General features: G+C 43.4%; 1 protein-coding gene and 1 pseudogene across 1 annotated transcript; one reads left to right on the top strand and one right to left on the bottom strand.

Moving 5' to 3' along the window:
* Positions 1–21,408: 21,408 nt before the first annotated feature.
* LOC121442333 lies at positions 21,409–29,152 on the bottom strand (annotated as a pseudogene).
* A 3,828-nt stretch (positions 29,153–32,980) lies between these two features.
* Top2a (DNA topoisomerase II alpha) lies at positions 32,981–66,060 on the top strand. The gene is made up of 35 exons (XM_041644070.1): positions 32,981–33,138; positions 34,263–34,415; positions 34,766–34,856; positions 36,065–36,128; positions 38,309–38,454; positions 39,427–39,524; positions 39,716–39,928; positions 42,538–42,711; positions 42,840–42,941; positions 43,050–43,187; positions 45,303–45,441; positions 47,476–47,633; positions 48,078–48,203; positions 48,519–48,629; positions 48,759–48,864; positions 48,959–49,068; positions 49,292–49,384; positions 50,275–50,389; positions 50,494–50,615; positions 51,066–51,214; positions 53,226–53,457; positions 53,818–53,952; positions 54,056–54,256; positions 54,892–55,087; positions 57,357–57,448; positions 57,647–57,799; positions 57,919–58,002; positions 59,593–59,775; positions 60,624–60,720; positions 61,595–61,747; positions 62,679–62,802; positions 62,934–62,977; positions 63,308–63,442; positions 64,641–64,843; positions 65,104–66,060. Exons 1-35 carry the CDS (start codon positions 33,118–33,120, stop codon positions 65,230–65,232), a joined length of 4,590 nt encoding a protein of 1,529 aa, XP_041500004.1. The 5' UTR covers positions 32,981–33,117; the 3' UTR covers positions 65,233–66,060.
* The last annotated feature ends 6,029 nt before the right edge of the window (positions 66,061–72,089 follow it).

Raw genomic sequence — 72,089 nt, 5'->3', positions numbered from 1 at the left:
AGAGGTGTCAGATATCTTAGAGCTGGAGTTACTGGTGTCATAAGCCACCTGAGAACTGGTTCTGGGACCTGAACTGGAGTTCCCTGGAAGCTGAGCCATCTCTTTCCAGGTCCTCACTTAACATTTAAAAGGGGTAATTTTCATCTCTGAAGAAATGAAGGAAGGGGGAGGGGTGAACAGAGGGGCAAAATACTTGGACTCAGCCACAGAGAATGGTTAGAAGAAAACATGATTGTCCATGCCGGCTTCTCCCAGCACCGAAGATAGGCCAACCATGACCACTCTCAAGAAAGAAGCCTGAATTCCACGAGCAGAGCTAAGGGCACAGACCCTCGTTGCTGGTTCTCCCACCTGACTGCTGCCTCCTTGTGGACTGGAGGCTCCATAATGAACCTTGAGCCTCTGGGAAGCAAAATGCAATTCTATTTCTAACTCAATCCTGCTGTCCCGTTATCTTTCCTGGGCCAGAGCCTGCACACCCTTGTCAGTCCCTGCTTCCAGAGAGTGGAGAGAAGACACTCCACCTGGAGCACAGAACTGAGAAGACACTCCCCCTGGAGCACAGCCGAAGAGACTCTTCCACCACCTTTCAATCCCTCCCGCCCCCTTCTCACTGGCTTGTTGATAGAAGGTCTCATCAGCCGCCTTACTGGGACAATCCCAGACTTCTGCCGACCTTAGAGAAAACACTCCTTTGAGAACAGATGCGGGGGAGAAGGGGAATCTCAACTCCAATAAAGACAGAGTTCTAGCTGGCTACAGTGGCGCACGCCTTAAATTCCAGCACTTGGGAGACAGAGACAGGAGATTCTTTGTGAGTTTGAAGCCAGCCTGATCTATATAGTGAGTTCCAGGATACCAGGGCAACATAGTGAGACCCTGTCTCAAAAAAAAAAAAAAAGTTCTGTTCTCAAGGAACACCCAATCTGATAAACTTGCCCTAAGGGGCATCTTGTCTGATGGAGTGGGCAAGATATATAATTATGAGAATTAGCCTGTAACTATCACAGACCATGTCACAAAAGCTTCACGGAGGAGGAAAAGTGAGGCACGAAGGGATTATGTAACTTACTTAAAGTCACACAGCAAGTATAGGGACAAAGATGTGAAGCTAAAGCTGCCTCGCTCCCATCTGCACAATTAACTGCTATACTCCACCGCTGCCTCAATCAACTGTCAGAAACACTCTACGGGAACATCAAAGGCAGATGGCTACGACACAGAGTTCAAGCTAAGCATGCAGGTCAGGTAGCAGTGGCATTGAATAAGACTATGCTCCAGGCCTCCTTAGATCTTTGCTTTCCAGCTGACTCCTAACTGTCCTGTACTTTACTGTGCCTACACTAACCCCTTCACATCCGCGGACATCTAAATGATAGGGCATCCCCATAGCTACCCCACACGTGGGCCAAGCAATAGCATATCAGGACAGCCTTCTTCCTGCCCACTAGGACTCCATGCTCGCTGAGCGTTAATCAGGAGAGCCAGGGTCATCAGAGAGGCCCCACAATACAAAGAGAACTCTTGTCCAGCCTTTCTCTAGAGCCTTGGCTCTTCCCTCAGGGCAGGCAGAGGCTCCAGGTGGGGAAGGAAGTGGGAAGAGGGGCGTCCATATGATATGCACTTGGGCTGGCTAACATCCTGTTTCCTAGCCCCAGACCAGGCTGCTCTGTGACCACTTCCCTTGCCCCACTTCAGTTTCCCCTTTGTACAGTGGGCTGGGAGAATCCACGGAACCATCCAGCCCTGTCCGTCTCTGGCAATCTTGGAATATTAGAATTTTGGAGTGTGTGTGTATGTGTTTGTTTTGTTTTTTGAGACAGGGTTTCTCCGTGTAGCCCTGGCTGCTCTGGAACTCGCTCTATACAGGGCTGGCCTAGAACTCAGAGATCCATCTGCCTCTGCCCTCCTTGCTGCTGAGATTAAAGGCATGTACCATTACCACCACCTGGCAGAATTCTAGAGTTCTCCAAAGCACCCTTCTGATGTGGTTCCAACCCTTCAGAGTCTGCATTGCCTCCAGGCCAATAGGCACCAATAAATCTCTTCCTCACTAGCTGAAGCCTGTGTAGAAGACAAGCCAAGTGAATGAACAGTGTTGGACTTCATGAGAACTCTGTCACACAGAGAAATGATAAGGCTCGCCCACACAGGTAGCACATAACCCAAAAATGTCTGTGCATAATATATCAACTTCCTGTGCACACTCCTGCCTCTGTGCCAGGCTTGTCACCACAGGCTCAGGTCTCAAGGCAGGGATGGGAGGGAGAGAGGGAAGTGCAACCTAGAAGATTCTACACAGACTCTAAGCAGACAGAGCCACAGGCTGCTGTAGAGAAGGCACTTGTCTTGTCTTCCCTGACACCCGTCTTGTCAAGAGAAGGGCAGCCACTTGCCAGAAATATCAGAAGCCAAGAAATAAAGTGGAAAGCCTGCTCTCTCTCCTCCATATACTAGAGGGCTTCCAGAGCCTACCTCCTACCTCCCAACTCCAGGGAACAAAGGGCTACCTACCCACTAAAGAAACTCTACCAAGGGAACTCCAAGCCAAGAGAGAACCCCAAAGGGGCTCCAAGTTTAGAGATTCTATAAAGGGTCTTTTGACTCAGCAAACCCTAAAGAAGGTTGAGATGCAGAAAGACCCCAACAACACCTGCCTATATACATCCATATATTATTTTTTTTTAAGTTTTATTTATTTATTATCTATACAGTGTTCTGCCTGCATATTTCCTTTCAGGCCAGAAGAGGGCACCAGATCCCATTATGGGTGCTTGTGAACTATGTGGTTGCTGGGAATTGAACTCAGGACCTCTGGAAGAGCAGTCAGTGCTTTTAACTGCTGAGCCAGCTCTCCAGCCCCACACCCATATTTCCTTATCCCATACCTGTGTCTTCTCTTTCCCACCAGTACTAGGAGTTTGCACATAGCCTTCTGCTTACTTGCAGACTTCCTCCATGGAGCCACCAGTCCGTGGCAAGAGCTGCATATCCACCAAAGTGGTAAAGCTCTAAATCCCGAAAATACCAGGCTGTAGAGTAAAGGGGCTCTCATATTGTCAGTAAAAAGACAAATGTGTACAGCTACCTGGAAGCAACCCATAATTCCACACCCAGATGCCCACTCCCAATACAAATGTGTGTATTGTAAAAAAAAAAAAAAAAGTGTTCAAGTGTGTTCATGAGACACTGTTTAACATAGTCACCACTGGCACAGGAGAGATGGCTCAGGGGTTAAGAACACTGGCTCCTCTTCCCGAGGTCCTGGTTTCAGTCTCTAGTCCCCATAGAGTAGCTCAAAACTGTTAGCAACTCCAGTTCTAGGGGGTCCAACATCCTCTTTTGGCTTCCAGGGAACTAGGCACACACGTGGTACACAGACATACATGTAGGCACTGGGCAGTGGTGGCGCACACCTTTAATCCCAGCACTAGGGAGGCAGAGACAGGCGAATCTCTGTGAGTTCGAGGACAGCTTGGACGAAAGAGTGAGTCCCACAACAGGCTCCAAAGCTACAGAGAAACCCTGTCTGAAAAGAAAAACAAAACAAACAAACACACAAAAAACATACATGTAAGCAAAACACTCACACACTTTTGTGGGGGCAGGGGTGCTTGAGACAGGATTCCTCCGTAGGTACCCTGCTCACTAAGCCATCTCCCCAACCCCTAAACTTCATTTCCAAAAACGAGACTAATGAGGCGGCGGCTCCACTGGTGAAGGTGTTTGCTGCCAAGCATAAGGACCTGAGTTCAATACCCAAAACACCCACCTGGGGGAAAGAAGAGAACAGACGCCTGAAAGTTGTCCTCTGACATCCAACACACACACACACACACTAAACAAACAAACAAATAAAGTGTTTTGGAAAATTAAATCTTCAAGACAGTGTTTCTCTGTGCAGCTCTGACTGTCCTGGAACTCTGTAGACCAGGATGGCCTTGAACTCACAGAGATCCACCTGCCTCTGCCTCCCAAGTGCTGGTATTAAAGGCGTGTGCCACCACTGCTCAGGAGTAGTGCTGACTTTTAAGTCAGACTACCTGGGCTGTATTCCTGTCAACAGAGTCCGGATGTTGGCCTGTTCCTCAGCGTCCTCATCTTTCATAAGAAGTGAATGTTACATAGAGTCGCTATGATGGTTAAGTTTTTAAAAAAAAGATTCTCTATAAATGCTCAAAATGGTACCCAACACATAGTGAGTGTGAAATAAGTATTCTGAACCATGACCGGCCAAGTGAGTTGGAAGCCAAATTGCCTACAGTGATTCCTGGATTTGCTGGGAACCAGCTCTGAGATCTGGCAAAGTGAACTCTCTCTTTCTCCTCAAATGCCCTCAGTTGTAACTGAGGGATAACGTCAGCCCCGCCTGAGAGAACTGGGCAAACTGCAGCGATGATGCTCACTTAACACTATGTCTGGCAGGGTTAGTGTCAGTGCATTAGCCTCTGTGGTCATTAGTTACCATGGTAACCCTATAAACGGTGATATAGAGTTCCATGCGCTTAAAAGATTGGCCTAAGGTCGTATGAAACTAAATGTGATTTAAAACCTAGTTGTGAGACAACCCAACCTTCAACACATGCCTGCATGTGCGCGCGCGCGCGCGCACACACACACACACACACACACAGAGGTGCCACAGCCTTGGGTTCTCCTCAAACTCTTCCCATCGCTGGGCACTGTTGCTAGCGCTGCGTCCTTGTCCCTCTAGCTGCAGTGGCTAAGGTCTCTGTGTTCAAGGCTGGTGTGTCTTTCCCATGACCCAGCTGTGGAGCCAACCTGACGGTTCCCATTGTATTCTCGGTCAGGGTGCTGAGGATACAGCCCCGGAACTAAATTTTAACTCTCAGGGGGAAGCCCCAGGACCTTCCCATCTTCTCATTCCAGGAATCTCTTCTGCTACGGTCTTGTCCTTGGCCAAGAAAGAATACTCTGAAAGATGACTGACTGGTGGGGACTGGAGAGTTAAGGACAGAGGGGCAGGACTATGTGGCCCCAGAAACGAGACCTGAATCCCCTAATCACATAGCCCCCATCTTCACTGATGAAGCTTGGCCTCACTCCTTCAGCCTGTCGTGTCTCAATATCCAGAGACTTGATATTTGGGGATAGCAACTCTCCAGATCTGTGCAGTTAGATTCTTATCCTACCTAGTTATGATATGTAAGAGCATCAGAAAACCAGGCCGTACACTAGACGGAACCCAGTAGACCAACAATGGAGAAGATCTCTGTTCCTGGATTTGTACGCTGCAGCTGTGAGATTGAGAGCCCCAGCTTCCTGCAGTCAGAGCCGAGGGTTCCAAGCCTAGCTCTGTCTTTAGCAGCTGTGCACTGTGAGCTTCCCTCTTCAGTATGACTGACCTCAGCTTTGACATCTGTGATTCTGACCCCTGATTCACTCTGTAAGACTGCTGAGAAGGACCAGGTGGGAGCTGGAGACGCGACTCAGCATTAAGAACACGGCCACTCTTGCAGAGGGCCCAGGTTTGATTCCCAGCACCCATATGATGGCTCACAACTGCTTGTAACTCCAGTCCCAGAGAATCCAACATCCTCTTCTAGTCTCCTCGGGCACTGCACACACATGGTACACATTCACACATGCTGGCAAATATTCATGAACATAAAAATAATTAAATTTTCACCAGGCAGTGGTGGCATGTGCCTTTAATCCCAGCACTTCGGAGTCAGAGCCAGCTGGATCTCTGTGAGTTTGAGTCCAGCCTGGTCTACAGAGTGAGTTCCAGGACAGCCAGAACTAAATAATGAGACCTTGTCTCAAAAAACTGAAAGAAAGAGGGGGGGGGAGGGAAGGAGGGAGGGAGGGAAATTCTCAAGTTTTTAAGTAAAAAAGGAGGATTAAAAGAGGCATCTCTGTACACTAGTGACTCTAGATAGAAGAAAGTGGTTTAGAAACTGATAGCATCATTATAATGAGTGGATTTACTCAGATTGGATGCTGGTGTGGAGTAGAAGGACAGAAGAAGGGAAGAGAGGATTAACAAGGAAGAAGCTGAGGGGCAGAGGGCTTAAGCGGGCTGGGGAGATGGCTCAGTGGGTTCTTGCTCTGCTATCATGAGGACCTGAGTTCAGATCTCCAGCACCCAGTAAAAAGCTGGGCGTGGCTGCTTATGCCTATAATCCCAGTACTGAAGGGCAGAGAGAGCTCACTGGCAAGCCACCATAACCAAAATGATAAGCTTCCAGTTCAGTGAGAGACCCCCATCTTAAGTCAGAGAGCATCAAGGAAGACACCTTAAGCCCTACTCTGACTTCTCTGTATGCACACACAGGTACATGCGTATTGATACACTCACATGAATATACCACAAATACAACACAGAAAATAATCACAGGATATCACAGAGAGATACGAAGGCACAGAAAGACAGAGAGACATCATGAAAGGAAAAACTTGAAGAGATGGAAGACAGGCATGAAGTCAAAGATCCCAATCAAGACTCCCTCTCTCTTCCTTCATTCATCAGAGGATAGAATGAGGTAATAGCTGCAGAGCTAAGCCAAGTCTCAAAGCCATAGCTAGGACTCCTCCCAGATGTACCAAGAACCATCTGAGGGCAATGTACCGGAGGTCGGGACTCCAGGCACTCTCTTCCTCAAATGACCTTACATTTGGAGTTCGAGGTCAGAGCTACAGGATCAGCTCCCCACACTGATCTTGCTGTGTCCTGGCTGGTGTTTTGGATTTGGTTTTGTCAGTTTGACAAAAGCGAGCTAGGGTCATCTGAAAAGAGGAACTTTGATTGGTCTATCAGCAAGGCACTTTCTTCATTGATGATTGTTGGGAAACAGATCAGCCCACTGTGGGCAGTGCCATCCCTGGGCAAGTGGTCCTGGGTATATAAGAAAGTAAAATGGGCAAGCCAGGAGGAGCAAGCCAGAAAGTTGCATTCTCCTGTAGCCCCTGCTGTGGTTCCTGCCTTGACTTCTCTCCGTGACAGAGTGTGACCTGAGAAGTGTAAAATGAAATAGACCCTCTCCTCGCCACACCTTTGGCTGTGTTTTTTTTTTTTTTCCCACAGCAGTCCTTACTCCTCTTTGACATCCACTAGCCAATGGGAACTCTCCTTCTCTATGGTCTCCTTCTCTATGTCTGGAAAATCCTAATCTTTCAGCTCCTGTGACTTCCCTTCTTTCAGGACCAAGAGGGAAAACCCCGGGGTGGTGTTACCCTGCAAACACAGCATCCCAGAGGTGGAAATAGGAGAACCATAAGTTCAGGGTCATCCTCAACTACTTCAGCAGTTCAAAGCCAGACCTAACCACCATGGTATCCTGTTAAACAATAATAAAAGTGGTTGGAGGCACAGATGCACACCTTTAATCTCAGCACTGGCGGAGGATCGTTTAATTTGGTTATATTGGTTTACAAGTTATGCCTCTAAACCACCAATCTATCTTTAAGTCAAATATTAAGGAATATGACTACTGCTGTCAGTATGTGGTGACCTAGAGATTTATCCATTGACAAAAAGGCTAAAGAATTGGCTTTAGCCTTTTTATTAATTCAGTCCATGAGGCATATAAATATTTGTCATGCTTATAGTTAGACTAATCAGGTTCTTTAGATACATAGAGATTATATTCTGCATAGATAGATAATCTTCAACCACTTCAAAGAGCTGTAGAAAATGGCATTTAATAACTTAGAGTTGAAGTGAGACACAATTGCTCCTGGCAGCACCGATCTTTTCCCGAGAGAATGTTGAGTACAAAGACACTCCACCTGGAGCTTGTTTTCTTCTTGGCAGAACCGGCCTTTGGGCAAAGAAATGCCCATACCTCAACCACTGACAAGATACATAATATCCGGAAATGGATAAAACAGGACTGTCAAATCCTGCCAAGACAGGGTAAGATAGTTTTGAAAAGTTTCTTGCCTTTAAAATGGCCTTAGTCATTTTAGGCCTTAGCCAAAGTTGGTTGCTTCATGTTGCAAATGAGACTTTGAGTGATCGCCCAGGTAGCGAGTTGGCTCTGTCATTTGTTACACATTTTGGAAGTTGCTTGATTGCACTTCCTGCTTACTCAAGTAATATTGTTTCCCTTCTCAGGTCTTCGATGGGGTTGAAGATTAGATAGTCGTAGTTACCTTCCTCATGATTTAGCCAAGCTTATTTCCGATGCAATAGAATGTTTATTAAAACTTTTGTTGTGTTCCTTGTTTAATATTGATTATATTGCTTGTAATTTTATATTTGGTATCTGTTCCTATTGTATATAGTTGTATTGGGTTTGGATCGATCTTGTTTAGAGAAAAGGGGGAGGTGATGGGGGAAGTTTTGTTAACCAATCACCTCTAAGAAGTGGAACCTAATTAAGGCGTGGCTACCTGGAGCCCAGGAAGAAAAACTGGGATAGACCAGGTGCTTATTCTCTCTGGGTGATTCCCGCGGGACACAGAGAAGCTTGGACTTCCCATTTTCGTGGTGTGACTTTCCCCTTATAATAAGTAAAAATATAATTGTTTATCTTCAAGCTGGCCTGGTTATTTCACGAATTGAGTTAACATTTACACTGGGCATCTAGGAAACAAAAAGAGCGGCCGGCCTCTCCAACACTCTGTACCTTGGAATGATGTCTTCTAATAGCTTTTTGGTCACAACCTGGGCAGTCTCTTCTTTGGTAGGGTAGGCTTCCACACATCCTGAAAAAGTGTCAGTAAACATAAGTAAGTACCTGTTATCTGTGTTTGCCAGGTTTCACCTCAGTGAAGTCCATTTCCCAGTGAGCTCCAGACTTGGGTCCCCAAAGTCCAGAGCAGGGGCTTTGAGCTTATTGTCTGTATTGGTAAGCCTGCAGGCCAGACATTTGTTATCAGTCTGGTTTCATAGCGCAAGTCAAATACCTTCAGGTGAGATTGTCTGAGCAAATCTTCAGTTTTTCTGGTCCCCAGATGAGCAAAACAGTGAAGGTGGCGAAGGAGTTCCTCTACTACCTTCTGGATAAAATCCGGGGGGGTCCATAGGGGACAGAATCCTGCCATTTCCAGGAATTCCCTGACTGCCCTTAGAGAGGTTGGAGCAGGAATCTTTATCACTGTCTCTCTTCTTGCGTCTGACGACCATCTTTGACCCTGTTCAAGAATGTAGCCAAGGTATGTCACTCTCTTTAGGCAAAACTGGGCCTTTTTAGCCAAGGCCCAATACCCCGGCCTCCCCAGAGTCTCAAGTAGTTTTCTGGTACTCACTGGGCATTCTTCTTCTGAGTCAGCAACAATCAAGAGGTCATCTACATATTGGAGGAATGTCTGATGTGGATGTTTCTGGCAGAAGTCTCTGAGGTCTCATGTATCATCTCAACCAAGATGATGGGTGAAATCTTTTTTTGTTTTTTGTTGTTTTTTTTTTTTTTTTGATTTTCGAGACAGGGTTTCTCCGTAGCTTTTGGTTACTGTCCTGGAACTAGCTCTTGTAGACCAGGCTGGCCTCAAACTCACAGAGATCCACCTGCCTCTGCCTCCCAAGAGCTGGGATTAAAAGCGTGCGCCACCACCGCCTGGCTGGTGGGTGAATTCTTAAATCCTTATGGAAGTCTGGTCCAGGTCAGTTGTCTGTTGATCTCTTTGTCAGGATCATGCCATTTAAAGGCCAGTATAAGGCCGAAAGAAGCATCTTTTTTTTTTTTTTTTTGGTTTTTCAAGACAGGGTTTCTCTGTGGCTTTGGAGCCTGTCCTGGAACTAGCTCTATAGACCAGGCTGGTCTCGAACTCACAGAGATCCGCCTGCCTCTGCCTCCCGAGTGCTGGGATTAAAGGCGTGCGCCACCATCGCCCGGCAGAAAGAAGCATCTTTTAAGTCCAATACAGTATACCAAACCCGGGTTGGTGGCAACAAACTCAGGAGGATGTAGGGGTTAGGAACAGTGGGGCTGTATATCCATAACCTGCCTGTTGATCTCCCTCAAGTCCTGTGCTAGGTGGTAATCATCAGAGTTAGCTTTCTTTCTTTCTTTCTTTCTTTTGGGGGGGGGGTGTTTTGTTTTGTTTTGTTTTGTTGGTTTTTCGAGACAGGGTTTCTCTATAGTTTTGAAGCCTGTCCTGGAACTAGCTCTTGTAGACCAGGTTGGCCTCGAACTCACGGAGATCCGCCTGCCTCTCTGCCTCCCAAGTGCTGGGATTAAAGGCATGCACCACCACCGCCCAGCAGGAGTTAGGTTTCTTGACAGGAAGCAGTGGGGTGTTCCAAGCAGACTGACAGGGGATCAGAATCCCCAAGTCCAGCAATGGCCTAATATGGGGTGTAATCCCTTCCTTGGCTTCCCTGGGCATAGGTACTGTTTTATCTGGGTGGGGGAGGCATCAGGTTTAAGCTCCACCAATATGGGTGCCCTATGTTCTGCCAACCCCGTGCCTCCTGTCTCAGCAAAGGCTTCTGGGTACTGTCTTAGTCACGAATTTATGTCTGGCCAGGTGGGGGGCAGTTTCAGATATAGTCTGTATTTATCTTCTAATTGTAAAGTGAGGACTGAAAGACCCTCGACGAGGACCTCTTTTCGGGAGGAGACCTCCCCAACGCCAAGGAACAGGCTAAGACCACACGGATGCAAATCGCAAGAGGTTTATTGAGTAGACACAGGTACCTGTGGGCAGCAAGATCTCTCGGAAGATTTGCGCACCTGCAAACTGGAGGGCGGGCTTTTTATAGGGAAGAGCAAAAAGCAAGTTTACAGAAGCAAAAGCGTGGTTATCGATCGACCTGAATGAGGCGGGGGCATGAATGGTTTCCCCTCTCAGCATGGGTGTCAGCAAGAAGCAAGTTTACAGAAGCAAAAGCGTGGTTATCGGAATGCGGCGGGGGGCATGAAAGGTTTCCTCTCTCAGCATGGATGCCTGGCAACAATCATCCTGTTCCTATCTTATAGCTAACCTGCTTTGTTGACATCCTATCTTATTGACATCTTGCCTTGCAGTCTTCCTATCTCTATCTCCTGTTCTCTCAGGCACCTGGGATGTTCTAACGGGAGCAGGCTGGCTGCTGATCCGGAGATTTGTTTAAAACAAACAGGACGTTCCCCCGGGAGCATGCTAGCTGCGGGTTTTGAGGAGGGGGTCTGTAGGGTCTTTCATTTCCCCCTTTTTCTTTTTGTTAATGAGTTAAATCTTTTACTCAAAGCAATTACAGAACCTCGGTATCTTGTTGTGGTAACATGTGATACTGATGGGTCAGTACTAGGGCCTGAATGACTGACAGCCTGTCTTTTATAAACTGGATCAGGCAGTTTAAGATGCAGGGCCCAAGCAGGAGTATCAGAAGGAGGATAATCAAGGGACCCATCAAAGAAGACAATAGAGTTGTAAACCAGGGAGACTTATTGAACCATCCTTCGAACCATCCTTGTCGTGATTCGAACAGCTTTTGTCTCTGTCTTAACCTCTCTCTAAGCTTTGTCATATTGTCTCTCACCAGCCCAGTGTGGTCCGCATAGAAGCAGCATTCCTCTTTGAGAGCCGCACATAACCCTCCCTCTCGCAAAAACAACATGTCTAGCCCCCTCCTGTTTTGTAGGACTACCTCTGAGAGGGAGGTTAAGGACTTTTCGAGTGCGCTAACCGATTCTTCCAGTGCCTTGATATCAATATGCATGGCTGCCTGAAGTTGTCTAAATTGGCTGGTCTCCATAAGAGCAGTGGTCCCTGTGCCCACCCCTGCCGCTATTCCCCCCATAGTGATGCCTCCCAGCAATAAGGCCAAAGTTAAGGAGGCTGGTTCTCTCCTAAATCGGGGTCTCCCTTCAAAATGACTATAGATGTATTCAGGATCATGGTATGTAACTTTGGGCCATAATTCAATTAGAACGCAGTAATCAGAGGTTTCACTGAGCACAGCAGCTGAAACGCATGGGGTTAATCCAGTACTGCATGCCCAATAGGTCCCGTTGGAGGCAGCTAGGTAATAGGTTCCTCTGGACACCGTTTGGGTAGAGTTACATAAGGCCTGGTGGGTTTTGGGAATAGTCCCTATGCAAAGTCCCTGTCCAGATACTTCAGACAGGGTCAGCTTATGCTGGGGGATGGAAGTGCAGCTGGTGGGTGCATTGAAAACCTGGTGTGGGCTATTTTCTTGTGTCGCCATCCCCAGTCTTAGTAGGGCCCATATAATAGTCAAAGGGCCCCACGGGTAAGCCTTATCTTTAAGGGGTTTTGAGTGCATTGGATTCTCCATGCTGGGGTCGCAGCGGGCTCCACTTTCTCAGCTGTATGGGCGGCTTTAACGTGCGAGGCGTGGATCCAGGCTGCAATGCCGTCAACCTTCAGTGCTGTTGGAGTGGTCAGAAGGACAGTGTAAGGGCCTTTCCACCGAGGTTCCAAGTTTTTGGTCTGGTGTCTGCGGACCCAAACAGTATCTCCTATCTGGAAGGGATGTGGTACCACGGGCTGGTTCAGTTGGTCTCAGTAAGCAGCGGCGAGTGGCTTCCAGACCTCTCTTTGCACAATCTGTAACGCCTGTAAATGGGCTTCCAGAGAAGAACTGTCAGCAAAATCGGCAATGTTTGAATCAAAGAAATTTATAAATGGGGGAGGAGCTCCATATAGGATTTCAAAAGGTGTCAGTCCATGAGGCCCTGGAGTGTTGCGGGCTCTGTACAGGGTCAGTGGTAAGAGGAGCACCCAGTCTCTAGTGCCAGTTGCAAGCGTTAATTTGGATAAGGTCTCCTTAATTGTTCTATTCATGCGTTCTACCTGCCCTGAACTTTGGGGTCTATATGCACAATGTAATTTCCATTCGACCCCTAGGAGTTTGGCCACCAACTGACTTACCTGGGAGATGAAGGAAGGGCCATTATCGGTGCCTAAGACTTGAGACATTCCGTACCTGGGAAAGATTTCTTCCAAGAGCTTTTTGGTCACCACCTTTGTGGTTTCGTGTTTGGTGGGAAAGGCTTCCACCCATTCTGAAAAAGTGTCTATGAACACCAAGAGGTATCTGTACCCATAGAGACCTGGCTTAACCTCCGTAAAGTCGATCTCCCAATGTACTCCGGGACGATGTCCCCGTACCCTAACTCCTGGACCAAGCTTGGTTCTGCCTGCGTTTACCTGAGCGCAGGCTTGGCATTCATCAGTCACTTTTTGCAGGGCTCCATCCCTGTTCAGGAGGTGTTGGCCTGACTCCTGTCTGTCCAACAAGGTCTTCATCTTCTTTGGCCCCAAATGGGTCAATTTATGTAAGTAGTCTATTATTTTATAAGTATGTTTTGTTGGCATAACAATCTTTTCCTTAAAAACCCAATGTTGCTTTTTTTGGGGGGGTCATATGTGGCCCCCATTTTCTTTAGGAGATCAATGTCCTCTGTACTATAGGGTAGCGAACTGGAGGCTGGGGCCTCTTTCGGGTTCATCAAGGGGAAAACTTGGGAGGTCTTGGTTGATTTCATAGCAATCTTTCGAGCAGTGTCATCTGCCAGTCTATTTCCCTTTGCCTCAGGGCTATGGCCTTTTTGATGCCCAGGGCAGTGCATAATACTTAATTTTTGGGGCAAAAATAAGGCCTTTAGGAGTGCCAGTATTTCAAGTTTGTTCTTAATTTCCTTTCCTTCTGAGGTCAGCAGCCCACGTCTTCTATAAATTTCCCCATGTATGTGAGCCGTGGCGAAGGCATATCGGCTATCCGTATAAACATTTAGCCTCTTACCTTCTGCCATCTGGAGTGCCTGGGTCAGAGCGATGAGTTCAGACCTCTGGGCGGAGGTGCCTGCGGGAAGGGCTTCTGCCCAAATTACCTCAGTCTCCATTGTCACTGCCGCCCCCGCTCTTCGTTTCCCATTTGCCAGGAAACTGCTGCCATCCGTATACCAAGTATAGTCAGCATCTCGGAGGGGTTGATCCGTCAGGTCCGGCCTGGTCCCGTGTACTTCCGCAAGGATCTGGAGGCAGTCATGGTGTTGGGCTTCCTCCGGCAGGGGGAGCAAGGTCGCGGGGTTAAGAGCGACCACAGGTCCGAAGTGCACCCGGTCCGTATCCAGGAGCATTGCTTGGTAATGAGTCATGCGGATATTGGAGAGCCAGCGGTCTGGAGGCTGTTTGACCAGAGCCTCCACCGCATGGGGCGCCAGGATAGTCAATGGCTGGCCCAGAGTCAGTTTACCCGCGTCCTTGGTGAGGACTGCAATAGCTGCTACCATTCGCAGACAGGGCGGGCACCCTGAAGCTACTGGGTTGAGTTTCTTTGAGAGGTAAGCTACAGGACGCCTCCAAGGGCCCAGTTTTTGAGTTAGGGCCCCTATAGCGTAACCCTGTTTCTCATCCACGAACAAATTGAAAGACTTGGTAATGTCGGGGAGGCCCAGAGCAGGGGAGGCTAACAAGGCTTTCTTAATGTTTTCAAAAGCCCTCTGTTGGTCCTCCCCCAACCAAACATTGTTCCTTGTTTAGTTAATGGATACAAGGGTGCAGCCAGCTCTGCAAACCCTGGGATCCAGAGGCGGCAGTATCCTGCTGTTCCCAGGAACTCTCTTAGCTGGCGGGGGTTCGGGGGGGGGGGGGGGGCAGGAATGTTAGTGATGGTCTGTTTGCGCACCTCGGTCAGCCATCTCTGTCCATCTTTTAATTGATAACCTAGGTAAATGACTTGCTTCTGGCATACCTGAGCCTTCCTGGCTGATGCCCGATAGCCTGCTTGTCCCAATGTCTGTAGGAGGGCCTTTTGCCATGATATGCTTCATGGGACATGGGGTACTGCTTGATTGAAACAGGAGTAGCTGTTGCCTTCAATTGAATGATGAGTGGAGGTTGTTGTATAGCCATCCCCATTCCCCCAGTCTCTGCCCATGCCAATGGAAAGTCATTGAGCCAAGAGGCCATGTCAACTGTCTGTTGCCCTGGGGGCTCGTAAAGTCTATATTCATCCTCCAGCTGGAGGGTCAAAATTTGGAGGGGACCTCCATCTGGGCCCGTTATCTTAGCCCCTGTGTCCTCAAAATGAATTTGGGCCCTTAGCTTGGTGAGGAGGTCTCTACCCAACAAGGGATAGGGACAGTCCGGAACATGCAGAAAGGAATGCATCACCTTACCAGTAGCCAGCTGAACCTTCCGATTAGTTGTCCATCGATATCTCTTGCCACCAGTGGCTCCTTGGACCCAAGCAGATCGTTCGCTGAGTGGCCCTGAAGTCTGAGTCAGGACTGAATGCTGGGCCCCGGTGTCTACTAGGAAGGTGACTGGTTGCCCCCCCCCTCCGACATCGAGAGTTATCCTGGGCTCGGGGGGGGGGGGGGGGGGGGGGGGGGGGGGGGGGGGGGGCTCCTGGCCCTGAGTTCCCTAATCCTCTAAGGTGAGGAGGGAGGTTCGGGGGCCTGGGCTTTCTAGGTCCTTTGTTCCTCCTGGGGCAATCCTTAATCCAGTGTCCTCGTTCTTTACAATAGGCGCATTGGTCTCTGTCCACCTTGGCCCTACGTCGTTCTCCCTTCCTGTCTCCCTCTCTATTCTGTCCCTGAACCACGGTGGCCAACACCCTAGTTAATTCCTTGTTTCTCCTCTTGTTGAAAATCTTCTCTGCCTCTTTTAGTAAGTCTTGTATAGTATATCCCTGGAGACCCTCAAGCCTCTGCAATTTGCTTCTAATATCCGGACTAGGAACACCGGGCGGCGGAAGGTGGCCGGAACAGAGGACGCCCAGCACAGCCGGCGGGGACCAACTGGGACAGGCTGGATCCGGCAGGGACCAGAGCGGCAGCAGAGGACACAGGCTGCTGGTGGCGGGAACCATCCCAGCAGCAGAAGCAGGCTGCAGGGACCGCGCGAAACACCGAGAACAGATCGCCCCACTACAATTAAACCAAAGAGACCCCTTAGATAGCATCGATAGGAGGAGATGGGCAGGCGTCAAGGAAAGAATTCACCCAATAATCTGAAAATCAGCATGAAAACACCAGAACCCAATGATCTTACAACAGAAGGTCTCCAACACCCTAACACAGAAGAAGTGGAAAAAATTGACTTTTTGAAAGCAGTAGAGTCCCTTAAACAACATGTGAAAAATGCCCTTATAGAAATGGATGAGAAGTATAACCAAAAATTTGAAGAAATGAGTAAATATGTACATAATACCCTGGGAAACCAAGAAAGAACGATCAAACAGGTAATGGAAACAGTTCAAGAATTGAAAACTGAAATGGAAGCAAGGAAGAAAACACAAACTGAGGACCAGCTGGATATGGAAAATCTAGGTCAACGAGCACAGCCTACAGAAACAAGCATAATCAATAGAATACAAGAAATAAAAGAAAGAATCTCAGATTCTGAGGACACCATAGAGAAAATAAACACTCTGATCAAAGAAAACTGCAAAGCCAACAAATTCTCATCACAAAACATTCAGGAATTATGGGACACAATAAAAAGACCAAATATAAGAATAATAGGAATAGAAGAAGGAGAAGAGTCACAGCTCAAAGGCCCAGAAAATATTTTGAACAAAATTATGGAAGAAAACTTTCCCAACTTAAAGAAAGATATTCCTTTGAATATTCAAGAAGCATACAGAACACCAAACAGACTGGATCAAAGGAAAACATCCCCTCGCCATATAATAATCAAAACACAAAATATACAGGTTAAAGAAAGAATACTAAGAGCTGCAAAGGAAAAAGGCCAAGTAACTTATAAAGGTAAACCGATCAGACTTACACCTGATTTCTCTATGGAAACAATGAAAGCCAGAAGGTCCTGGATAGAAGTACTGCAGAAGCTAAGAGACCATGGATGCAAGCCCAGACTACTATACCCAGCCAAGCTTTCGTTCACTATAAATGGAGAAACCAAGACATTCCAGGATAAGAACAAATTTAAGCAATACGTAGCCACGAATCCAGCCCTACAGAAAGTAATAGAAGGAAAACCGCAACCCAAGGAATCCAACATTGCCAACACTGCCTACAATAACTCAGGCATCTAGCGACCCTTCACTAGCAAAACTCAAAGAAGGGAGACACACAAATTCTACTTCCAAAAACAACAAGAATATCCGGCATGAACAACCACTGGTCATTAATATCACTTAATATTAATGGTCTCAACTCACCTATAAAAAGGCACAGGCTAAGAGATTGGATACGAAAACAGGATCCAACATTCTGCTGTTTGCAAGAAACACATCTCAACCACAAAGACAGGCATCTACTCAGAGTAAAGGGTTGGGAAAAGGTCTTTCAAGCAAATGGTCCTAAGAAAAAAGCAGGTGTGGCCATATTAATTTCTAACAAAACTGACTTCAAACTAAAATCAATCAGAAGAGATCGAGATGGACACTTTATACTCATAACAGGAACAATTTGTCAGGATGATGTCTCAATCCTGAATATTTATGCCCCTAATATAAAAGCACCCATGTATGTAAAAGAAATATTACTAAAACTCAAGGCAGATATCAAACCACACACACTAGTAGTAGGAGACTTCAATACACCTCTCTCAGCAATGGACAGGTCAATCAGACAGAAACCTAATAGAGAAGTAAGAGAACTACTGGAGGTAATGAAGCAAATGGACTTAACAGACATCTATAGAACATTCCACCCAAATAGGAAAGAATATACCTTCTTCTCTGCAGCCCATGGAACCTTCTCGAAAATTGACCACATACTCGGAAACAAAGGAAACCTCCACAGATACAAAAAAATATCAGTGTCCACCTGCGTCTTATCAGATCACCACGGATTAAAGTTAGAATTCAACAACAATCCTACCTCCAGAAAGCCGACAAACTCATGGAAACTGAACAGTCAACTACTGAACCACACCTGGGTTAAGGAAGAAATCAAGAAGGAAATTAAAGTCTTCCTGGAATTCAATGAAAATAGAGAAACAACATACTCAAACCTATGGGACACTATGAAAGCAGTGCTAAGAGGAAAGTTCATAGCACTAAGTGCCCACTTAAAGAAAACAGAGAAAGCATACATCGGAGACTTAACAGCACACCTGAAAGCTTTAGAAAAAAAAGAAGCAGACACGCCCAGGAGGAGCAGAAGACTGGAAATAATCAAACTGAGGGCGGAAATCAACAAAATAGAAACGCAGAAAACAGTCCAAAGAATCAATGAAACAAAAAGTTGGTTCTTGGAGAAAATCAACAAGATCGACAAACCCCTATCCAAACTAATTAAACGACAGAGAGAGAACACGCAAATAAATAAGATCAGAAATGAAAAGGGGGACATAACCACAGACACAGAGGAAATTCAGAGACTCATTAGATCTTACTACAAAAGCCTGTATGCCGCAAAACTAGAAAATGCAAAAGAAATGGACATGTTTTTAGATAAGTGCCACATACCAAAGCTAAACCAAAACCAGGTGAACGATCTAAATAGACCTGTTAGTCGCGAAGAACTAGAAACCGTTATCAAAAATCTACCTTCCAAAAAAAGCCCAGGACCAGATGGTTTCAATGCAGAATTCTACCAGAACTTCCAAGAAGACCTAATACCTATACTCCTTAATGTATTTCACAATATAGAAAAAGAAGAGTCATTGCCAAATTCCTTTTATGAAGCTACAGTTACCCTGATACCAAAACCACACAAAGACCCAACCAAGAAAGAAAATTACAGGCCTATCTCACTCATGAATATCGATGCAAAAATTCTCAATAAAATACTGGCAAACAGAATCCAAGAACACATTAGAAAAATTATCCATTATGATCAAGTAGGCTTCATCCCAGAGATGCAGGGCTGGTTCAACATACGCAAATCTATCAATGTAATCCAGCATATAAATCAACTGAAAGAAAAAAACCATATGATCATTTCATTAGATGCTGAAAAAGCATTTGACAAAATTCAACACCCCTTTATGATAAAAGTCTTGGAGAGATTAGGGATACAAGGGTCATACCTAAATATAATAAAAGCTATTTACAGCAAGCCGTCAGCTAACATTAAATTAAATGGAGAAAAACTCAAAGCCATCCCACTAAAATCAGGAACACGACAAGGATGTCCACTCTCTCCATACCTCTTCAATATAGTGCTTGAAGTTCTAGCAATAGCAATAAGACAACATAAAGGGATCAAGGGGATTCGTATCGGAAAAGAAGAAGTTAAGCTCTCGTTATTTGCAGATGATATGATAGTATACATAAGCGACCCCAAAAACTCTACCAAAGAACTCCTACAGCTGATAAACACCTTTAGTAATGTGGCAGGATACAAGATCAACTCCAAAAAATCAGTGGCCTTCCTATACACTAAGGATAAGGAAACAGAGAGGGAAATTAGAGAAGCATCACCTTTCACGATAGCCACAAATAGCATAAATATCTTGGGGTAACTCTGACCAAGGATGTGAAAGATCTATTTGACAAGAACTTTAAGTCTTTGAAGAAAGAAATTGAAGAGGACACCAGAAAATGGAAGGATCTTCCTTGCTCCTGGATTGGGAGGATCAACATAGTAAAAATGGCAATTCTACCAAAAGCAATCTATAGATTCAATGCAATCCCCATCAAGATCCCATCAAAATTCTTCACAGACCTGGAGAAGACAATAATCAACTTTATATGGAAAAACAAAAAACCCAGGATAGCCAAAACAATCTTATACAACAAAGGAGCGTCTGGAGGCATTACCATCCCTGACTTCAAACTCTACTACAGAGCTACAGTATTGAAAACAGCTTGGTATTGGCATAAAAACAGAGAAGTCCGACCAATGGAATCGAATAGAAGACCCTGACATTAACCCACAAACCTATGAACACCTGATTTTTGATAAAGGAGCTAAAAGTATACAATGGAAAAAAGAGAGCATCTTCAACAAATTGTGCTGGCAAAACTGGATGTCAACCTGTAGAAGAATGAAAATAGATCCATATCTATCACCATGCACAAAACTCAAGTCCAAATGGATTAAAGACCTCAATATCAGTCTGAACACACTAAACCTGATAGAAGAGAAAGTGGGAAGTACTCTACAACACATGGGCACAGGAGACCACTTCTTACATACAACCCCAGCAGCACAGACATTAAGGACCTCATTGAATAAATGGGACCTCCTGAGACTGAGAAGCTTCTGTAAAGCAAAGGACACTGTCGCTAAGACACAAAGGCAACCCACTAACTGGGAGAAGATCTTCACCAACCCCGCAACTGACAAAGGTCTGATCTCCAAAATATATAAAGAACTCAAGAAACTAGACTGTAAAAGGCTAACCAACCCAATTATAAAATGGGGCATTGAGCTGAACAGAGAATTCTCAACAGAAGAACTTCAAATGGCCAAAAGACACTTAAGGTCATGCTCAACTTCCTTAGCGATCAGGGAAATGCAAATCAAGACAACTTTAAGATACCATCTTACACCTGTCAGAATGGCGAAAATCAAAAACACCAATGATAGCCTTTGCTGGAGAGGTTGTGGAGAAAGGGGTACACTCATCCATTGCTGGTGGGAATGCAAACTTGTGCAACCACTTTGGAAAGCAGTGTGGCGGTTTCTCAGGAAATTTGGGATCAACTTACTCCTGGACCCCGCAATACCACTCTTGGGAATATACCCAAGAGAGGCCCTATCATACAACAAAAGTATATGCTCTACTATGTTCATAGCAGCATTGTTTGTCATAGCCAGAACCTGGAAACAACCTAGATGCCCTTCAATGGAAGAATGGATGAAGAAAGTATGGAATATATACATATTAGAGTATTATTCAACAGTAAGAAACAAGGACTTCTTGAATTTTGCATACAAATGGATGGAAATAGAAAACACTATCCTGAGTGAGGTAAGCCAGACCCAAAAAGAGGAACATGGGATGTACTCACTCATATTTGGTTTCTAGCCATAAACCAAGGACATTGAGCCTATAATTAGTGATCCTAGAGAAGCTAAATAAGGAGAACCCAAAGAAAAACATATAGGCATCCTCCTGAATATTAACCTTCAGCAAACGATGAAAGGAGACAGAGACAGAGACCCACATTGGAGCACAGGACTGAATTCTCAAGGTCCAAATCAGGAGCAGAAGGAGAGAGAGCACGAGCAAGGAACTCAGGACCATGAGGGGTGCACCCACACACTGAGACAATGGGGATGTTCTACTGGGAACTCACCAAGACCAGCTGGCCTGGGTCTGGAAAAGCCTGGGATAAAACCGGACTCTCTGAACATAACGGACAATGAGGACTACTGAGAACTCAAGAACAATGGCACTGGGTTTCTGATCCTACTGCACGTACTGGCTTTGTGGGAGCCTAGGCAGTTTGGATGCTCACCTTACTAGACCTGGATGGAGGTGGGGGGTTCCTTGGACTTCCCACAGAACAGGGAACCCTGATTGCTTTTCGGGCTGAGGGGGGGGGGGACTTAATTAGGGGAGGGGGAGGGAAATGGGAGGCGGTGGCTGGGAAGAGACAGAAATCTTTAATAAATAAATAAATTAAAAAAAAATAATATCCGGACTAGACTGCCAAATGGAAGACATGGATACACTTGTAGCTTGCCCTGGATCTTCAGGGTCATAGGGGGTATACATCCTATAAGCGTCCTTGAGCCTTTCTAAGAAGGCTGAGGGCGTCTCTTTATTTCCCTGTATTACTTGCTTAACCTGGGCCAAATTGGTGGGGCGGCGTGCTGCCCCTCGGAGACCCACAATTAGCAACTGGCGATAGAGGTGTAGGTGTCCCCTACCTGCAGTTGTAGTGAAATCCCAGTCAGGTCGCGTCAGAAGGAAAGCCTCGTCAATTTCGTTAGGCAAAAGGGTTGGGCTCCCGTTGTCGCCTGGGACGTTTTTTCCGAGCCTCCAAAAAGACTCTTTGCTTTTCCTCCGAGGTCAGCAGGGTTTGCAAGAGTTGCTGGCAATCATCCCAAGTGGGCTGGTGGGTGACTAAAATAGACTCAATCAGGTTAGTCAGCGTTATTGGATCTTTGGAGAATGGGGGGTTATGGTGTTTCCAATAGTATAGATCTGAGGCAGAGAATGGCCAGTATTGCTGTCGGCCGTTTGGGCCCTCTCTCAAGGGTAAGGTATGAGCAGTGGAATCAGGGGGTGGTTCGCGCCTTCCCTGGAGTCTTTCCGCCATGGGTGAAGGGGCTGGGGAGACTTGTGCAGGCTGTCCACCTGCTACTGCAGTCCCTGGCCCATCGGACTCTCTGGATCCTCTGGATCTGCATAAGGAGGGGGTTCTTCTGATAGAAGGTCAGTGAGGGGAGAGTCAGGGTTCGGAGGAAGGACGGGAGGGGGCGCAGGGGTAGGTTTCAGAGGTTTTTCTTTGGGAACCTTCTCCTTAAGAATGGTGGGGTATAGGGAAGAAGAGGGTAGGGCAGGGGAAGATGCAGGAGGAAGAGGCACAGTGGTTGGCTCTCCTGGGGAGGGGGAGCCTTAGGGGCTGTAGGGGTAAGAGGAGGTTGGGGTTTATTAGAGATGTTGTTAGAGATGACAAAGAGCTGGACCCATAGGGGCGGGTCACGTGCCAAACTTTCCCAGGTAACAATGTAGGCGCGTTGGTCCGGGTGTCCATGTGGTCCTGGGCTGAACACTTTTGCCTTAACCTGGGAAATAATATTGAGATTGAAAGTGCCGTCTCGTGGGAGCCTAGGCAGTTTGGATGCTCACCTTACGAGACCTGGATAGAGGTGGGCAGTCCTTGGGCTTCCCACAGGTCAGGAAACCCGGATTGCTCTTCGAGCAGATGAGGGAGGGGGACTTGATCGGGGGAGGGGGAGGGAAATGGGAAGTGGTTGCGGGGACGAGGCAGAAATCCTTAATAAATAAATAAATTTAAATAAAAAAAAAAGAAAGTGCCGTCTCTTGGCCATTCTGATTCAACAGTAGGCCACTTGGACGAACAAAAGATCACCCATTTCTTCTTTCGAACATCGACTGACAGGTTGTCAGCTCGGGCGCGGACGTCAGGCCAGTGGTCTAAAGTAAGACTCAATGGGGTGGTTAGGGTTTGTCCCATCTTCTCAAAGAGAAGGGAACCAAATATAAAAACAAACAAAAAACAAAAAAACACACAAAGACAGAGACAGAACAGATGCTGACAGAACAGACAGAGACAGAACAGATGCTGACAGAACAGACAGACAGAACAGACGCTGACAGAACAGACAGACAGAACAGACGCTGACAGAACAGACAGAGACAGAACAGATGCGCAGCGCAGCAAAACTCAGACGGAGGCCCTGAGGGTCCGGATCCCTCTCCTCCAACTAGGACCACGTATCCTTCGGATACGGGCTGAGCTCCGAAGAGTCGGGCTCCAGAAGTCCTTGCGGACTGACTCCGATGTCCGTGGAACGTCTTCCACGGACTGCGGGGGAGAAGTACCAGGCTCGTCAGCCCCCTTCCCTCCGCCAGGTACAGCGCACTCAGACCTGAGTGTACAGAATTCGACAAAGAACACAGAAGACAACTAACAGAGCTGGCCAGCTTACCTCCCGTTGGTGAGTCGGTGATCCCTGGGTGGGGGGTCTCAATTTCCCGGCCAATGCACCAAATGAAAGACCCTCGACGAGGACCTCTTTTCGGGAGGAGACCTCCCCAACGCCAAGGAACAGGCCGAGACCGCACGGATGCAAATCGCAAGAGGTTTATTGAGTAGACACAGGTACCTGTGGGCAGCAAGATCTCTCGGAAGATTTGCGCACCTGCAAACTGGAGGGCGGGCTTTTTATAGGGAAGAGCAAAAAGCAAGTTTACAGAAGCAAAAGCGTGGTTATCGATCGACCTGAATGAGGCGGGGGCATAAATGGTTTCCCCTCTTAGCATGGGTGTCAGCAAGAAGCAAGTTTACAGAAGCAAAAGCGTGGTTATCGGAATGCGGCGGGGGGCATGAAAGGTTTCCTCTCTCAGCATGGATGCCTGGCAACAATCATCCTGTTCCTATCTTATAGCTAACCTGCTTTGTTGACATCCTATCTTATTGACATCTTGCCTTGCAGTCTTCCTATCTCTATCTCCTGTTCTCTCAGGCACCTGGGATGTTCTAACGGGAGCAGGCTGGCTGCTGATCCGGAGATTTGTTTAAAACAAACAGGACGTTCCCCCGGGAGCATGCTAGCTGCGGGTTTTGAGGAGGGGGTCTGTAGGGTCTTTCAAGGACCTGGGTAGGCTGTCCAGTGAGGGTAAATAAAATCTGAAGGAGTTGTTGGCAGTCATCCCAGGCAGGTCGGTGAGTGAAAATGACAGAGTCTAAAAGACTAAATGAGGGTCCTAGGGCTCTCAAAAAAGTTGGGGTTCCGGTTTTGCTCATTTGTAGAGGTCACTAGTGGCAAAGAAGCAATATTGATAGATATCATCTCCATCTGAACTCTGTCTTATCATTCTCAAGGGGAAGGCGACTGAGTCCGTGGTGCAGGGATTTTCCCACTGTGCCCTTCCTCGGGTGAGTGGGGGTGAGAAGGGGGCTTCCCCTCCCTACGTCCCGGCTTGGGCTCTCTGTTCTGACACAGCAGTTGGACCAGGGAGAGCCCTGAGCTCAGCTATGGCAGGGTTTTTAAGGAGTAGGGAATTTTGGATTCAGACGGGGATTGAACTCCTGATTGGGCAGGAATGGAGCAACAGAAATCTTGTCAAATCCCAAGGGATTTGTATTGGCGTTGCTGCAAGGAAATTGGCAACCTATTTACAAGTTATGCAAACTACCCTTAATGTTCTGGAGCATCTAGTACTGTTTGTCTCAATTCAGATTGGTCCCCTGCAGGGTAAAGTTTGTGGTTTTTCCTGGTTGTTGTAAGGGTGATGCCTAGTCCAGTATTGTTGTCTGCAGCCTGTCATGGCTGGACTGATGTTAAGTTAGGCCTCTTCAGTGCCACTGTGATTTGTTTAATAAAAACCTAAAGGGCCAATAGCCAGGCAGGAGGCGTAGATAGGACTGCAGGACAAAGAGAGCTCTGGGAGGAAGAACGGCAGAGGAGCTAGCTAGACAGAGAGGAAACAGGAAAACAGAGACAAGGTAACAAGCACGTGGAAGAAAGTGGATTTAAAAATATGGGTTAATTTAAATCATAAGAGGTAGTTAGAAGCAAGCCTAAGCTAAGGCCAAGTTTTCATAATTAATAATAAATCTCCATGACCTTTTTTTGTGAGCTGGTGGCCCAAAAAGATAAATCCATCTACAAAAAGCAGGTCAGGGGACCTCTAAAAGGAGGACTAATGAGCCATGGCCTATCCAACTCATCCTTCCCTCTTCTTGCAACTCTGGACATTGAATTTTTGGGGACTCAGAACTAAAACAGCTGGGCGGAAGCCTTCTTTGCATCACTTCACTGCAGGCTGAGTTTTCCCGTCCTGACCACCTGTTCCCAAGTAACCCGCAGTCACTTCCCAAATAAGTGACTTGGAAACTTCATATAAATTCCAAAGGCTCAGTCAATAGCTCAGGCTTGTTTTTCTTTTTTAAGATTTATCTATTTATTATGTATACAGTATTCTGTTTGGGTGTGTGTCTGCACACCAGAAGAGGACACCAGATCTCATTACAGATGTTTGTGAGCCACCATGTAGGTACTAGGAATTAAATTAAAGACCTCTGGAAGAAGAGCCAGTGCTCTTAACCGCTGAGCCCTCTCTCCAGCCCTAGCTCAGGCTTGTTACTAGCTACATTTTAAGATATATTTATTTATTATGTATACAACATTCTGTTACTAGCTACATTTTAACATTTATTTATTATTATGTATACAACATTCTGTTACTAGCTACATTTTAAGATTTATTTATTTACTATGTATACAACATTCTGCCTCCATGTATACCAGAAGAGGGCACCAGATAAATGGCTGGGAGCCACCATGTGTGGTTGCTGAGAACTGAATTCAAGACCTTTGGAAAACCAGCCCGGGGCTGGAGAGATGGCTCAGAGGTTGGGAGCACTGACTGCTCTTCCAGAGGTCCTGAGTTCAATTCCCGGCAACCACATGATGACACACAGCCATCTGTAGTGAGGTCTGATGCCCTCCTCTGGCCAGCAAGCATACAGACAGATAGAACACTGTATACATAATAAATAAATAAATCTTTAAAAAAGAAAAGAAAAAAGAAAGAAAACCAGCCGGTGCTCTTAACCTCTGAGCCCTCTCTCCAGCCCCATTCCACCATACCTTCTTTCAACCCAGCACATGGTCTCCTGCTCCCTGTGCATCTGGCTGGCTACTCCTCTGCCTCTGCTGTTCTTCTTCCCTGCGTTCTCTCTGTGTCAGGCTATCTTGCCCAGTCTCTTCCTGCCTAGCTATCAGTCACTCAGCTTTTTTTTAACAGTGAGAGCAATACATATTCACAGTGTACAAAGATTTCCACAGCAATTCACCTCTCTGTCTCGTCAGCTCAGATCAGCGTGACATCCTTCAGGACCACCTCAATTCCTTGACTGCTAACATATCCCCCCAAAACAAACAAATAAACAAAAACAGAAAAACAAAATCACTAGCTCTGATTACTGCTAAGGATGGGATTTGTGCCCTCCTTCATGACCAATACTTCTTCATGCCAACAAATCTAACTGGTTTGAAATGGAGCCCAAAGACACAGGGACCAGACAAAAACCTCTGCTTCCCTCCTACTCTGGCTCCTTTTCCTGTGGATCACTCTTTCCTCCTTATTATCCTTATATTTAGGTTTTATCCTGTCTTTTTTGTTTATTTGTTTGTTTTTGTTTTTTGAGATAAGGTTTCTCTGTGTAGTTCTGGCTATCCTGGAACTAGCTCTGTAGACCAGGCTGTCCTCAAATTCACAGAGATCTGACTGCCTCTGCCTCCCGAGTTCTGGGATTAAAGGTGTGCACCTCCACTGCCAGGGAAATTATTTATTTATTTTTATTTTATGTACATTGGTGTTTTTCCTGCATGCATGTCTGTACGGAGCATCCAATCCCCTGAAAGAGGAATTACAGACAGCTGTAGGCTGCCTTGTAGGTGCTGGGAATTGAACCCAGGTCCTCTGGAAGAGTAGCCAGTGCTCTTAACTGCTGAGCCATGTAGTGATATTTTTGTTTGTGGTGTAGCAAATAAAGCTTGCCTGAAGATCAGAATACAGAGCTAAGGCACTAGATAGCCGTAGAGGCCAGGCAGTGGTGGAACAAACTCCATTTTGAGACAGGACCTAACTAGAGAGGTGAGTGCAGCCCAGGAAAAGTCATAAACTTTCCCAAGAAACTGTGCCTATGTTTCTGGTCCTCCAAATGAATTCACGGAGCCGGATTTCCAATGCAAATTACATGAGGGTTTTCAATATTCAAACTCAAGTTTGGACCAGCACCTTTCCAGCACCCAGCATGGTCTGGCAGGGAGTCCCTCCAGAACTTTTAAAGGGGAAATGCAGTAATCAGGGGAGTTCATGTCCTGTCATCTTGGGATTGGGTAAGGAGGGCGTAGGGTAAGGTAGTTTCTGAAACCATTGGTCAGTTTTGGGGCACGAAAACCTAACAAAAAAGCCATTAATAACTGAAAAGGTATCAGGATGCCTACAAGGAACATCTGGACCTCGTTAAATTCTTTGGCCCTGCTCCCTATCTCCTTTATTGGCCATTTTCAGGGTATCTGTTCAAATTCTGCTATCACGGCACATTTTTGGAGCTGAGATCTGGCCCTGCTCATTAAATGGTTTAAGATGAAGCCTCTTTTTAAAATAGAGTTTGCAAAGTCAGGTCCTCACACCTGCCTGGTCAAAGTCACCCAGCAGGGTATCCAAACAACATCTGTTTACATCCGCTTGCTTCAAATGTCCTTGTAGGTACCAGATTAACCACTGTCTTGACTGTTTTAAAATTTCCCCTACACCCAACCAACGAATTCAAAAGTTGTATACTTGCACCCAACCCCCAAATGCCAAGGCTTGCGCCACCCTGCTTGTGATGTTTCCCTTTAGAGCCCCCCTACCCTAAAGCTTCAGGGTCCTTTTCCCCCACCTGCTGCAGCAGTGTGTTGGATTGTGGTCTAGGTTAGCTAACTTGTAGTCAATAAACCCCAATGTGTTTGCATCGGATGCTGGCTCTGCGGTGGTCTTTGGGGGGCCCAGTGACACAGGTTTAACAATACACACCTTCAATCTCAGCACTCAGGAGACAGAGGCAGACGGATCTCTGTGAGTTCAAGGCCACCCTGGGCTACACAAGATTGAATCTGTCTAAAAGAGAAACAGAGCTCATACAAAGGTGATCCCAACACTTAGGATCACAAACCCTTAATCCCAGCACTAGGGAGGTGGAGACAGGAGTGATATGGCTGGACAGAGAGAGAGAAATATAAAATCGAGGAGACAGGAGCTCAGATTCAGTCTGAGGGTTCCTACGGACAGGATCGCCTCTTTGGTCTGAGCATTGGTAAGAACTCTAATGGCTGGCCGTTCTGCTTCTCTGATCCTTTAGCTTTTACCCCCGATAGCTGACTCTGAGTTTTTATTATTAAGACCAATTTGTGCAACAGACCCATCTCTCCAGCCCCCTTACCCTGTCTTTTAAATATTTATTTTACTTGCTGAACATCACCCTAAACCCAAACTAAATGTTTCACACAAGCTCTCCCAATAGCGCTCACTCCACGACAGCTTGTTCCTGATACATCCGCTGAAATGGTCTGCTGTTTAGATCGCTGCCGTGGAGACGCAGGCTAAAATGACCTCCATCCCTTTCACCCTGGGCCAAATACAATTCTTTGCCTCGTCGTCAATTTCTCTCTTGAGAAGCAAAAAGCAGCAGCTCCCTGTTATTCTGCTGGCTCATTTCAATGTGGCCGTCCCGGCAATGGGACGAGTCACTGTCACCCACTCCGTTTCTCCTGCTTCCGCTCCTCCCTCTGTCCATATCTTCCAGAAAATCCCCCCGTTTTTACTTTCTAACCAGATCATACAGCCCTGTGATAATTATTTTTTTTCATTATCTTCAGGAATACAGGACGGCGATCGCCTGACCAGTCATGGCCGATCAAGTTAAGATAGGCCTGCTACTTGATCAGAGCCACCCCCCCCCAAAACACCCGTGGATTCACAACTGTATGCACTAACAAAGACCCTCCTCCGCAGAAAACAGCTGTCGTGTCGGCCCTGCATTTTTTATATCCTCTCAGAGTTAGGAATGGTAGTTTCGTGCTGAAAACTACACTTCCCAGATTCCCTTGAGCACTGCAGAAGTCATTCCTACCCCATCAGGGGCGGCAGTGGCGGCATCCTCATCTAGGTCATCCATGCACGTGGGTGACAAGGATACCCCCTCCCTGTGGCTGTGAATAAACATGGTCCCGCCCAAGGCTCCCTCGGCCTTCCGTCTCTCTACAGCTATTTTACTAATCTAACACAAATGCCAGTGCAACTCGGCACTGCTGTGGGATTTCATTCAAAAGTCCGAGACATTGAATTGTTGAGTGCACGCACTGCCAGAGGGAACTTCTCAGTAGATTTGAGGATTAAAGATCCTGGGTCCCTTCCCGGGAACGTCCCTTACTCTCCTCCCAGGTAGGTGGTCCTCTTTCTCCCTTCCCCACCTGCAGCCCAGAGGCTGAACTCTGTGGGAGATCTGGGGATTTCCTGGTCTACTCCAACAGAATACTTGACTGGTATTCTTAGTAAAGGGGGTGGGGGCAGACACAGGGACAGACAGACAGACAGATAGACAGGAAGAGAGAGCCAAAGACCCCACTCAGTCAGCCGGCTACAGGGAAGAAATGATGCTCCCTCTCCAGGACTGCCCCGGATTGATGATGGAGACCCAGAGCTTTCAGGATCTCCTAACCTCTTTGCTGCAGCTCTGGAGAGACCAGAAACACACAACGCCCAGAAGGAAACAGCCAAATGCTTTATTAAAGGCGTACGCCTTTAATCCCAGCACTTGGGAGGCAGAGGCAGGACAGCTAGTTACACAGAGAAACCCTGTCTCAAAAAAAAAAAAAAAGTGCAAATACACTCTAAGAGAATCTAGCTACCATTAAAAAAAGACCAACAGAGGACTCCCTACTGACAGGAAGGAGTGTTCAGGCAGTTTGGGAAGAAGGGATTTGTAGAATACCAAAGGGAAAGCAGGAGGAGCGCCCCCCCCCTTTTCTCCCTCACCCCAGACAGGGTCCTCTGGAAGCTATGCAAAGAAACTCTGTCAAGAAAAAAATTGTTTCAAAAGTAGAATAAACAGAGTCATGATGAAACTGACTTCAGGGAGACTTGAGAACTGAGTTTCAGAAAACAGCACTGGAATAACTTACTAAATTCCTGTTGTTCCTGTGTGGACTTCGCTGGAATGAACTCAAGAGTGGAGGGCAAGAGGGGAAGCGGCTGAAACACCACCCTTGGGAAGCATGCCCACCGAGCTTCTGTGCTCAGGGAGAAGGCAGCACTCCTGGCTTCTGACACAGAGAGTGGTACCCCGGCTTTGGAGCCCACCGCCCAATCAGTCTTCCGGCTGCTGAGTACCTAGTGGCCCTAAGCACTGATGTCACCCTTCTTCCCAACAGACAGTGACCAGAATACGGCTGAAGACACTGAGGACAAGGACTGGAACAATGTCAAAGCACCCTAGCCTGTGAGCTGTTTTCATCCTCAGCTTTCTGTCACTTCGCGGTTCTGCATTGGTCTTCTCTTTGACTTCACCACCAGGGTCATCATTGGGCACGTAGGGTTATTTAACAATAATTGATCACGGGCTACTGCTGCTGCTGCTGCTGTTCCTCCTCCTCCTCTTCTTTTTGAGACAGGGTCTCTCTATGTATCCCTGGCTAGCCTGGAACTCTCAGAGATCCACCTACCTCTGCCCCCCTGAATGCCGGGATTAAAGGCATGCCCCACCACCTGGTCGATCTCAGGCTTTTTTTAGGTTTTTGAAGACAGGGTTTCTCTGTAGCTTTGAAGCCTGTCCTGCAACTCACTCTGTAGACCAGGCTGACCTCGAACTCACAGAATTCCGCCTGCCTTTGCCTCCCAAGTGCTGGGATAAAGGCGTGTGCCACCACTTCCCGGCCTTTAGGCTTCTTTTGGAAGGGAAAAAAATGTTTAAATTTATCAATTCCTTGATGATGATAGCCTACTATTTTAAAATTTATTTTTAGTTTCGTTTACTTATTGTTTTGTTTTGTTTTCAAAGACAGGCTTTCTCCTTGTAGCCCTAGCTGTCCTGGAACTCACTCTGTAGACCAGGCTGACCTCAAACTCAAGAGATCCAACTACCTCTGCCTCCTGAGTGTTAGAATTAAATGTGTGGACGCCACAACCAGCCTATTATTATTTCTGTTCCCCCCCCCCACAGGAAATCGAAGACGCTTTCTCCATCAGGGTGACACAATTGACAAATTGTTCTTGAAATTCAAATCAACAAGTAGCAGAGAGAAGGAACTGGTTCAGCCAAATTAGTAGTTATTCAAATTATGCTGCTATGTTTGTCTAGCATCGTGTAACATGTGAGCGAAAAGGAAAATACAAGTGCAGTCAAAATTGACATGCCAAAGCCGGGCGGTGGTGGCGCACGCCTTTAATCCCAGCACTCGGGAGGCAGAGGCAGGCGGATCTCTGTGAGTTCGAGGCCAGCCTGGTCTACAAGAGCTAGTTCCAGGACAGGAACCAAAGGCTACGGAGAAACCCTGTCTCGAAAAATAAAAAAAAAAAAAATTGACATGCCAAGGTGGTCATGCGTTCCTGAGGGGCCCTGGCACTCGCCAAGGGCAGGAGGATCGCCAGAATTTCAAGGCCAGCCTGGTCTATGCAGCAAGTTTCAGGCTAGCCAGGAGTACCCAGAAAGATCTTATTTTGAAAACGAGATTGTATTAATTTATACACGACTGTAATAAAAAAAATTCAACGTATGGGGGCTGGAGAGATGGCTTAGAGGTTAAGAGCACTGACTGCTCTTCCAGAGGACCTGGGTTCAATTCCCAGCAACTACATGGCAGCTCACAACTGTCTGTGACTCCAATCTAGGGCATCTGACCTCCTTGAATGGACATACCTGCAGGTAAAACACCAATGCACATAAAACAATAATAAATAAATTATAAAAAATATTAAAAAAATTCAACCTAGCCCTTCATGTCTGTTTTTTAAAATTAATTAGCAGGGGTGAAGGCTGGAGGTGGCGGGGGGCAGACGGGGTCTCAACTCTGGAACTCATGGTAATCCTTCTGCCTCAGCCTCCTAAGTGGTGAGATCACAGGCAGAAGCCACCAAGTCCAATCCCTCATATCAGATTGATCATTGCGCTGGAAGGCAGAGTGCATGGCCCTAGTGGGTTCGGTCTCATGATGGCCCCTCATTCCCCTGAAGAAGCATGAAGGAATCTTTTATCCGTCATGATCCTACCGTCTTCCACAAGGGATTCTTTATGCTCCTGGGGATTTTGCATGTATGGAAGCCTAAGACCACGGCGGAAGAACTCTCTAGTCATTGAAAATAGAGAGGGGAGGTGGGCTGACAACCTGAACCCCGGGGGTTCCCAACCTTCCTAACGCAGCCACCCTTTAACACAGTTCCTCATGTGTGCTGACCCCCCACCATAAAATTATAAAATGATTGCATTGCTACTCCGTAACTGTAATTTTTAAGCCTGTTATGAATCGTAATGTAAAGATGCGCTAAGCAACCCCTAGGGGGTTTCGACCCACAGATTCAGAGTCGCTGCCCTAACCAAAGTGACCGAGAACTCGCGCTGTTTTCTCAAGAAAAAAAAAGATGCCCATTCCTCTCGCTGCCTACATAACGATTAAGGGAGAATTTCTGTAATTTTAACGAATCTGAGATAAAGAATGAACACCCGTTTCTACATCATTTCTTTCAGGCGGACAGCTGAGGAACAGCTTTGCTCTCGCGAAGCGCTTTCTCTCTTCTGAGTACTCGGTCCAGAGCACATACACCTTTCTCATTGGTCAGATTTCCTGTCAGTCTGCGCTACAACTACTATTGGTCCATTTTGAAGGTTCTCCCGCCTCCCTTACTTAATTGGTCCATTCGAACAGGCCGTCTACTATTGGTTCCTCTAAACGGCTCTAATGAGAGTGGCTCGGTGATTGGTTGCTCTGGTTTGGGCGGGCTAGGCGGAGATTCAAATGAAGTAGGAAAGCACTATCCTAACCGCCGCGCGTCTGTGGAGCAGCGTCCGGTCGCGGGCCGCCTCGCGTTTCCCCCACCTCTGAGTTCGTCGCTTTCGGGACTCTCGAGCCCCCCTGCAGGACCGTCACCATGGAGTTATCTCCGCTGCAGGTACGGCTCGCGGGTGGGCCTGGGTGATGGGGCCTTGGCGCCGCCTCTGCATCCGTGGCTCCGGGGCGGAGGGCAGGCCTGCGCCCGGCCGGGCGGCAGCCCGTCATCCGGTCGCCTCGGCCGCGGGGGGCCGCGGGGGGACCGTGGGGGACCGTGGTCAGGGCGAAGCCCCTCACGGGATGCTAGCGTCCGCACGGACTTCTAGGGGGCCGTGCGTTTTGCTCGTTCGCGGGGCAGGGTCCACTCGTCCCGTGGTCGCCCTGGTGTGACTTCCGAGCGGCGTGGGATTGAATGCCGTGGCCCTCTTTTCTCCTCCGCCCGCACCTCAGAAGGTGCAGAGCGTGACAGTTGCCCTGGGGCCGGCCGGCCGTGTGGCTCGGGAAACGTCCCGTTTCAGGGTGTGAGTGTGGCCACGGGCTGGCCTTGCTAGCCGGCAACACCGTCTGTTGTCTGCCCGGGACTCTGCGGGCACGCAGTAGGTATTTGCCCATTGGCTGAAAGGAAACTGAGTGTAGTTTATTTCTGACGTCAAAATACTGTTCAAGGAAGAAATTCCCTGTATTCGATCTGAGAAATAAGATACCTGTGGAAACGGACACCTGCTAGCCAGACCTAGCGGGACACGCTTGTGATGGCAGCTGCTCCGGAGACGGAGGCAGGAGGATGGCTTAAGCGACTTAATGGGACCCTGAGTTAAAGACAAACAACCAAAAAGGCCTGGCGGGTGGGGGATTTGACTCAGAAGTCAGAGCATTTGCCTGGCACGTCGCGGGCTCCATCTCCCTCTCTGCACACACAAACACTTTAGAGCCTAGTTACAAGGATTGTAATGGAATTGCTTGTTTAAAACTATGAGCCGGGCGGTGGCACTCGGGAGGCAGAGGCAGGCGGATCTCTGAGTTCGAGACCAGCCTGGTCTACAGAGCAAGTTCCAAAGCCACAGAGAAACCCTGTCTCGAAAAACCAAAAAAAAAAAAAAACAAACAAACAAACAAACTATGGACCCATCAACAGATGACAAATTGTGAGATAGCATATTGAGTTCATCATTAGCCTATTTTGTTGATCATTTCTGATAGTTATGGTTAAGCAATCAGTTTTCTTTTTTTTCCCCCAATGACTAGCCTGTAAATGAAAATATGCAGATGAACAAAAAGAAAAATGAAGATGCCAAGAAGAGACTATCTATTGAAAGAATCTATCAGAAAAAAACACAATTGGAACATATATTGCTCCGCCCAGATACCTACATTGGCTCTGTGGAATTAGTTACCCAGGTAAAACCAAGCTGTTGTTGGATGGCTGCTTTTTCAGGCTAGTGTTTTGTACTTCACTCACTGAGGGTCACGGAACTGACCTATGGTTCGTGCACATGCAGAAACACACACACATATTTCAACCTTTATCTAAGAAGACTTTATTCCTGGATGTGTTGCTGCATGCCTTTAATCTCAGCACTCGGGGGCAGAAGCTGGTAGATCTCTGAGCTTGAGACTAGCCTGGTCTATGTAGCCAGTTTTTGGCCACCCAGTGCTACATAGTGGGATATTATCTCAAAAGAAAAGAAAGACTAGGCTATTAATGATAAAACAATAAATGAATAAAAATAACTTTTTTTTTCTTTTAGCAAATGTGGGTTTATGATGAAGATGTTGGCATTAACTATAGGGAAGTAACTTTTGTTCCTGGTTTGTATAAAATCTTCGATGAGATTCTAGGTAAGTAAGGATTTTTATATAAAGATCTGCTGGTCAAATTCTTTTTTAAAAAAAAATATTTATTATTCATTATGTATACAATAGTCTATCTGTGTGTATGCCGAAGGCCAGATGAGGGCACCAGACCCCATTACAGATGGTTGTGAGCCACCATGTGGTTGCTGGGAATTGAACTCAGGACCTTTGGAAGAGCAGGCAATGCTCTTAACCACTGAGCCATCTCTCCAGCCCCCTGCTGGTCAAATTCTTAAGTAGCATTCTTACCAAACCCTCTGTAGACGGCTGCTCCTCTTTAAGTAATTAGTTGTCAAAAGTAGAACAGCCAGGCTGGATATGGCAGCTCACGCTTTTGATCCCAGCACTTAGAGGTAGAGGTGGCAGGTCTCTGTCTACACAGTGAGTTCTAGAGCAGCTAGACCCTGCCTCAAAAAAAGTGAAAGTCTGGTCTACAGAGCTAGTTCCAGGACAGGCTCCAAAGCCACAGAGAAACCCTGTCTCCAAAAACCAAAAAAAAAAAAAAAAAAAAAAGTGAAAGTCATAGCCAGGCGGTGGTGGCGCATGCCTTTAATCCCAGCACTCGGGAGGCAGAGGCAGGCGGATCTCTGTGAGTTCGAGACCAGCCTGGTCTACAAGAGCTAGTTCCAGGACAGGCTCCAAAACCACAGAGAAACCCTGTCTCGAAAAAACCAAAAAAAAAAAGTGAAAGTCATATAAAGTTCAGAAAATTAAGTTTTTCTCTGGAAAGAATTCTATGAACAAAAGTTGCTATAGTAGAAGGCTATAGAGAGATGACTTAGCAGTTAAGAGAACTGACTGCTTTTTCAGAGGATCCAGGTTCAATACCCAGCATCTGCATGGCATCTCACAACTGTCTGTATCTCTACGATCTGATACTCTCACACAAACATGCACAGAAAATAAAAATAAACAATTATTTTTAAAATTGCTATAATAAAACAGTGAGGTGGTAATTCTGTTACTGGGGAGGTAGATGCAGTAAAATCAAAAGTTCAAGGCTATTAACTGTGTAGCAAGTTCAAAGTCAGCGTGAAATGCACGTGATTCTGTCTCCAGAAAAGTTGCTGTAGACTTAACACCTTGTTAATGCTATTCCTTTGTTATTTGTGGGTTTATTTTCTATATTATAGAGCTAATGTGGTTTTAAAGCACTTAACTGTTATCTAAGTGTGTGTCTCATTTTCTTACAGTCAATGCGGCAGACAACAAACAAAGGGACCCCAAAATGTCTTGTATTAGAGTCACAATTGATCCGTAAGTGCTAAGTACTAGCCTTCTGTTTACTAAAGCTCATATTATTTGTTATATTTGCTTTGATTACTAGTGAAGATAGCTTTTTTTTTTTTTTTTTTTTTTTTGGTTTTTCGAGACAGGGTTTCTCTGTGGCTTTTGGAGCCTGTCCTGGAACTAGCTCTGTAGACCAGGCTGGTCTCGAACTCACAGAGATCCGCCTGCCTCTGCCTCCCGAGTGCTGGGATTAAAGGCGTGCGCCACCATCGCCCGGCTCTGAAGATAGCTTTTTATAAATTAAGATTCCTGCTGGGCATGCTGACTTGTTATACCTTTAATCCCAGCACTTTTGGGAGGCAGAGGCAGGCGAATCTCTGAGTTGAAGGCCAACCTTGACTACAAAGTGAGTTCCAGGAAAGCCAGAGCTACACAGAGAAACCCTGCTTCAAAAAAAATAAAATAAAATTTGCAAAAGTTCAGAGAGACAGCGTTCTAAAATGAACAGCCTGTGGGTACTCAACAGTTAAAACGAACAATTATTAGTTGTTTTGTTTTGTTTCCTGTTGGCTTTTGTTTGTTTGTAGACATGGTCTCACTGTGTAGCTCTTGCTAAGGGAGAACGTGCTACATAATCTCGATATGCAGGCCAAATGCAGAGATCGGCCTGCCTCTGCTTCCCTAGTCTGGGATTAAAGGTGAGCCCCACCATACCCAGTGTCGTCAACAGTTTTCTACCTGGGCCTGGTGATATAGATCTGTAATCCTCGCTCCTTGGGAGGCTGAGGCATATAATGAGACCATGTCCCAAAATAAAAGTTTTAAATTAATAAAAGGACTGAGAGTGTAGCTTGGTGGTAGCACATGTACAATCCATGGTTTGAGCCACAGTACTACAGAAAAACAATTGCCATGTGATAGCATACACCCTTCATTCCAACAGAAGGAAGAGTCAGATCTCTGTGGGTTCCAGGCCAATTAGAATTACGTGGTGAGGCCCTGTCGCAAAACAAAACAAATTTCTATATTTGCTCTGAACCATTTCAAAGTAATTTATAAACATGATGCTTAATCCCTAAATGCAGTGGTTCAGCTAGCATTTCCAATAATTGATCAGTCGTCTAAAAATGTAAAAGGTTTTTAGGGGTTTTTTTCTTTATTTTTTTCCTTTGCTTATGATGCTATTGAAACAGAAAACCAGCAGGTGGTAGTAGAGAATAATTTGGGTTTACATTTCTGGTTTTAAATGCTCATGTTCCTTTGTGGGGTGGCCAGGATGCCTGTTTAACATTTTCTTATTAGCCTGATCAGTGCTAACATAAACTATGCTTAAAGTTCTTGTGGGTGTTTGTTAATTATAACTGCGCACTTGATTGCACGTAAGGACTTAATAACGATCTTTTAAAGATGTTGAGCTAGTTTTAACTGATTTTTATAGATGGTATTAAACCAGTATTATTTTTTGTGTCCCATTTTAGCAATTTTATATATATATGTGTGTGTGCGTGTGTGTGTGTGTGTGTGTGTGTGTGTGTGTGTGTGTGTGAATGAACCCAAAATAACTAAGATAAAAGTCCTAGTAACTGAGCTAGAGCGCTGGATCCACAGGACCTGAGTTTGGTGCCAGTACCCACATTGGGGGTGGGGTGATCCAATGCCTCTGATCTATGTGGGCACTTGAACTCATGTGCAATAAGCCCACACACATATACATAATTTAAAATAAAAATCTTTTGTAAGACATCGCTTGAGTGACTAACATTCTGATAGCAAATAAGACAGTTAATTATTGGTAATATTTTTTCTTTTTAATGTTTTTCAGTGTTTTTTATTGGGTGGGAAAACTAAGGGAAGTAGAAATATACAGATGATACTTTTGAAAGTGGTATTATTTCCTGATTTTGTCCTTTTAAATGAGAATAATTTATTTTCTTTTGTTTATACTAATGTTTTTAAATTTCATGTTTTTTCAGCATTATCAGTGTCTACCCAGGTGTTAGAAAAGGTTTCTGTTTTCCATCCCTGGATGCTATTTCAGGAATATTAGGAACTAAGCATAGTGGAAAAGATTGACTATGCTAGCTAGCTTCTAAGGGGATATATATAGAGTCACAGTGAAATTGAAGCTTATGGATTTATATATTTTTTACAAATGTTAAGCATAGTTTAAAATTTATAGTATAATAAAATTTTCTATTTTTTCTTAGAGAAAATAATTTAATTAGTATATGGAATAATGGAAAAGGAATTCCTGTTGTTGAACACAAAGTTGAGAAAATGTATGTCCCAGCTCTCATATTTGGACAGCTCTTAACCTCTAGTAACTACGATGATGATGAAAAGAAAGTAACAGGTAGAGTATCGATAGAAAATAATGTCTGTTGCTGAAAAAAACATCTTTTAATAACTGTGTGTGGTGTGAGGATTAAAAGTATGGCTCAGTGATTAAGAGAGTTGGTTACTCTTGCAGAAGACCCAGGTTCAGTTGTGAGCACCTACAGTTCCAGGGGATCTGATGCCCTTTTCCAACCTCTGTGGAACCAAGCATGCATGTGGCAAGACACTCATACACAACAAGTGTAATAAAAATTTTAGAGTTTGAGCCGGGCGGTGGTGGCGCACGCCTTTAATCCCAGCACTCGGGAGGCAGAGGCAGGTGGATCTCTGTGAGTTCGAGGCCAGCCTGGTCTACAAGAGCTAGTTCCAGGACGGGAACCAAAAGCTACGGAGAAACCCTGTCTCGAAAAATCAAAAAAAAAAAAAAAAATTTAGAGTTTGAGACCAGCCTGGTCTACTGAGCGAGTTCTAGGACTGCCAGGGCTACACAGAGAAACCCTGTCTCAAAACCAAAGGAAAAAACAGAGAGAGATAGGAGGAAATTGATTCATAGATAAAATAAACCCTATCTTTCTTAGTTCTGCCAGCAGCTAAGAAAACTGAGAACTAGGTAGTGGTGGTATACACCTTTAATCCCAGCACTTGGGAAGCAAAGACTCTGTTAAGAGAACTTGCTGCTTTGCAGCTCTTCAAAGAACCTAGGGTTAATTCCCAGCTCTCGGATGATGTTTCACAACTGTCCGTGACTCTATCCAGTCCGAGGAGGTCAGACACCTTTTTCTGAGCTCTGTGGGCATTGCATGCAAATGCAGGCAAAATCTCCAAATACAAAATGAATAAAACCTCAAAAATACTAAAGAAAGTTGAGTGGTAGATTGCTGGCCTGGGCATGGGCAAGGCCGGGTTCCATTCTAGCCCCCAAAAAGTAAATAAAATGAAAAGACTCTCAGTTGAATAATAAAGTAGTTTTCTATATTTATTTGCTCAGGTGGTCGAAATGGCTATGGAGCCAAACTGTGTAATATATTCAGCACCAAATTTACTGTGGAAACAGCCAGTAAAGAATATAAGAAAATGTTCAAACAGGTAAGCAGATAGATATCTTGTAACATATCTTTAAATTATAGAACAGTCATTTATAATAACATTAATATTTGACTAAATTTAACAGTTTGTAAGGTTCATAAAGTTATTTTACGTATGCTTAAATTATTTCCTTATAGTTTGTTTGCGAAATGAATTGACATTTTCATCTTTCCTGTTCTTCCCTGCCATAGACATGGATGGATAACATGGGGAGAGCTGGTGACATGGAACTCAAGCCCTTTAATGGAGAAGATTATACATGTATTACCTTTCAACCTGATTTATCTAAGTTTAAAATGCAAAGTCTGGATAAAGATATTGTTGCACTGATGGTTAGAAGAGCATATGATATTGCTGGTTCCACTAAAGATGTCAAAGTCTTCCTTAATGGAAATAAGCTGCCAGTGAGTATTTTTCTGGGTAATAAGACTGCAAAGGAATTTTTGATCATTGTTTTCCACCCTTTTTCTTAAAACTTCTTGGATAAGTTCCTGAAAAGAAACTTGAGTAGCACAATTTTTGAAAACCATCTCATATTTATTTTACTTGTTTTTCATTTTTTTCCCGAAATAGGATTTCTCTGTGTAGCTTTGGCTGTCCTGCAACTCACTCTGTATTCCAGGCTGACCTTGAACTCAGAGATCCACCAGCCTCTGCCTCCCAAATGCTGGAACTAAAGGAAGTGCCTTCACAGACACAGACACAAACACACACACACACACACACACACACACACGCGCACACACAGGCAAATCATCTTGTTTTAAACTAGTAAAGGAAGCTTTTTGTTTTGTTTTTGAGACAGGCTCTCGTTGTGTAAACTTGACTGACCTAAAATTCCACTATATAGACGACTGTACCTGCCGGGTGGTGGTGGCGCACGCCTGTAATCCCAGCACTCGGGAGGCAGAGACAGGCGGATCTCTGTGAGTTCGAGACCAGCCTGGTCTACAAGAGCAAGTTCCAGGACAGGCTCCAAAACCACAGAGAAACCCTGTCTCGAAAAAACCAAAAAAAGAAAAAAAAAAAATAGACGACTGTACCTACAGAGGGGTTCCTATTTCTGCTTCCCAAGTGCTAAGATTAAAGGCATGCACCACCATGCTAAGCAGAGAAAAGAACTTTCTTTTGAGAGGGAGGGGACTCAAGACAAGGTTTCTCTTGTAGGTTTGGAAGGAAAGATTTTTCTTGAAGAAAAACTTAGTTTTTCTAAAGATTTCTTTCAAATTTTTTATGTATGTGGGTGTTTTGCCTTGACTATGTATGTGTACAACATGTATACGGTGCCTATGGAGGCCAGAAGAGGGTGTGAGCCATCATGTGGATCCTGGAAATCAAATCCAGGTCCTCTGAAGAACAGCCAGTGCTCTGAACTGCTGAGGCATCTCTTCAGCCCTTTAATGTGCTTGTTCTCTTCCTTAAATACCATTCTTTCAACCTATCAATGGATATCATTTTAGTAGTTTTTAAAAATCTTTGTAGTCTGGGAGATAGCTCAGTATGTAAAGTGTTTGCTGTGCCTGCGTGAGGTCTCCAGTACAGATATACAAAGCCAGTCATGGAGCCACAGGACTGCACAGTGATAGGTGGATCTAAGGAGTTCACTGGCTGTCTGATCTGGCCAAAATGGTGAGCTCCAGACTCAGGGAGATTCTATTTCAAAATTAAGTTGGAGTTGGAGAAATGATCCAGATGTCAACCTCTGGCCTCCAGTTTACCTCATGAGTAAACACACATATACACAAAGGATTTTTTTGTATTTATTTGTGTGTGCATGTGCACATAGCACATGACACAGCAAGTGTGTTGAGGTTGGGACAATTTATACAAATAGTTTCATCTACCATGTGTGTCCCAGGAATTGAATTCAGGAACTCAGGTTATGAAGCTTAAGTGTACTTACCTGCTGAACTATCTTGATGGCTCACACAATTTTTTGTTTTGTTTTGGGATTTTGTTTGGTTGGTTTTTGTTTTCTGAAACAGGGTCTCAGTATGTAGTTCTGACTGCCCTGAAACTCAGAGGGGCCCGCCTGCCTCTACTTCCCAAAAGCTGGGATTAAAAGCATTCATCACTACATTAGGTGAATTGGTTTGGTGTTGGTGGTTTGTTTTTCAAGACAGGATTTTTCTGTGTAGCCCTGGCTATCCTAGAACTTGCTCTGTAAACCAGGCTGGCCTCAAACTCACAGAGATCCACCTGTCTCTGCCTTCTGAGTGCTGGGACTAAAGGCTTGTGCTAATACTCCTCCGCTTGATTTTTTTTTTTTTTTTTTAAGCCAGCAAGGTGGCTGAACAGGTACAGGTGCTGGCCAGGCAAGCCTCTCAGCACCTGAGTTCCATCCTCTAGAACCCATTTTTTTTTTTAATATTTATTTATTTATTATGTATACAACATTCTGTCTGTGTGTATGCCTGCAGTCCAGAAGAGGGCACCAGACCCCATTACAGATGGTTGTGAGCCACCATGTGGTTGCTGGGAATTGAACTCAGAACCCTTGGAAGAGCAGGCAATGCTCTTAACCACTGAGCCATCTCTCCAGCCCTAGAACCCATTTTGATAGGAGTGAACTGACTCCTACAATTCAGCCATGCGCATACCCTATTTTTCTCTCCCTGCCCTGCCCCTTTCTCATATACACATAAGCTAAATTTTTAAAATAAAAAGATTTGAACCCTCATATTCTATTTAACTTTAAATTAAATGTATTTATTTATGTGTGAATGATTTGCTTGCATATGTATGTGTGCGTCCTATGTATGCATGGTATATAGGATCAGAGGAGGTCATCAGATCCCTTGGAACTGGAGTTAAAGATAGTTGTGAACCTCTATGGGTGCTGAGACCTGAATGCTGGTTGGTCCTCTGCAAGAGCAGCATATACTCTTAATCACTGAACCATCTTTCCAGTCCTCTCATAGTCTGTTACTGATTCCATTTTCCTTCATTGTGTTTTATTTGTTTGTTCGAATTTCCCATTATTTTGACACTCCTCTCTTTAATCCCTATGCAGGTAAAAGGATTCCGCAGCTATGTGGATATGTACTTGAAGGATAAGGTAGATGAAACTGGGAACGCACTGAAAGTCATACACGAACAAGTCAACCCACGGTGGGAAGTGTGCTTAACAATGAGTGAAAAGGGCTTTCAGCAAATTAGCTTTGTCAATAGCATTGCGACTTCTAAGGTAATTTTTGAGAGTTCTCATTAATTTACTTACCAAATAATATAAAATGGATTTAAACATTTGTCTAAAGTATGTTTGTAGTTACTATTATAATTCTGAGGCATTTTGAAATGCTATTTTTTCACTAGGGTGGCAGACATGTTGATTATGTAGCTGATCAGATCGTGAGTAAACTTGTCGATGTGGTGAAGAAGAAGAACAAGGGTGGAATTGCCGTGAAAGCACACCAGGTACAGCATTCTCTTCCCTTGCATTTACAAGATCCCAGGCTCAGTCTCTAGCACTAAGATGGGGCAGGGCATAAGACATTTTGATGACTGTATCAACTTTCATTACAGGTGAAAAATCACATGTGGATTTTTGTAAATTGCTTGATTGAAAATCCAACCTTTGACTCTCAGACGAAAGAAAACATGACTTTACAAGCCAAGAGCTTTGGATCAACATGTCAATTAAGTGAAAAATTCATCAAAGCTGTGAGTACTTACATGGAAAGTAAAATAGAAATGTCTTATCTTATTTCTCATTGTCCTCAGCTCCGCAGAAACAAAGATTGCCTGCTGCACTACACTTCCTCAGACCTTTCCAGTCTGTGTTTTGTTGTTTTTATAGCAGGGTCTAGCCTTGTAGCTCAGGCTGGCCTTTAACTCAAGATCCTGCTGCGTTGTACCCGACTAGTGCTAGAGTTAAGCAGTGCACCGTCACTCCTTAGATAGAGATCCCGTCTGCCTCTGCCTCTTCAGATTAATGTAACAGGTTGTTTGTTTTTTGTTTTCTTTTTTTAAACTTTTATTATTATTACATAGCAAACTTCTCAATTATACACTTTTTTTTGTTTGTTTGTTTGGTGGGGAGTGGGGTTTGAGTAGCCCTGGTTGCCCTAGAACTTGATCTGTAGACCAGGCTGGCCTTAAACTCCCTGAGATCCATCTGCCTCTACCTCCCGGAGTGCTGGGATTAAAGGTGTGCACCCCACCACCTAGCCACACTTGTAATTTCTTTTTTTTTTTTTTAATTTTTATTTATGTGCATTGGTGTTTTGCCTGCATGTTTATCTATATGAGGGTATCAGGTACCTTAGAACTGAGAGTTACAGACAGTTATGAGCTGCCATGTGGGTGCTGGGAATTGAACCCGGGTCCTTTGGACGAACAGCCATTGCTGTTAACCTCTAGCCATCTCTCTAGCCCCCACTTGTAATTTCTTATTCTGTCTTCCATATTAATACCTTCAACTACATGAAGGCACAGATATGACATGTTCGGTTTCTTTTTTTCTTTTCTATTTTCATGTGTATGTGGTATGCATGTTTTGTTAGTGTAGGCACTTGTGTGAGGGATGTGCATGGATGTGGAACCTGAGGTTTATCTTAGGAATCATTCTGCCTGGATCCCTCTTCTACTTCATTGAATGAGGCAGTTAAACTTAGAGCTGGGCAATAGGCCAATCTCACTTATGTATAGAATATATAAGTACCTAGGAAAAAAGTACTCTAGTTTTGCTCCAGAGATCATTCCATGTCTCCTCCCCCAAGGCTGGAATTCATTAGCTGCTATTCCTCTCTGCTGTTTCCTTAGGTAATGCACAACAATCTCCTATAGCCACTAAGCCATCTCTCTAGTCCTAAATTATTTTAGCCACTGTGTCTCCAACAAGTAGCTCAGTGCCTGGCATAACATAAGTCCATAAAAACTAATGAATGAATGATACTAGAGAAACCAATTCCCAAAAAAAAAAAAAAGAAAGAAAGAAAAAAAAAGCCGGGCGGTGGTGGCGCACGCCTTTAATCCCAGCACTTGGGAGGCAGAGGCAGGCGGATCTCTGGGAGTTCGAGACCAGCCTGGTCTACAAGAGCTAGTTCCAGGACAGGCTCCAAAACCACAGAGAAACCCTGTCTCGAAAAACCAAAAAAAAAAAGAGAAACCAATTCCTCACAGTAAGGAGCTAACATGGAAAGATCCAAGGGTTACTAAGTCACGCACATCCTACCCAGTCTAGAAATGTTTTTGAGGGTTTGTTTTTGAGATAAGATCTTATTAGGTAGCATGGCTGGTCTTAAACTCCTAGAAATCCACCTGCCTCTCTCTGCCTCCCAGGTGCTAGGATCAAAGGTTTAGATCACCACACCCAGTGATGAGGCGAGCAGGCCTACTTTTTGACCCGCATGGCTAGCTTAGCACCGGAAATTATAACAACACACAAACTGTATTCATTTAAACACTGCCTGGCCCATTAGTTTCAGCCTCTTATTGGCTAATTCTCACATCTTGCTTTAACCCATGTTTAGTAATCTATGTAGTACCACAAGGTGGTGGCTTACCAGGAAAGATTCAGCATGTCTGACCTGGCGGCTGGCTCCATGGCGTCTGCTCCACTGCCTTCTTTCTCCCAGCATTCTGTTCTGTCTTCCCCACCTACCTATATTCTGACCTATCAGGCCAAGCAGTTTTCTTTATTAATTAACCAATGAAAGGAACAGATAGAAGATCCACCTACATCACAGTTCTTTTGAGTTATTTCATTTTTCTAGGTGCTTATACATTTTATATTTGTCTTGAATCTTTGCTAATGTGATTGTTTCTGTTTTGAAGGCAATTGGCTGTGGTATTGTTGAAAGCATACTAAACTGGGTGAAGTTTAAGGCCCAAATCCAGTTAAACAAGAAGTGTTCAGCTGTAAAGCATAACAGAATCAAGGGAATCCCAAAACTTGATGACGCCAACGATGCAGGTACACATTTAACGTTTACTTCAGTAGCAGCAGCATATGTGGATGTGCAGCAAAATAGCACTCTTAAAAGTTTAACCAGTTTCCTGCCGGGCAGTAGTGGCACACACCTTTAATCCCAGCACTTGGGAGGCAGAGGCAGGTGCATTTACAAAGTTATTCTGTGAGTTTGAGGCCAGCCTGGTCTACAAAGTTTCAGGATAGCCAGAACTGTTACACAGAAAAACCCTGTCTCAAAAAATTAACCAGTTTCTTGTTGAATATTTAGGTTATTTCTAATTTCAGGCATTTTAAATGCTACTGAGATGATTTTAAGTACAGTAATCTACCTAACAAGCATTTGCAGTCTAAAATCAAATGAATATTCAACAGCAACATCAATATTATGAGGAATTAAGATATTAGGCCGGGCATTAGTGTCACACGCCTTTAATCCTAGCACTCAGAAGGCAGAGGCAAGTGGATCTCTGAGTTTGAGGCCACTCTGGTCTACAGAGCAAGTTCTGTGACAGCCAGGGCTATTACACAATGAAATTCTGTCTTGATAACCACACAATCCCACCCCACCCCCAAAAAAGGAGATGTTATAGTGCTCTGTAGGGGGTATATTTCCAGACCCTCAGTGAACACCAGAACCATGGATAATAATACCAAACCCTGTTATGTGTTGTTTCTCTTATGATTATGATACTGATGATAAAAACACAGAGTAGCTGGTAGAACAGTTAAAGCCACGTGTACTATAATAACTTATGTCTTATTGTACTACACTTATCCCATGAAGGTTTTGGAAATGTTATGTCATAAAAATTTTAATAAGTTCAGACATGCCTTTATCTTAACACAGGCAGGCAAATCTCTATGTTCAAGGCCAGACTGGCCTATATAGTGAGTTTTAGGCCAGCCATGGTTAAATAATGAGAGATATGAGTAATACAAGCATTATGATGCTGCATTTGTTTACTACATAAGGATTATTTGAATTTGCATTCAAGACAAATGATCTGATAACTGAGAAAGCTGTTAAATGACGAACAGTCAAATAGTGTGTGAGCACTTTTAACAAAGGTGGGATTTCATGAAGTTTTAAAACATCAGACAAAACTAATGAATTGTTTGTTTCTTGAACCTCTAAAAAATGTTTTTATTTATTTTAATTTGTATATGTGGTTCAGCACATGGTGTGGAGGTCAGAGAATGATTTTACAAATAATGGTTTCTCTCTTTCTACCATGTGGGCCCCAGATTGTCAGGTCTGGAGGTAAGGGCTATCTAGCTGGCCCTATTTTAGTTTATTTTTGAGACATAATTGTGTTATATAACCCAGACTGGTCTTGAACTCATGATTCTCTTTATCTCATTCTCTAAAGTGCTGGGACTACAGGCGTGAGCTGTGATAATTGGGCTTGAATTTTATACTTAGTATTCTCAGGCTATTGTTAATTGAAAATGTTCAAAGTAAAACCATGGGCCTAGAGAGTTGGCAATGTAGTTCCTGTACTGCTCTTGTAGAGACCCATGTTAGGCTCCTAGTGCTCATGTTGGATGGTGCAACTATCTGTTAACTCCAGCTCCAGGGCAAGCCACTGCCTCTGTCTTCTTCTGCAGGTACCTGTACTCACACACATAAACTCATACAGACACATAATTCAAAATAATAGAAATATTTTTTTTCAAATGAAGCATACATAAGGTGGACTACTGTATTAATTTACTATAAACATTAGCTGTAAAAAAATGTTTTAGGGGGAGCAGTGTTGGAGAGTTGGTTCATTGCTTAAAAGCACTTATTGCTAATGGAGAGGACCTAGATTCAGATTCCCAGCACCCACATTGTGGCTCATAATTATCCATAACTCTAGTTCCAGGGGTCCAAAACCTTATTCTGATAATCTGTGGTACACATGCATACATGCGACCAAAACATTCATACATGTATACACACATAATTGTTGGGTCCACTTTACTCCTAAGATAATTTGTTATGGATTATTTTGCTTTAATATACTAAAGTTAATTTGTATATTTATGTTTTAGGGAGTCGAAATTCCACTGAATGTACACTTATCCTGACTGAGGGAGACTCAGCCAAAACTCTGGCAGTTTCAGGTCTTGGTGTAGTTGGAAGAGACAAATATGGGGTATTTCCTCTTAGAGGAAAAATACTCAATGTGCGAGAAGCTTCTCATAAACAGGTAGGCTGTAATGCTATTGTTGTAATCCTAATGTAGAGCCGATAGAGTATAACTCAGTGGTGCAGCACTTGTTTGGTGTACATAAGGCCCAGTGTTTAATCCCCAGCACTGCAAAAGTGCTGTGGGGGAAGGAATGGGATCTAAATCTAGTTTATAATACAGGAATCCGTTCTTGTATATCATGTCCTCACTCACTGGGCATCTTAAAATATATTTTAGACTGTTATTTGAACAAATTGAGCATACATGCGATGTACTTATCCGTGGTCTCTATCCCTAGTAGCATACACACTTACACACAGAAAGAGAGAATGAGAAATGGGAGTTTAGATACTTTGAAGTTTTATCATAACGGGCCTGATTTTTCAAAGTGTAAGTAATAATTCTAAATGCTGAGGCAACATACATAATTATATCTCTTTATTCTTTTCCAATGTGTTTCAGATTATGGAAAATGCTGAAATTAACAATATCATCAAGATTGTGGGTCTTCAGTACAAGAAAAACTATGAAGATGAAGATTCATTGAAAACTCTTCGTTATGGGAAGATAATGATTATGACAGATCAGGTCAGCTATTTTAGATTTTTAAACTGATGTCAAATGTGTGGGCTCAGCTGTCCACCTGCAAGCACATAGCACTGTACCTCACTAAGCAGGTCCTATGTTATATTACTTTACTGTCATAAAAAGAGCTGACTCATTATCTCTAATGGACATCTGAGCAGATGTGCTGACATAATAAATTACATGTACAAGAGAAGTAAGTTTACTTTGAATAGGCTTTTTTAAACTTGCACAGAAGAATTTTTGATAAATTGCCAAATCAGTCATAATTTTATTTCTAAACAGTTCTTTGCTCTTTGGCTTTTCAAATATTTACAGGACCAAGATGGTTCCCATATCAAAGGCTTACTGATCAATTTTATCCATCACAACTGGCCCTCTCTTCTGCGACATCGTTTTCTAGAGGAATTTATTACTCCTATTGTAAAGGTATACACGTTCTGGGATGTATCAAGACTCTTAAGGCCCATGTTCAGCACTGATGGAACTGTAATTCTGGATGTGTTATATAGAGAGTCTACAATGTGTAAAGCCATAGCGATGTGTTTTTTACCATAGGTGTCTAAAAACAAGCAAGAATTGGCATTCTATAGTCTTCCTGAGTTTGAAGAATGGAAGAGTTCTACTCCAAATCATAAGAAATGGAAAGTCAAATATTACAAAGGTTTGTGATAAAGCCTGCCTACAAATTCTCGGTTTTGTTATATGTTGTATGAGGCTAAATGGGGGTACCTTACCTGTTTTGTTTACTTCTATAGGTTTGGGGACCAGCACGTCAAAGGAAGCTAAGGAATATTTTGCAGATATGAAAAGACATCGTATTCAATTCAAATACTCTGGGCCTGAAGATGATGCTGCAATCAGCCTGGTGAGTTTGAGTCATGCTGTACATGTACATTCTGCTTTCAGAAGTCACTGCTAGGCTGGTCGATTACACCTGTTAAGTTTCCATCGAAGAGTGTTTTATGAAATAAAATGTTTCTGAAAGAACCAGGTATTTGAAAAACCAGGACTTTTGATGTTTGTTTGTATGGAAAAGATATTTGGAACCAATAAGCACCAGGGACATTTTTCCACCTTCTAATCCATAGGCCTTTAGTAAGAAACAGGTCGATGATCGAAAGGAATGGTTAACTCATTTCATGGAAGACAGGCGACAGCGGAAATTACTTGGTCTTCCTGAGGTAAGAATTTTAATCTGTCCCACTAAATAACTTTAGAATTGATGCTATACCAAATTGAAATTATTAAATAGTATTTTTAATTAAAAGTTTGATGTAATAACTATAGTATACTATAGTGGTCCTATAAGACTATGTATGAAAGCACTGAAAAAATTCTTAATGGTATTTTGGGGGGGCTATTCAAGACAGGGTTTCTCTGTATAGTCCTGGAACTCATAGGTTCTCCTTAGTGCTGGGATTAGAAGCTTGCACCACTACCACCCAACAATATAGTCTTAAAGTTATGTGACAAGGCATTTCTCAAATGTTTATGCTGATGCTGCTGTAAACAGTTAGTATGCAATCAGTCATCTGTAAGTATGTGCCTTTGTAGTATGAAGTGAATGACAAGCAGCTAGGCTGGGCTGCACAATGAGTCTCCAAAAAAAAATAAATTTTAAGGACTGGAGCAACAGCTGAGATTGAGTGTTTGCTTGGTGTATAGAAAGCCTGGAGTTTAATTCTCTGTACTACTCCCCTCCCCCAACAAAAAGAAAGTTTAATATTTTATACACTGCAAAGTTATTTAAACAGCAGCCTCATATACCTATTGCTTTTCCTTTTTGGTTGTTTATTTTTCAAGACATGGTTTCTGTGTGTGGCTTGCCTGTCCTGGAACTTGCTCTATAGACCAGGCTGGCCTTGAACTCAAAGATCTGCCTGTCTCACATTCCCAAGTGCTAGGATTAAAGGCATGCGCCTCCACTGCCTGGCTCACCTATCGTTTTTTTCAAGGACTGAAGAATTATCAGACAAATGATATCTAATTGTTTATATTTTTGTATTAGGCATTGTTAAGTCTAGTACTTTATTTTCAACCAGATCATCTAATACTGTCTTGGACCCCTTAGGATTATTTGTATGGACAAACCACCACTTACCTGACCTATAATGACTTCATAAACAAGGAACTTATCCTGTTCTCAAATTCTGATAATGAAAGATCTATTCCATCTATGGTAGATGGTAAGCACCAATGCTTTTGTCTGTTTTTAACGTAAAATGGTGATTTGTGCTTAGAAATTGCTAAATTAAAAATGCTAATGATTGCTTGTCCTTTCATTTTAAAGGTTTGAAACCAGGGCAGAGAAAGGTTTTATTTACTTGTTTCAAACGGAATGACAAGCGAGAAGTGAAGGTTGCCCAGTTAGCTGGGTCAGTGGCAGAAATGTCCTCTTATCACCATGGTGAGGTAAACCCACAATCTTTAACACTTCTAGAATGCCTTAATGCAGAAATAATTGAAAGTTACTCTCTAAACATATTTCATGTAAGTGTAAACTGTTATATCCATGATAGAACGATTTGTTAAATATTTCAAAACTAAATATGATTGACCTTTTGACTAATAGTTCTATTTCTAGAAATAACATTCCTATTAGGAATACTTGTCTGTAAAGTTATATTCATAAATTTTTCAGTAAGATTTAGTATTACTGTAGGATAACAAAATTTAGACACCTAGATGTCTTATGTTTGGACACCATTTCTGCCATCTATTTCTCTTGAAAACATCATTATAAATATTTAAATCTTAAAACTGAGAGGATTATTGTGTGACTTAGTTGTGATAGTGAACACACAGGCACACATTTATTTTCATTTTTGGGTTAGATTAATGATTTGTCTTTTCCCTCCACAGATGTCACTGATGATGACCATTATCAATTTGGCTCAGAATTTTGTGGGCAGTAATAATTTGAACCTCTTGCAACCCATTGGTCAGTTTGGTACCAGGCTGCATGGTGGCAAGGATTCGGCTAGTCCTCGATACATCTTTACTATGCTTAGGTGAGTTTGCTTTTCGTGACTTGACATTGCCAGTTTTGAAGCAATATGAAACCAAAGTATTAAACATTCAATGTTATAGTCAGTTTCCAGCCACTTTTGCAACAACACTGAGCAGTTATTAATCATTGTCCTGGAAATATTTGGACAACTATTCTGATTCTCTGTTCACTTTCTTGGTTCTGTGTTCTTACCCTCTTTCCCACCCTAAATACTCTCCTACCTAAGACCTACTAACTACACTCCTTTCTCAAATGAGCAAATAAATTATGTCTGACTGCCCTCTTACTAATTAGTATCCTAATCAATTCCAGCTGGGCATGGTGGTGCAAGCCTGTACTCTGGAGGCAAAAGGAAGAACATCTTGAGTTTGCTGCCAATCTCAATTTACAGAGTGAGCATCTGTCTCAGAAAAGCCACTCCCAATCCAAAAAAGTATATACACACACACTTCCTCCAAAACCAAGTCCTGGACTGAGATTAGCTTCGTCAGTAAAGTGCCTGCTATACAAATGTAGATCTGAGTTCAATCCAGAACTCAAAATTTTAAGAAAATGTCAGAGCTGGACAGTAGTGGCACACGCCTTTAATCCCAGCACTTGGGAGACCGAACTCCCTATTCCAGGACATCCGGGCTTACTCAGGGAAAGTCTGGCCGGGTAGTGGTCCGGTGGGGGGTAGGGACTGAAGAGGTAGCACAGGAGTTAAGAGCACTTGCTGCTCTTCCAAGAAGATGTTCCATTTCCAGCATCCACATGTTGACTCACGAATGTCTGTAACTACAATTCTGAGGGATCCAGTGTCTCTACTGGCCTCCTTGAGCCACACACGGTGCACAAACGTACATGCAAATAAAACAACTGTACACATAAAATTATTTTTATTAAAAGGGGACGTAATGGCAAATGTTTGTAATCCCAACACTGGATTCCTTCCTGGGGATTTGCTAGTCAGCCAGCCTAGACCTGTGGAGCTTCAAATTAGTGAGAGATGCTGTCTCAAAAAAACAAACTTGTAGATGGCTCCTGAGGAATGGCACTTGAATTTGTCCTCTGACTTTTACACGAGTGCATACACATACATATATACCTACTCATAAAAGATAATAAAAAAAGCAATAGTTCTTTTATTTGTTTGTTTATATTTTTTGAGACCATCTTATTCTGGAACTAACTATGTAGACCAGGCTGGCCTTGAACTCAACTCATAGAGATCCACCTGCCTTTGCCTCTTGAGTGCTGGAAATAACTATAAACTATACTCAGCAAGTCTTTTTAAAATATGTTATCCAGGTTGAACTAGCTCCTGACCTGAAGTAATCCTCTGTGTTAGCTTTCCAGAGGCATATGCCTAATGCCTTGCATCTTAACACTTTCTGTTGCTGTTTTCTAACACCCTACCCACTTCAGCATTCTTTTGTGCATATATATGCATGTATGGGTGAACTTGGGTGGCATCCACCCCGTTTCTTGTTTTTAAGGCAACACCTCTCCCCAGGAGTCCACCTGTCTTCATCTGCTGGGCACTCATTATTTTTACTTGGGTTATTCTAGGTTTAAAACTCAGGTCCTTGTGCTAGCATATAGTTTGAGCTGTCAGCACAGTCCAACACTCTTTTTATTTGGTTTGGTTTTGATTTGGATTCTTTGAAGCAGTCTTCATATATATCCAAAATAAGCCTCACACAAAATCTCCTCTCACTGCATCCCTAAGTACCAGGATTATAGATGTGTTGCTACAGCACTCATTTCTTTGTGCCCCAAGTAATCATTTTAATAATTTTCCTTTTTTAGAATTCTGCCCTACTGAATACCTGTTCATTATCTATCTACCTGTACTAAATCATGAGCTTGACAGACTTTTGTTTGGGTTTGGAGCAAGGTCTCACTATGCTCCTTGATGGGCCTGGAACTCACATAGTCCTGCCTGCTATCTCCGCTTTGTGCCACCATGCCCAACTGAATGTAAGAAGTGTCAAGGCCATTTTACTAATGATATTCTTTGCTTTCTTTAGCCCTTTGACTCGGTTGTTATTTCCACTGAAAGATGATCACACATTGAAGTTTTTATATGATGACAACCAACGTGTTGAGCCTGAATGGTACATTCCTATTATACCTATGGTGCTGATAAATGGCGCTGAAGGAATTGGTACCGGGTGGTCCTGCAAAATCCCCAATTTTGATGTCCGTGAAGTCGTAAATAATATCAGACGACTGTTGGATGGAGAAGAGCCTCTGCCCATGGTAAGTGTTCTGGGTTAGGAACTTTTGTTTTTCCTCAGGCATAGTTGAGTAAATTCTACAGTAAAGATTATACAGGTACAATATTTATTTTAGGGGCTGGAGATGGCTCAGTGGTTTAGAGCACTGCCTGCTCTTCCAAAGGTCCTGAGTTCAATTCCCGGCAACCACATGGTGGCTCACAACCATCTGTAATGAGGTCTGGTGTCCTCTTCTTGCCTGCAGACATACACACAGTCAGAATATTGTATACATAATAATAAATAAATAAATATTTTTTAAAAAAGATTTATTTTGTACTTTGGATTTGTTTGAACTTATTTGTGATTTACCATTTAGAAACCTTTTTTCTTGTTAATTTAGCTCCCAAGTTACAAGAATTTCAAAGGTACTATTGAAGAACTGGCTTCAAATCAGTATGTGATTAGTGGAGAAGTAGCAATTCTGAATTCCACAACCATTGAAATCTCAGAGCTTCCCATCAGAACATGGACCCAGGTAAGTAACTGTTGATTTCTTGGTTTTTCAAGTGAAAGAAGCCAACAATAGTTGGTATTGACTATTCAACAAGGGGCTCCTGTGTTTTGTTTTTGGTTTTTAGACTTACAAAGAACAAGTTCTAGAACCCATGTTGAATGGCACTGAGAAGACACCCCCTCTTATAACAGATTATAGGGAATACCATACAGACACCACTGTGAAGTTCGTCATAAAGATGACTGAAGAGAAATTGGCAGAGGCAGAGAGAGTGGGACTACACAAAGTCTTCAAACTGCAGACTAGCCTCACTTGCAACTCAATGGTATGTCTTATTTTGTAAAAGATACATCTTTCAAATCTAGTATTTTTAGGTATGTTGGTCCTCTCTGATAATCCTCGCATTCCAGAGATAGAAGGATCACAATGAATTCCAGAGCTATCTTAGGCTTGTATAGTCAGACCCTGTCTCAGAAAGAAAGGCTGGAAAGATGGCTCAGGACTTAAGAGAAATTAGTGTTTCTTCATTGGACCTGGGTTCAGTTCTCAGCAACTACATAGCAGTTCACAACTATGTAACTCAGTTCTGAGCGATTCAGGGTCCCCTTCTGGCCTCCATGGGATAGTGCTTCAAGCACATGTTGTAATACAAACATGCAAGCAAACATCCATTTATGTAAAATGTTTTTTTTAATTAATAATTGGTTTTTAAAAGGTATATCGGGGGGCTGGAGAGATGGCTCAGCTGTTAGGAGCACTGATTGCTCTTCCAGAGGCCCCGGGTTCAATTCCCAGCACCCATATGGCAGCTCTCAGCTATTTGAGAGTCCAGTCCCAGGGGATCTGACACCTTCACACCAATGCATATAAAATAAAGTTAAATAAATACCTTTTTTAAAGGTATGTCAGGTAACTTTTATAAAAGTTACCCAATTTATTGAATCTTTTCTTCTTTTCCAGGTGCTTTTTGACCATGTAGGTTGCTTAAAGAAGTATGATACTGTGGTGGATATTCTAAAGGACTTCTTTGAGCTCAGGCTTAAATATTATGGATTAAGAAAAGAATGGCTTCTAGGAATGCTTGGTGCAGAATCTGCTAAACTGAATAATCAAGCTCGTTTTATACTAGAGAAAATAGACGGCAAAATAATCATTGGTATGTAAATGTCTACTAAATATTTACAGTGTGGGGTAGCTTTTCCTAGATCGTTTATTGTTTGTAGAGTTTTAGTGGTTCTGGGGCTCATATTCAGAGCCTTGTACTTGCTAAGCATGTACTCTGTATTAGCCTCACCCCCACACCCTAGACTGATCATCTAAAGAAATCAAGACTGAATGTTTAGATAGGAAGACTAGAGCATTAAAAGACCTTGTGTGGGACTGGGGTGTATCTCAGAGTGGTAGAATGCCTTCCTGACATCCACGGGGTCCTAGGTCTGACCACAGCAACTGCACTAGGGACAGGGAGCAGGAGGCTCAAGGCTACATGGTGGATTTTAAACCAGCCCATACATGGGACCTTGTCTGAGAAAAAGACCTTGTTTTACTAATTGATCACAAGAAGAGATACTGGTCTGATCTTAAAATGAAGAAGGTTATAAATGCCTTTTAAAGAAAAGAAGACTGAAAAAGAGTCAAATCTTAGGGACGTTTGTTTTACATTTTGTTATATTGAAAGTTTTATAAGCAATTAGCAGGGTTTAAAGAAAGAAAGGAGTCTTGACTAAATTAGGTATAAGAATAGAGCTTAGAAGATGTAGCTCAACTCTAGCATAACCAACTAAGAAAGCCAGCAATATTTTCTTAAGGCAGGGTTTCTCTGTGTAACAGCACGCACCATTACCACCTGATGAAAGCCAGCAATATTAAAAAGTTATAGGAAGTCCCAAAATATAATAGCACCAGTTACTGGTGATAAGACTAATTTTCTCATAGTATACAAAAGTGTTTAGCTTAATAATGTTTGTTTTCATACCTACTTAAAAGCTTTAGCATGGGGCTGGAGAGATGGCACAGAGGTTAAGAGCATTGCCTGCTCTTCCGAAGGTTCTGAGTTCAATTCCCAGCAACCACATGATGGCTCACAACCATCTATAATGGGGTCTGGTGCCCTCTTCTGGCCTGTAGGCATACACATAGACAGAATATTGTATACATAATAAATAAATAAATAAATATTAAAAAGAGGGATCTGTTTTAAAAAAAAGCTTTAACATATCAGCCAACTTATTTGATAGATGCTATTGATTCAGGCAAGGCTAAAATACTGGGCATGACTAGAATGGAAAAAAGAAAAGGGGGGGGTTATTTGGCTGCTTGGAATAGCCCAATCTTCTTACAGAGTGAATATAGAGCGTCTGAATGTGTAATCTAAGTTGGAGAGATGGCTAAGTCGCTCTTACAGAGAACCCAGGTTCAGTTCCCAGCACCCACATGGTAGTTCATTACCATCCATAACTCCAGTCCCAAGAGATCTGATGCCCTCTTCTGTCCTGCACAGAATATTTAAACCTAGGCTAGAAGGGTGCTGGAGAGATGGCTCAGGTCCTGAGTTCAATTCCCAGCCACCCTATGGTGGCTCTCAACCATTTATAATGAGATCTGATGTACTCTTATGGCTTGCAGGCAGGCATGCACTGTATACATAGTTAAATAAGTAAATCTTTATAAATAAGTAAAGCCTAGGTTGGGCAGTGGTGGCACCCACTTTTAATCCCAGCACTCAAGAGGCAGAGGCAGGCAGGTCTACAGAGGGAGTTCCAGGGCTACATGGAGAGACCCTAGCTCAAAAGGGGGAGGAAAAAACAACATAACTCATGTCAAGTTAAATTAACGAAAGAGTGGTACTCCAAAATTATATTGGTAGTGACTTTGACTGTCCCTCAAAGCATAACTGAATACAGCAGACATTGAAAGAGGTCGTGTGCTGTGGTGATTAAGAGCATCAAGCTTTGTGGAGACTGCTAGAGCTTTAAATCAATGAAACATTGCAATAAAAGCCAGAATACATAATTGAGTCACAGACTCTTCAGAGGTGGAGGGATAATTCTTTTGTGGTCTTTGACAGTTAAATAGATTTCAGCCTCATCTATGATCTAAAGAATCCCCAGGTAATTCACCTTTGTCCTGCTTCACAGAAATTGAGGCAAAACATAGACAGCTGAATTTCCTGTTTTGTGGATTTGGGTTTGTTTGGTTTTGGTTTTTCAAGACAGGCTTTCTCTATGTATCCCTGGCTCTCCTGGAACCCTTGTAGATTAGGCCTTGAACTCACAACTGCCTGTCTTTGTCTCCAGAGTGTGAATTAAAGGCGTGCACAACCACCTGGCTCAAATTTTCCAATTTAATCTTGTGACTTGATGTAGAAACACTTTATCCTTTTTTAAAATCTTGTTCAAAGCTATCTCTCCCTCTTTTCTCAATAGAAAATAAACCTAAAAAAGAGTTAATTAAAGTTCTAATTCAGAGAGGATATGATTCTGATCCTGTGAAAGCCTGGAAAGAAGCTCAGCAAAAGGTAATTTCGTTACTGTTTGTCTATTGGACGGCACACGTGCAGGCAGAGCACCATACACAAAGATAAAATGGGGGAACATTTTTTTAATTAAAAAATGTAAAATCTCTTTTCTTGCGTTTCTAGAGGTCACAAGTAAAAAAATAATCAAGGACTCTATATGTTTGTATTTCATGTTCTACATTTTAATTTGTCTTTTAGGTTCCAGATGAAGAAGAAAATGAAGAAAGTGACAATGAAAACAGTGACTCCACAGCAGACTCTGGACCAACTTTCAACTACCTTCTGGATATGCCCCTCTGGTATCTAACCAAGGAAAAGAAGGATGAGCTGTGCAAACAAAGAAATGAAAAGGTCAGTTGTAGAAGAATGATATGGTCAACAGTTAATATTGTTTTGATGGGAAAAACTGTTGTGTATAAAAATACTATTTGTACATATTTACTACCTCCATTTTTTGTAATCTTATGAAGGAACAAGAGCTTAACACATTAAAGAAAAAGAGTCCATCAGATTTGTGGAAGGAGGATCTGGCTGTTTTTATTGAAGAACTGGAGGTATGTGTTTATAAAATTTATATTATATTAATTATACTTACATTAATACTTATAGTAATACTTACAAACTAGCAGCATGTTCACTCTTAAGTATTTATTTTTCTTATGTGTTTGTGTGTTGAGGGGTGTGGGTAAGTGCAGGTGCTCACAAAGGCCAAAGGGGCCAGTCCCCTGGAGCCACAGTTACAGTGTGGGTGCTAAGATCTGAACTCATCCTCAGCAAGAGCAATGAGATCTCTTAACCACTGAACCGTCTGTCCAGCTCAAGTAGCATACCTTTTTTTTTTTTTTTTTTTTTTGGTTTTTCGAGACAGGGTTTCTCTGTGGTTTTGGAGCCTGTCCTGGAGTAGCATACCTTTTTTATCAAGAAACTTCAGCCAGGTGGTGGTGGCGCACGCCTTTAATCCCAGCACTCAGGAGGCAGAAGCAGGCGGATCTCTGTGAGTTCAAGACCAGCCTGGTCTACAAGAGCTAGTTCCAGGACAGAAACCAAAAGCTACAGAGAAACCTTGTCTTGAAAAAACAAAAAAAGAAACTTCACATTTGATAAAAGAAGAAATATAGAAGAACGAATACATCCCAAAATAAGGCTGGGTATGGTTGCCACTTAGATGTTAAACCTGTAATCTCTGACTAGGTCAGGAACACCAAAATTTGAGGCCAGCCTGGGTTACCCAGTGAGTTCAAGACCAGCCTGAATTATATATGTAATAAGACCCTGTCAAAATCCAAGTACTAGGAATACAATTGTAGACTATTTACCATACATGTGTAAACTTTTGCCCTCCATGCTTAGCACATAAAAAAATAGTAACATAAAGGGAAAAAATTAGGCAGAATGTGGTGCACATGACTGTAATTCTAGCATTTGTAAGGAAGATGAGGAGTTGAAGGTCACCCTCAGAAACGGGGACTTGAACGCCATCCTGCACAACATGAAAACAAAAGCAGAGAGGGCAATCAAGATGGCTCAACAGGTGAAGCACTTGCTGCCCAAACATGGCAACCTGTGTTCAAACCCCAGAGGTCAGATAAGGAGGAAGGAGAGAGCTGATTCCACAAAGTAATCCTCTGGTTCCCACATGTTTGCTGTGACATGCATGTGCTCACACATACAGTAATGAAAATATATTTTTAAAGGGAGGAGAGAAACATTATTAAATACTAGTTAGCATAAAGTAAATAATGGGAAGAAATACACTAAAATTAATATTTTTACAGAAAAGAACCAGTGTTAAATCACTTTTAGAGGTGGCCCCTCTATTTCAGAATGTCCTTTGTTACATAAATCTCCTTAGCAATACTTAGTTTCTTAATATTAGAAATGTGTGTGTGTGCATATATACACACTCACATAGCATTTGTCCTTTAACACGGTTTTCTCTTTGTCTTCAGAAAGATTAAATGATGAAATTAGATATAGGCACCTAGTTCTCCTGCTCTGCCTTCCCAAAGTCAGCCACATTGTGCCTTCACTAAAGCTGATCACAGATTTACATTAAATTGTAAAAACAGCAAATTCTTAACTGTTGCTTTTTAGGTATCATGTTTTCTTCACCTACGAATTTGTTCTCATAATTCTCTTTATAGGTTGTTGAAAACAAGGAAAAACAAGATGAACAAGTAGGACTTCCTGGAAAGGGAGGGAAGGCGAAGGGGAAGAAAGCACAAACGTCTGAAGTCTTGCCTTCTCCTCGAGGAAAAAGAGTTATTCCCCAAGTGACCATGGAGATGAAAGCAGAGGCAGAAAAGAAAATTAGGAAGAAAATTAAGGTAATACTTGAAGCTTATTTCTCTTTAAAAATGAAATAAATTAAGACCAGTGAGATGACTCAGGTAAATGTTTGACCCCCAAGTCTGAACAATCCAAATCCAGTCCACATGGTGGGAGAAGAGTACTGACCTCTGACCATAAATAAGTGTAATACAATTTTTAAGTGGAGCAAGTTATATCTAAATTTCTAAGCCTATTGTTTGGAATGTATCATGTTTCTGATCCACTTTCCTTTCTCAAGCACCTGATGTTTTAAATATTTAAGTATAAAATATCATAACTACACCTTTATTTGGATCTCCTTTAATATCTTATGTCTATGGATGTTTTGCCTACATTTGTGTCTACACATATGCATGTGTAGTACCCACAGAAACCAGAAGAAGACCTTGGATCCCCTGGAACTGGAGTTAAAAATGGTTGTTACCCTCCATGTGGGTGCTGGAAATTGAACCCTGGTCCTCTAGAAGAGTAGCCAGTGCTCTTCACCACTGAGTCATATCTCCAGCTTTCGATTTTAGATTTGTTTTGTTTTGTTCCAGTTAGAGTCTCAATATATTGCTCTAGCTGTCCTGGAGCTCACTATGTAGACCAGGCTGGCCTTGAACTCACAGAGATCTGACTGTTTCTGCTCCCGCGTGCTGATATTAAAGGCGTGCGCCACTACTGTCCTCTACTATTCTAGATCTCTTAAACAAAACCCAAAGAAAAATATATTCTTTCACTGTATTTGTGTCTGTGTCTATCTATATGTGAATATTTGACTTTATTATTCCAAATAATTAGACAGAAGTTGAGTGTTTCTGTCTTGCTGGGATTTGTTTTTTACATGTTGCTGTTTTTTTAGAGTGAAAATGTTGAGGGCACGCCTACTGAGGATGGTCAGGAACTAGGAGGCCTTAAACAAAGACTAGAGAAGAAGCAGAGGCAGAAGAAAGAGCCAGGTATTACAACATGTTGAGCAAGGTGGTATAAACTCAAAGTGTTAATATATTCTGCATAGATATTCAATGTTTTTGTAGCCTGGATTAAGTATTGTAAAGGAAGGCTGTACGTGACTTACATTTGAGCCTTATGTTGTCTTTGATTTGTTTTAGAAAGACTCTTGTAGAATAGCTAGTGACTTGAATTCCTTGGTTGGAATCTAAATAGCTCCTCCCCTTTCCAGGAAGTCCTGCATGTTTGTCTTGTTCTTCCTTGGCTTCAACAGCCTACAAAAGGGATATATGAGAGCAAATTCATAAGCATTAAAAGCATTATCACGGCCTAGTCTGCCCTTACAATCTGTGTGAGCAAACACGGATGACATAAAGAACAAGAGGTGACTATACAAGAATTAATTATCTCCTAGTGACCCTCCAGATCTGAGATATCAGCTCTATTCTATATCTCTAGGTCTGTTTCTTAGGGAACTTTGATGTTTAGACATTTGTATCGCATTATTTACTATAAAAACATCATTTACTTATGGGATTAAATGGCCAAACTCTGTACAATATAGGAATAGAAAATGTGTCTGTTCTACTCACAGTTGTACTCTCAGCGCCATTACATTATGTAGATAATAATGATGAAGAAACCAGAGTATATCAATATAGTTAATTTCTGGGCCAGTGAAATGGTGTAACATGTACAGGAGCTTGCCACCACTAGTGACATCCTGAGTTTGATCCCAAGGACCCATATAGCAGAAAGAGAGAACTAACTCCCATAAGTGGTCCTCTAGCCTTCACTCAAGTACCTTTGCCCAAACGCACACGCACAAATACAGTAATGTAAAATTTTTTTTTAAAGTATGAATCCCTATCTCCTTTGTAGGTACCATGGCAAAGAAGCAAACTACATTGCCATTTAAGCCCATCAGAAAAGGAAAAAAGAGAAACCCTTGGTCCGATTCTGAATCAGATATGAGCAGTAATGAAAGTCATTTTGATGTTCCTCCACGAGAAAAAGAACCACGAAGAGCTACAAGTAAGGAAAAATACAGAACATGCTAGCTGTGCTATAAGATTTGAATGGCCAATTAACTTCAGGGTACTAAATTCAAGATTACTGCCTGTTAGAACAGCAAATCAAATTTTGAAAAATCGAAGTATCTTTTAGGATAATAAACTGCAGCTTAGGTGGTCAGTGGTGCACAGCTTTCATCCCAACACATGAAAGACAGAGGCAGAGTCGGGCAGTGGTGGCGCACACCTTTAATCCCAGCACTCGGGAGGCAGAGGCAGGCGAATCTCTGTGAGTTCGAGACCAGCCTGGCCTACAAGAGCTAGTTCCAGGACAGGCTCCAAAACCACAGAGAAACCCTGTCTCGAAAAACCAAAAAAAAAAGAAAGAAAGAAAGAAAGACAGAGGCAGGCAGATCTCTGTGAGTTCTAAGCCAGCCTGGTCTACAGAAGCAAGTTCTGGGATAGCCAGGGCCACACAGAGAAACGCTGTCTCTAGAAACCAGAAGTTAAAAGTTAACTTTTATATGATATAGATAGATAGATAGATAGATAGATAGATAGATAGATAGATGACTTTTATATGCTTTAGTTTAACTTTATATATATATTTATATATATTCATAAAATGTTAAGTCAGGGACTTGGGAGATGGTGCAGTGGTTAGGAGCACTTGCTGCTCTTCCAGAAGACCTGGGTTCAGTTCCCAGCACCCAACATGGCAGTTCACTACAGACTGTAACTCCTGTTCCAGGGGTTCTGACTCCCTCTTCTAGCACCCATGGGTATTGGGCATGCACATAGTATACAAACATACATGCAGGCAAAGCACACTCATGCACATAAAAGAAAATGATTGCTATGATAACACACAAGTATATACACACAAAAACACAAATTTAAAAAGTAAAATGTCAATTCAGCCTATGTTTAAATGTCTTTTTGGTTCCTAACAGCAAAAGCCAAATTTACAGAGGATTTGGATTCAGATGAAGATTTCTCAGGTTTTGATGAAAAGGATGAAGATGAAGATTTTTTCCCATTAGATACTAGTCCACCTAAGACCAAAATTCCACCAAAGTAAGAATTTCATCTAACACAGAATTTATTCATAGCTATTTTAATAGTCACTGGTGTGTTTATTGATCTTTGTTTGCCACATATAGAATTGATTGTCAGGATGCCTTCTCTGTGTGTTTTCTTTTTTTCAGAAATACTAAAAAAGCACTGAAGCCACAGAAAAGTACCATGTCTGGTATGTATTTAATAAAATGACTGGGTGCATGGGAGATGTCTCAGTCAGCTAAGCAAGCGTGAGGACGTGGGTCAGTGCACAGCACCTACATAAACAAGCGTACCCCTGTAATCTGAGCACTCAGAATTTAGATGCAGGAGGATTACAAGTTCAAAGCCAACTTGTGCTATAGAGCAAAGCTCTGTCCCTCCAAAACTAAAAAATTCAGCTAAGTTCTCAGAGTATTGATAATATTCCAAGAAAGTTATAATGAGAATGCACGTCAGGGACAGAGCAGCACATGGAATGTTTTAAATGCTTTTTGATCATTTCCCTTCCTGTTTGGAATAGTTGACCTTGAAGGTGATGTGAAGGACGGTGTACCAGCTTCTCCAGGCTCTGCTGCTGCTGACTTCCCAGCTGAAACTGAGCAGTTAAAGCCATCTTCCAAACAGACTGCAGCAGTGAAGAAGACAGTAGCCAAATGTAAGCCTGGATCTCTTAGAAGGTTAATTATTAGGGCTAACTGACTTTTCCAAGTCAATTTTAATTTTTTATTCTGAAAATGTCTATTGATGATGAAATTAAGTATCCTAGCTGGGTGGTCATGGCGCACGCCTTTGATCCCAGCACTTAGGAGGCAGAGGCAGGCGGATCTCTATGAGCTTGAGGACAGCCTGGTCTACAAGAGCAGTTCCAGGACAGGCTCCAAAGTTACAAAGAAACCCTGTCTCAAAACAAAACAGGAGATGGTGGCACACATCTTTAATCCCAGCAGTTGGGAGGCAGAAGCAGGCAGGTCTTCATGAGTTTGAGGCTGTCTGGTCTATAGTGCAAGTTCCAGGACAGTCAGGGCTCTATACCTTGACTCAAACAGAATAATGAATGAATGTAGTAGCTTAAAATCAGTGCATTACTCAGATTCTAGACATTATCTAGCGCATTTCTCTGACATGAAGGGAAGGAGCTTATAAGCAGTTGGAAGTAATCCATGTAAGATAATTCAGAAATCGGGCTGGAAAGATGGCTCAGAGGTTAAGAGCATTGCCTGCTCTTCCAAAGGTCCTGAGTTCATTTCCCAGCAACCACATGGTGGCTCACAACCATCTGTAATGGGGTCTGGTGCCCTCTTCTGGCCTGCAGGCATACACACAGACAGAATATTGGTTTTTGTTTGTTTGTTTGTTTGTTTGTTTTTTCGAGACAGGGTTTCTCTGTGGTTTTGGAGCCTGTCCTGGAACTAGCTCTTGTAGACCAGGCTGGTCTTGAACTCACAGAGATTCGCCTGCCTCTGCCTCCCGAGTGCTGGGATTAAAGGCGTGCGCCACCACCGCCCGGCTCAGACAGAATATTGTATACATAAATAATAAGTAAATATTTTTTAAAAAAAAGATAATTCAGAAATCAAGGCTGGGGTATGGCTCAGTTGGTAGACTCCTGGTCTACAATATAAAATGCCTTGGAATTGATCCCCCCAGCACCACATAAACCAGGTGTAGTGGTATATGCCCCCCCCCCCCCGGGGCTTTCTTGCTGGCCAGTCCAACTTACTTAGGAACTACAGGTCATTGAGAGAGAGAGACCTTGTCTCAGAAAGAAGGCGATTATTCGAGAGTTCATTCTAGAGTTCACAATGAGAAATCACCAAAGGATGATCATGACCAGTACTCATGTTCACTTACAGCCCAGTCTTCAACCTCCACTGCTGCTGCTACTAAAAAGAGAGCTGCACCAAAGGGAACCAAATCAGATTCAACCTTGAGTGCTCATGGCCCTGAAAAGCCTGATCCTGCCAAAGCTAAGAGCAGCCGCAAAAGGAAGCAGTCTTCTTCTGACGATTCTGATTCTGATTTTGAGAAACTAACTTCCAAAGCTTCCGTGAGCAAGGTATTTGTTGCTGCTTAATCCTTTTGTTCTAGAGACTTTGAAACATCTAACTTAGGTTTTGCTCTAAATTTTGCATATTTTTAAAGAAGTAAATTTAAACCTCAGAATTCATTATATTATGTGTAATTTAGCTATAAGAAAGTTAAATCTGTCAGTCAGTGCAACAGTTTTTTCTTACTACTTAGTAGGAAGTGGTAGTGAAGTCTGGAATGACACTATTGCATTAACAATATCAAATTACTTGGATTTTCTCTTTTTAGAAATCCAAGGGAGAGAATCAGGATTTCCATGTGGACTTAGACGAGACTGTGGCTCCTCGAGCAAAATCTGGACGAGCAAGGAAGCCTATTAAGTACCTGGAGGAGTCAGATGAGGACGATCTTTTCTGATGTGACAGGAGATTGTTTTAGGAATGGTTTTACTGAGCTGGATTCATTTTAAAGTTACTTGAAGTTTTTCCCTAACCCCCTCTGAATTTAATTTGGGGAAGACTTTTATAAGACTATCCTAGTGAGTGGGCCCACGTGACCTTTGCCTTTGTACTCTACAGACTGTCCCAATGGTGACCTCACATGATACTGTTTTCTTCTGCTTTGTCTACGTTTTGTGTCTATTTCTTTGGTCTCTAAAATCTTGCTTGAAATTCTTTTGGATTCCACATAATTATATGGTCATTTCGGCATAACAGAACTTATTGATCATATACTAGGCTATAAGTGCCCCCTGCCTCTTTTCCTATTTCCACCAGATATGTGGTAGCATGGGGTTTCTGTTTTCAGTTGTGTAGGCAGAATTCCACCACACAGAACTGGATAATTCTACTACAAATACGGTATTCAACTATGATGTTTTGCATTTTTGTTTAAGCCATGAGAAATTGCTCATACCCTTTTGAACATCATCAGAGGCTATAGAAAGTCACTTTGACTGTGTCTTCATGACCTCAGCCCAGGCAGCAAGGAGGCCAGCTACATGGCGTCCTGACTTTCTTATGATGCCTTTCGAACATGAGATTACAGGGAGGAGGCAAAACTGCTCAGTCATGAAGTGTGGTCCAGTCTAAGTCTCCATGCATAGTTTCACCTTGCAGAGACCTTTCTGTGCTGTTGTATGTGCTACTTAAGTGCTGTTATCAATGTTTTTTGTAAATATTTAATATGTCTTTCTATTCATCTTAATTTCAACAATTTTGTACTTTAATAAATGTTCTAAAACATTGTGAGTCATTCATTCCTCTTATCTTAACCTACTTTATGTCCTCTCCGCAGTCTGAAATAAAGCCTCTTCACTTCCCTTTCAGGACTGTTACAGCCAGATTCGGCTAAGACTGACAGTCTTTGGCTGGGTGAAGTATAAATAAAGAGTGGCAATGTGAGCTTTTTTGTTAATTTGTTTTTGTTGGTTTTTTGGTTTTCGAAACTGGGTTTCTCTAGGTATACCTGGAACTTGCTTAGTAGACTAGCCTGGCCTCGAACTCAGAGATGCACCTGCCTCTGCCTCCTGAGTGCTGGGATTAAAGGTGTGTGCCACCACCGCCCAGCTCAGCCTGCTTTCTTATAGAACCACCAGCCCAGGGATGGCACCAACCACCATGAGCTGGACCCTCTCCCATTCATCACTATTGAGAAAATGCCTTACAGCTGGATCTCATGGAGGCATTTTCTCAACTGACTGTAGTTTGTGTCAAGTTGACACACAAAACTGGCCAGTACATGCATATTTTATTTTGTTATTTGGGTTTTATGAGATAGGATCTTTTGTAGCCCTGGCTGACCCTCAGACTAGCTATGTAGCAGAAACTGACCTTGAACTCCTGATCTCCTTCAGCCCTCCAAGTGCTAGGATTAAAGTTGTCCACCACCACCACCGCCCAGCTTGGTCCAATTTTACTTAGAATCTTTTTCATGGCTGCTGAATTGTCTATGTCCTCTGCACTCAGGATATGTAGGTATCATGCTAGGAATGTAACTTCATTGGTGGAGTCACAAGACACTGGATGAAGTCCCTATCACTGTGTAAATATAGTATGGTAACTTCTGCCAGTAATCCTAGCACAAGATAGGTAGAGGCAAGGGCATCAAGAGAGTTCAAGGCCACTGTTAAGTTTGGGTTTTTTTAGTTTGGTTTGGTTTTGGGTTTTCAAGACAGTTTCTTTGTGTATCCCTGGCTGTCCTGAAACTCAGTCTGTAGACCAGGCTGGCCTTGAACTCAGAAATTCACTTGCCTCTGCCTCCTGAGTGGTGGGAGATAGAGATACCCTATCTCAAAACCAAAAAGAAAAAAAAAAAGCCTACTTTAGCCAATTAAGCTCTATTGGGAGCAACTGGTTAGAGAAAAACGGTAAATCCAATTCATTTCTTAACCTCTTATATCAAAATTCACTCAAGGTACACTTGACTTTTACTTTTTATGCTAGGGTGTAAAGTCTGCTGTGTGTTCTGGATATTAAACCAAAGCTACCACCCCACCCAAGATTAAATATTTAGTGTCAAAGGATAAGAAAATGTTTCCAGTGGGCTGAGATGGCCAGCAAAACCTGACCGCCTAAATTGGATCTTTACAAAGAGATAGTTGGTAAAGTTTCAATAATAAAGTGGAAAGTTACCTAAATTTCCAACAGTCAAGGACATAGGAGCAAACAATAGGATTAGACTTGGTGAGTGCTCACTAAACAATTGTACCTCTTGATATTGTCATGTTGCTGAGGGAAAGAGGCAGCTTCAAGGCAAAGGTGGAACCCAAATCCATATAAGAAAAATCGGAAATAGGTGCTCTGGTTGGTCACGAGCTTCTCAGTAGAGCAGTTAGAGACTTGACCACTGACTACCCAAGTTACTAACATTCAAGGGAATTGTTTGAGATCTACCACTAAGAGTTTGGTAGTTAGAGGCATTTAGACCCTTTAGAGAAATTGTTTGCTTCCTGTATATATGAAGCATTGTTCATAAATGTTTATTACAAATAGTTATTGAGAGAAGGGGCTCAAAAGCTCAGTGCATATGGCAGAGACATGACTAACCAGGGGACCTACTGGCCAGCCGGTCCAGCTGCAGCTGTGCTCCATGTTCAGTAGAGACTCTGCCTCAAAAACTAAATGGTAAAAAAACACCCAGTGTTGACTCTGGCCTCTATACAGGTGATGCACCCACCCAAAAACATGAACACATGCATATAATGTACACACCAAAAACAGTGATTCAGACCTATCCAATATCTAAAACTTTCTTAGTAATTCCACTTGGGTAGCTTGTCTGAACAAGAGCTGGTGTGGTAGTGCACCTAGTCTGTAGCACCAAGAGACCCTCTGTAAGTGTGTTGTAGAGCTAGAGATGGCGCAGCAGGTTCAATTGCTCTTGTATGCAGAGAACCTGTTCAATACCTCCATCAGGAGGCTCACAAACACCTGTAACCCCAGCCCCAGGAGATCCAACACCTCTGGCCTCCTGCGAAACTCAGCTCATGTATATGCTCCCCTCAACACACACAAGTAATTAAAAGTAATAAAAGTTAAGAAATGTTACCCGGACCACCTAGTTAGGCATGTAACTCAAGTTCAAGAACAGACGGTTCAGTTAGTGAAGCCTCCATCTCTTAAGCAAAAGGTATCTATTAAAGTATAATTTACACAGGTGGGAAACTGGGAACAGCCTTGATGTCCAGCAGCAAAATTAGTTAAATTGAGCCAGGTTTGTCTCATACCTGTAATCTTTGCACTGCTGAGATAGAATCTCTGCAAGTTCAGTCTGAACTACAGAGTAAGACCGTGTCCCGGAAAAAAAAAATCATTTCTCATTAGCAAGGTATTTATTATAGAGCCACTAAACATCTTTTTTTTTTTTTCCCCTGAACAAACATCCTCAGTCAGGTAGTGGTGGCAACGCCTTTAATCCCAGCACTCAGGAGGCAGAGACAAGTGTGTCTCTGTGAGCTCAAGGCCAGCCTGGTCTATTAGAACAAGTTCCAGGACAGCCAAAGCTACACAGAAAAACCCTGTCTCAAAAAAACGAAACGAAAGAATATCCTCCTGTTGGTGTTTGCTTCCTATTGCTGTGAGAAACACCAATGACCAAAGCAACTTGAAGAGGAAAGGGTTTGTTGGGCTTCTAGGTCCTGATCACGGTCCATCATTGAAGGAAGACAGGGCAGGAACTGAAGCAGAGACAACCCACGTTCAACTACCCTTTTTCTACAACAAAGTACCCCCTTCTCAGGGATGGCACCACCCACAATTGGCTGGACCCTCCCGTATCAGTCATTAATATTAAAACAAAAACGTCCTACAGACAGTTGAATTTCCCTCTTCCTAGCTTCTGTTAAATTGACAACCAAACTAGCACAGTAGCCAGAGGTGAACCTGAGCTCTACCTCCCAAATGCCGGGATTACAAACCTGCAACACCACACCCAACACAATGTATTTAACTTCCGGAAACTGTCCTCTCAGTGGGTGGTCCTTAGACCAACAACCACACCATCTGGGAGCCTCTTAGAAATAGAGTGTTGGTGCCAAGCCGGGCAATGATGGCACACGCCTTTAATCCCAGCACTTGGGAGGCAGAGGCAGGCGGATCTCTGTGAGTTCGAGACTAGCCTGGTCTACAGAGCTAGTTCCAGGACACAGGCTCCAAAGCCACAGAGAAACCCTGTCTCGAAAAACCAAAAAAAAAAAAAACCAGAAATAGAGTGTTGGTGCTGGAAAGATGGCCCTGTGTTCTCTTCACAGGACCCAGGTTCAATCCCCAGCACTCAACATGGCTGCTAAGGAGAGTCTAACTCCACTACCAGGGCATCTGTTGCCTCCTGGCCTCCACCTGTACTGTCCAGACAGACATGGTGCTCAGACATGCAGGCAGAACACCCATACACATAAACAGTTTTTTGTTTTTTAACAAAGAAAATAGAGTGTTGATCATACCCCAGAACTGTGGGGCTCAGAAACACTTTGTAGGGGGTTGTCTGGTTTTTTGAGACAAGATTTCACTACATTGTGTAGCTTTAGAGCCTATCCTGGAACTTGCTCTGGAGGCTGGCCTTGAGCTCACAGAGATCCGCCTGCCTCTCCCTCCCAGAGTGTTGGGATTAAAGGCGTGCGCCACCACCACCAGCTCAGAAGCACTTCTTTCCACAGCACTCTGGGGCTGGAGAGATGAGATGACTTGGGACCTGATCGCATTCTTAGGAATTGAAAACAAGGTGGTTTTCTCCTTTTCTGAGATGGGTTTCTGCTTTTTAGCCTAGCGTGGCCTTGATCTTCCTCCCTCAGGCGTGTCACCGCAGCTGTGACAAAGCCTTTGCATCACCTCTGAATTTCTAAAGTGCCTCTTCAGACAAGCTCTGGGCCTAGTCGTGAGTCTGCTTTCCACAGCTGCAGGTCACTTTTCCTGTTCCACAAGTTCCCAGGAATGGAATAACAGTGTCTATGTTGTTGTGCCTACCTTTTTAAACTTGGTATGATGTTTAAATTGTGTTCGTATTGTTAGGGGCTGGGGAATGGCTCAGTGGGTAAGGGAATTTGACCACACACTTGAAATTCTAGTTTGATTTCCCAAACCCATATAAAGATGAAAGGAGAGACCCAACTCCACCAACTTGTTCCCTGACCTCAACATATTTGCTATATGGCACATCAGACACCCTCAATAATGATGATGATGATAATAATAATAATAATGTACCCCGCAATAATGATTTTTAATAATAAATATTAGGGGCTAGAGAGATGACTTAATGATTAACATTTGTTGCTCTTGTAAAGGAGCAGGGTTCAATTCCCAGCACCTACTTCAAATCCATCTATAACTCCAGATCCCAGAGATCTAATACCTTTGCTGACCACCTCAGCCACCAAGCACTCATATGTGCACAGACATACATGGAGGCAAAAAACTCATATACATAAAATTAAAACTATAAAACAACGCAGGCAGTGGTGGTGCAATCTTTAATCCCAGCACTCTGGAGGCAGAGGCAGGCAGATCTCTGTGAGTTCAAGGACAGCCTGGTCTACAGAGGGAGTTCCAGGACAGCCAGGGCTACACAAATTCTGTCTTAAAAAAAAAAAACTTTAAAATGAAATGAAATGAAAAAATTATTACATAAAATTTAAAATGTAGCCGGGCGGTGGTGGCGCACGCCTTTAATCCCAGCACTCGGGACGCAGAGGCAGGCGAATCTCTGTGAGTTCGAGACCAGCCTGGTCTACAAGAGCTAGTTCCAGGACAGGCTCCAAAACCACGGAGAAACCCTGTGTCGAAAAACCAAAAAAATAAAAAATAAAATAAAATTTAAAATGAACTCACATTGCAAGTATCAGTAGTTCTTTTTCAAAACAGACAAAAATAGCTTCTTTTTATTATTGCTGAGTATTATTCCATTGTGTGGGTTTGTTGATTCACTCACCTGCTGATGGATATTTGGATTGTTTCCAGTTGGGCCTATTGTAAGTAAAGCTGTTGTGAATTGTATAGTATGTATCCATTTCACGCTTTTTTCACAGTGGGTGGGATTTCTGGCAGTGGGATCACCAGTCCCGTGTTTTACTCTACAAACTGAAGAGCTGTCTTTCCGAACACGGTTTCATAGTCTCCACCCTCACATTTTCCTCCTGTTTCTTTTTTTGGTTTTTCGAGACAGGGTTTCTCTGTGGCTTTGGAGCCTGTCCTGGAACTAGCTCTCTGTAGACCAGGCTGGTCTCGAACTCACAGAGAGCCAACTGCCTCTGCCTCCCGAGTGCTGGGATTAAACCGTGCTGGGATTAAAGGCGTGTGCCACCACTGCCTGGCTCCTCCTGTTTCTTTGTAAATGTTACACTCACCTACCTCAGGTTGCTCCAGTTCAAATCAAAAGATATACCAGCAAATGTCATTTTAGCTGAAGGAAAGGAAGCTCGGTCTGCAGCCTCGTCCTCTGACTCAGTGTTTCTCAATAACTTTCCAGGAGCAGTTTCAATCTCAGTCCTTTGGGTAGAGACCTGCTTCCAGGGAGGGCGTGGCAGCCACTGGTTTAGGGTTGACCAGATTGCAGTCCTGCTTGCATCCTCCTCACCAGATGCTGGAGAAGACATCAGAGTGCTCTCACGACCACACCAGCTACAGAACCGCAAAATAAGCCTGTGGTAATGACAGGACCAGGCAGTATGCCGCCATTGTGGCTGTGTACATACAGATACACATAGAGATACAGGCGTTTTGTTTTGTTTTGAGAGTCTTGTTCTATAGTCCAGGATAGCCTAGAGCTTGCAATCCTCC

The sequence above is a fragment of the Microtus oregoni genome, unplaced genomic scaffold (assembly GCF_018167655.1).
Source record: "Microtus oregoni isolate MIOR12 unplaced genomic scaffold, Mior012 000091F_ref0000469, whole genome shotgun sequence".
Lineage (NCBI taxonomy): Eukaryota > Metazoa > Chordata > Mammalia > Rodentia > Cricetidae > Microtus > Microtus oregoni.
The sequence above is the reverse complement of the archived record's forward strand: the minus strand, read 5'-3'. Positions and strand labels throughout refer to the sequence as shown.

Excerpts from the sequence above, each read along its gene's own strand:
- Top2a (XM_041644070.1), top strand. The coding sequence starts at position 33,118 with ATGGAGTTATCTCCGCTGCAG. Across the intron at positions 58,003-59,592 it reads TTTTTATTGAAGAACTGGAG|GTTGTTGAAAACAAGGAAAA; the intron begins GTATGTGTTTAT and ends TTCTCTTTATAG. Across the intron at positions 60,721-61,594 it reads GAGGCAGAAGAAAGAGCCAG|GTACCATGGCAAAGAAGCAA; the intron begins GTATTACAACAT and ends TCTCCTTTGTAG.